Here is a 72,089-nt window from a genome sequence, read left to right as displayed (position 1 = left end):
GCCACACGACCATTAGCAGTTCGCGTCATACAACATTGACACCCCACGAGTCATCAGTTACCATCTCTGTAGCGTTCTGGGCATTTTGTTGGTTTAATAACCTGCAATGCCAGAAAGGGGGAAACCATCACTGATTCGCTGTGTTGAACTCAGACAAGATACTTAGGCTTTTGCTTCCGTTTCTCAACCACAAAAAGGACAAAATTCCATTTTTGCTCGGGGAAAGGCTCTCATGGGTTACACCTTTGTTGCCAGGTCTCTTTGGGTTTCTGGGGGAGAGCTGACTGAGCTATGACAGGAGTGGCGCATTTCTGGGCACGCCCCAGACCAGATATTAAGCATTTAAGCAGCTTCACTGTAGATTTTCAGTATTTACTTTTTTTTCTGCCTCTGCCTAAGAATCACTGACGTTTTCTGAACTTAACTATCTGTAACTTGAAGGTTCCCTTCAGTGGCATCACGTTCTGAAGCTGGCAGTGCATCTCTAAAGCAATTATGAGCACAGCTATTAAAAGTTCCGTTAATGATACACAATGTTAAAAGTGTTGTCTTCGCTCCTCCGACCTGTTCGAACCAATTGTGTGTTTCTTCTTAGTAAACACAGTCAATGCCAAACCCCAACTAGCAACAGAGAAAGCACAAATCTGGCAGAAAGGACCAAGATGCGGGTAGCCACACCTTCAGAAGGAAACACAAAGGTTAAAGAAGAATCCCACATTTACATCGGTTACCAGGATCCCAGTCACTCCTTTAGTTCACTAATTCTTAAAATCATTACCTGCTTTGATTTCAAAATCCAAAGTCAGCCTGAGGCGTAGATACGATCGTGTCTTATTTACAGCAACTATTTTTCCTTATTGCACTAGAAGTCACGATTGTCGCACAAACGCCTCCCGCCCGGACTTTTAGCACAGTCCCCCTTCCCGCTCATTTTGGTTTCTGAAGCGACAAGCTCAGGGAGAGCCACGGAGCCCCCGGCCAGGCCAACGAGAAACAGTGGACTGCACCTGTGCTGCTTAAGGCTACCTACGTACTCCTAGGCATAGATACGTACATACGTACTGGCAGGGTGCTGCATTCGGTTCTCTTTCGTAAGTACTAAACAGTAACCTGGCACTTTTCTGAATGACTTGACAGTTCAAAACGGATGTTATTTCTCTCTGTTCCTTTCTGTGAGTTTCTATAACATCGGCTCTGTCAGTGGAACTCTTGCTAGAGAAAGAGGAGTAAAAAAAAAAGTAAGCTCGCTCAGTCTGACGCCCACAGCAAATTTTTTCAGGCCAGCCACGGTGTTCTGTGAGGTTTCCATTACCTGAGGATCGAACGAGAATGAAAGGCGATCAAAAACTGATCTTGCGGTGCCGTAAAGTCTTAATTTGTTCCATCGCCCCATTCTCATGAAACTTGCCAACACTACAGTTTTCTGTCATTGTGAACTTGACACAATTTAACCCGAAATCCTGGCGCTCTCCCTCTAACCACTTTGCCATGCTGCATTCTCCAGGGCTAACGGCACGTTTCTGAAATCCAAACCCACCGTTCCTTGTCCGTATCCCAGGTGTCAGTGCAAGCCGGCAAACACACACATCTCATCCCTCCTTGGAGCAAAGAGACATCAGGGAAGGAATGAAATGTCCCCAAGTCAGTGTTTCCCAGGATAACGTCGGGGAAGCATAATACCCTGAATACCTTAATTGCTCTGATCTAAGGCCGAAGTCAAATCGTACCTCCAGACTTTAGACAGGGATAATCCTTTGCTGTAGATTGTTCTCCTCACTCAAATTCTCACTAATAGTGGACGGGGTACTTACAGTATTGCCACGGACATTCTTTTTGTCTACAAAACCTCACAATCTTCCAGCAAATCTTAGGTGAAAGAAAGAGGTGCACAATTAAGCATGCTCAAAGGTCCTTTTAGGGACAAAGGTTAATTTTGAATCTGCAGGCGAGGTATGCTTCGACTTTGCTATTTTCAGAGGAGCAAAGGAAAAAAAGAACTTCCGACCAGCAAACCAGCAAGCCACTTATTTTCAAGCTTGCCTCTTCCTGTGAAAGCCGCGCTTGTACTTTAGGGAAGGCAGAGCTTACGGCTCCCAGGGAAAAGAACATCCAGAGCTTTTTCAAATGGAATGAACGTTAACAATTACGGTCCAGACAGTTTCTAGTTGTCAGTCAATTCCAGTTGCACTCACCCATGGAGTCCTCGGAGCCTCCGTACCAGGTGGTTCTGTTCGAATTTCAAATTTTAACCCTGTATCTTGAATGCATGTCGCCACCCAACTACTCCTTCCGATGTGGGACTCTGTAACAAGGTGTCTTAAAGCCTAAACCGCATCAGAATCTTCCAGTGTTGTTCTTGTGCGCTTAAATCCACGAGTCAGACAGAGTAAGTTCAGGTTTTGTGAACGTTTCTGAAGTGTTGCAATCAACATACACAAGATTCTCAAATATTTAAGGTGAACTGTGCAGGTCCCTCCTGTGCCAGGCAGTGCCAGTAGCCACTGGCCCAACACACTGAGGCAGGTCGTCCCTTCCTGCCCCTTCCTTGCCAGGGCCACGGTGTCGCCAAGCAGCTACTGGCCACTGAGTCCGCAGGGAAATGGAGCGGATCCCGCTCTTTGAAAAGATTGGTTTCCCACCACTGGGAACAGAAATGACCTTCAAAACATCCAAGAGATACCAGGGGAGTCCCCGTCTGGAGAACCTCTTTGGGGAAATAGACACCTGTTGAGCTCGATCATGTCATACAGCAAAACCCCCTTGCTCCAGAGCGCAGGTTTTATAAAGGAAAAAGAAAATTTGAGGGAGCAGAACGCTGCGACTGGAGGACAATCCCTGTCAGGAGCTCGTATTACTCCAGCACAGTAAGACCGGGCTCTACAACAAAATGATGTCTCTGTCCTTTCTAAGCATTTACTATCTCAGACTGAAAATGTAGATTGTGTCTTCGAAGCAGCCGTTACAACGTGAACAAAAAACCCCACAAATATAAACTTGACTGTATTAAAACCAACCTGCTGCCATGAAAACTTTAGGTGTTGCCAATACTGACCATGACAAATACCCTACAGCCAAACCGACACTTCTGGCTACACGAATATCGCTCCTCTTACACTACAACTCTCGCATCTATCAGTTTAATGTTCTCATTTTAAAAAAAGAACAAGTCCACTGTCTCAGGAGGCTTTGAAAGCTCTACGCTGCCGACAATTTGACCTTAACCTCGCTGTTACTGGGGGAGCTGCGTTCACAAACTCATAGAAGTGCGCTCAAAAACCAAACCGTCAGGCCTTCAACAATAAGTATGTCCTTGAGCAATCAGCCTGTGGAGAAAGAAGGGAATGCAGCTGGAGAGGAACAGTTACAGCTTTTAGTGCGTACATGGTCAAAAAATAAACGTGGCTGTTCCCACTGGCTGTTATAAGTAGCATTTAGTCATTTATCCCCTTGGGTGGTCGTCACAGGCCTGTCTGTAAGACGCCGGGCAAGTTCAGTGTCCTGCAAAGAGAGCTGTGGGCATTCTGAAATGCGTAAATGGGAAAAAGAAAGAGACAGACCTGCTTCTGCTGATGTCAGGTCTTGACCGTCTATCAGTATTTGGCATTGCTGCAGACAAGCGCAAGCCCCGGACGAGAGCGCGGCGCGGTGGGACTCCTCTCCTCGCCTGTTGCTTCTGCGACCAGCAACCGGCAGGAGTCTGCTTCAACCCAAACTCCTGCAGAACTGAGGCGTCTCCTGCCGTATCCAGAAAGGAAATAACAGAGAAGGCAGTTGCGCCACTTAACCTCTTTCGGTTTGGTGTGGTTGTGAAAAAAAAACTAGTAGTGAAACTCTGGTTAGTGCGTTTTCGTGAACAGTAAGGAAACCACAACGCTGCATCCAGCCCTGCGAGTGAGCGAGCTCGGGGGAGACGCGGATGGAAGGGTTGGGAGCCAGTGCCCAAACCCTGTAGGTGCTCGGGCGAGACTGACACATGCCTGGACCTCCTCACCACCACCCTCGCCCCACAAAAGACGGGCCGCTGGATGTTCTTCTCCCCCCTTCCCACCGCAGAAGAGGTAGGCACCTCGAGCCGTCGGGGCTCTTTTACCGATCCCAGAATACAGCGTAACAAACCACTGCGAGCGCCTATTAGAAAGGTCTCATTCATCTACACGCACGCACGCCCCCGTGCAAACAAATAAAATGGGAGGGGGTCCGGGGGGAGAAATGGATGGATAGTCAAAGCTTTCCTTCGTTGTCATTGATTATTCCCCCCCTCCCAAATAGGTTTAGGTGAGTTTTCAACTAAAATCGGTTGAGAAAAGCTGTCCTGTCTTCTCCCCTCCCAAAGGCAGGGCCAGCCACATCTGCAACACTCCTGACGGAGCCGAATCACTTCAGCTCCTCCAGGCATCCGTCAAGGTCACTCCCAAGGGGCCGTTCATTAACACCTTCCTGACAAATGCAGCACTTCCTTGCGTGGAGAAAGTCTTAGGAGAATATTTTGCTTTTTTAACAAGCGGTTTAGCAGGCAGTCCTGGGGAAGGCAAACTGCTAGCCAAGGAGGAAGGTTGGGGGGGGGCGGAATGTAAACCTGCCCCCTGGCTCAGAGGATGGGCCAGTTAATCCAGTAACTGGTTGCCAGCGGCAACGGTCATGAAAGAGCATCAGAAACAGCACAAGTACAGAGCTCCCTGCTACCTCCATAAAAAGCAGCTGGGAACAGCGTGAACGAGAAGCTCTATCTGGTTTAAAACCTACCAGCCGGCCTGTCTGCGTGAACTTGTCTTTCTATGTTACGAGTGTTGTTTATAGTCACGGTCTCCGTAGCCCCATGTAACAGCAAGTTCCGTAATTTAATCGTGTCGTGTGTATTTTTTTTCCCCCTCCTTCCCTTTTGTTTCTAAACTTAACTACCTGGCAAGGTGCTGGGGGCGCCCCCCACCCCGGCAGTAAATGACGACTCGTCCTCTCCTGGTCATTTCGCAGTTGGCAGTCTTCTCTCATCCCTCCTCCCCGCCAGTCATTTTTCTTCTCAGCAGCTGTCCCTACGCCCTTTCAGTCTCTAAGCAGCAGATACAGCTTATAGGCCACGATAACATCAGGGCTCGACCTGCACGTGGACTGAAGCGAACCGTGACAAGTTATCTCCTGTGGAAATGCAGCGTTACCTTGAACCACGCGTGCCGGGAGGGCTCCGCAAGAGAAGAGCCTAGTAAGATAGATCAGGCAGACGGAGACTCCAAATAAATACAGACGAAGATCCCTCAGCCTCGAGTGAAGGTGACACAGCGGGTTCTGAGCTGAGGCAAAACATTATGTAAACAGGTTAAATAATCAAGCCGTCATTTTGACTGTTTTTCATTTCCTCTAGCCAGAGGATGGCTTTGATGGACGTCAGTATCTTTCAGCTCACTGTAAATGGCATTACGAGGTGGCTGTTATATTATATCCTTAAGGTTAACAGATGTTTTGTACCCAGCTGGGAGAACCACTGCACATGCTCTTCACGAAGCAGCAAGTTAGATTACCTGAAGACAACAGGATCCATCAAATGTTTACAAATCTTAACGTAGAGCAGGAGGAAAGGAGGGGGCGGGGAGGAGGGAACCAAAAACCCAGCCCGATTCTTCTCTTCAACAAGTCACGTCAACGACGTCTGTAGCACTGCTAAGGAAAATTTTGGCTGTGTCTAGTAAGGAACGACCTGAGAGAGGCCGTTCCAAGTAAAGCCCGCAATCTGGGTCTGCACGCAATGCGAACGCGGCTACTGAGGTGGTGATTACAATAAAAGCGTAAGTTGTAATTAAACGCTGGCTTACTGAGTTTATTTCTTAGCAGCAGTGGACGGCAACACCGTCAAATCAGTTCCACTTCTAAGCTGCCGTTGTTGAAACACACTAAAAATTATTGCTTTTTTTTTTTTTTTTAAGTATTCGTATTCACTTTGTGGTGCCAGTATAGTCAGGATTTATGAACTCATAATTTCCTCCATCCATCTTTGTCATCAGAGGACTGGTTTTTTTTCAAAGTAAATATAAAATGTCAGAAGGGCGAGCACAGATAAAATGGTAAAACATAGTTAATGGAGCTCTCCAGGCATCCACAGGGTAACTTCACTGATTTAATATTTCCCCCCACAAAGACAAAGCAGTCAGCGTGACAGAACATAAGCTGGGACGAACAGTTGGCAGATAATAAGACTTCCAATGACATTTTTGCTAGATTTCAGAGACGCTGTTGTGCCTTTTAGGCCTCATTATATGCAGCCTGTATCTTGTTATTACCGAAGGCGGCTTTGAGAACAGGAAGGGTAAGAGGAAAGCACATTTATACCAAGGTGTGTGGAAATACTCACCTCCACAGGCTGGCTTTCTTTTCTTCCTTACCGTCGTGACACGCTTCATAGATGCTTGTAAATGAATGACCGAGACGTGGACCTCTTGTCCCACAACACTGCTACCTATTTAAAATTAAGGCTAGAAGTAGCCAAAAAGTTAGAGCTATTAGAGTATTCTGTGGGTGAAATTCCATTAGCACATGCTGTAGATCCAAGAGGGTTTAGGAGCCCGTTCCCCAGAGATATCAATAGAAAATAAATGCTAAATACTATTTTTGTGGACCTGGGCTGAAACTTTTGCATACCCAGAATACCGCAGCATTTAAGCCCTCGAATCTAGAACATCTGCTATGAAACTGCAGAAAAACCTGAGCATCTTTATTTTACTGTTCCTTCTGGCAGGAGACAGATGCTTTTCCTCTGGGCGTCAAAAGCTCTCCAGCAGTTACGCTGGGGCATGGATCAGCAGCTCTGCGCTTGCCGATTAGCAGCTAGATCTGACAGAAAGGAGCCAGCCGCATGAATCCTCAGACTAACGGAACCTGTAAGAAAAAAACGGCCAAAGTTTTCTTGTGGCAGCAGACTGGATTAGTCCCGTGTCTTACAGCACCCTTCCTCTTTCCTGCTCGGAGAATCTTCTTCGCGTTGTACAATTGTCACCTCCGTGACCACAGCTGCTTGAAATGTAAAAAATAAAATAAAAAAAAAAATAAATTCCAACCCTCATCTTCCCGCTGATTTCCACTCCCCAAGAGCAATGAGTTTTTCCTGCTAATTATACGGTAACTTTCTAAAATCTCGGATCCTCCATGGCCTTTCGGTTCCTCTGCACAGCGCAGGGCAGTTACGCTGGTGCCTGCAAGGTATGAAAGAATGTCACGGGCCGACTCCAACACGGTAGAGAATCCAGGGGCTGGAAGTTAGAAACCTCTGTACAGAAAACAATACCGCACAGAAAAAAAAAAAAAAAAAATCTGTTCCGCTAAACTCCCAAGTTTTAAATGCGTTAAGTTTGACAAAAATTTATTTTCTAACTTCTTGCAACTGCGACCCGGGAGGAATAGCGGACGTTGTGGATGTTCAGGCTGTAGAAGGTAAACGTTCGATGTTAAGATGTCATGTACATAATCCCAGCTTCTACTCCTAATAAAGTATATAGTTTATTATTCCCCACACAACAGCGCGCTCTCATTGTACACTGAAAACAGGATTATATTTGAGGAGTCTGAAAATATAACAACAAAAAATATTGAATTGCCTGACCTACGCTGTAGAGGTTGAGGAAACCAGAGAAAGCAATCTGAAAAAAAAAAAAAGTACGAAAAAAACCAAAACCAAAACCAAAAAACCAAAACCCAAACAAACATTAAGCGAGTGATTTGCGAGCGAATGAAATCATTTTGAGCGCCGCCATCGTCTGCGCGAGATTCCTTGGAACAACAGCACCATCCACTGCCCGCATGATGAACGGCCCAGGCACCCCCTGGAGAAAAGCGGCCTCCTGTCCCATATGGGGAATGGGAATTGAACTCCCCCCAGCAGAGGAGCTTCTGCTTTCCCTCCAGGCACTAAAAGGCGAGAAACAAGCCTTTCCAATCGGCTCCTTTTGCCGATTCTTGCAGGAAATATTTCTTGAAGACACGACAAGGGAAAAACCTTTTTATGGTTTATGAGGTAAGCGCGCTGCCGGACTGGGGAGGGGGGGAGACTCTTGCTGGCCAGACTGGGAGGAGGCACTGGGTGCCCTCCCTTAGGCGCCAGGCATGGCTGTGAGGGGGAGACCCAGGAGCACCGACACCCCCCCCTCCACGCCGAAGATGCGAGCGTCGCAGTCATTAATGCTGGGGATTCAACTTGGGCCTCACGGCACATTCCAGCCGTTGCGTTCACGGAAAATAATTAGTGAATTGAAAAAAAAAAAACGCGCAGAGAGAACAAGTCTGTGCCCTCAGACGTGTCCCTGAATGCGGGATGCTCACCCAGCCCTCTCCAGCAGGCACCAGCTGGGTCCTCACCATCTCCCAAAGCCCTGCTCACACTGGCTACTACTCACTGGTTGCGACTGGAAGGCTCACAGCACCCCTCGCGACGAGACACCTAGCCCAGAGACCCCTCCACAAGGGGACAACATTTCCGTTGATGCTTTGCTGAACAGGGACAAAAGTAACCATACGGTTAAAAGCTTTACCGAGTCAAAGAGGTGCAAGCCCTTCATTAACAAGTCAGAAATGCAAGTCGGCAGCAATGAACTACAGATACTTGACACCTAAGTTACCTCCAAAGTGCTTTTTACTCACATTCCACGTACCTATTCCAGGCTCTGGGTTCTTTTCGACGACAAGATCATTTGTGACACGCTGTTTTTGAATTTTTTACTTTTTTTTTTTTTTTTTTTTTCCATTTAAAACTTGCGAGATGCAGAAAGGATTCATTTCAGGGGAGAAAGTTCCTATTTCTGATGAAAGCAACCCGGAGCAGCTGCGTGTTTTGCCCCAGCCACCTCACCTCTCCCTGAATGCCAAATGGAGGAAGAGAAGAGCCCGCCCGCTCCACCTGTCCTTTTTTAACACGAGGGGTAATTCATTTCTTTAAAGAACAGACAAATGTATAGCTCCGGTCAGAGCGACGAAATGAGAAAAAAAAGAAATGAACCGAGCTCTGAAAAGGGTCCCATTTCCGAGGCACTTCGTTATACTTCTGACAAGACAAAACCCATCCTCTAAGTCAGCATCTCTATTAAGAGCTTCAGCAGAGAAACCGGCCTCTGAATGAGGTAAGGACTGATCTAATCTCATTTCTCCATAATTCAGTCACTCTCCAACAAGCTTGAAATGAAAAACGCAGTGAAACGGCTTGCATCCCGTCCCTGGTCCAGCAGCCCCACCTCTCCCCAGCCCCTTCCCTCTTCGGGAGGGGGAGAGGGGGAGAAAACATCGGCTTTTGACTGCTACCGAGTTGTGTTTCTAAAAGGTGCCAAAAATAGCTATTCAGAACGCAAAAGCTATCATCCGCGCTCTTCAGCGTAATGACTCACCCACCAATACACTGGACACTGATCTGTGACTTGTAAATGCTTGGCTCGCTAAATCAAAAAGGAGAAAAAAAACCCCAGTTATTATTCCTTAGGCTCGTCACGCATGGTATTGCCTTATTCAGAAATTACTGCTTTCAAGACAGATTTGAGTAAATAAATGCCCAGAGCAATTCCAGCTGTCAGAGTTGACATGGGATAAAGTAACAATATGAACAGCACCGCACTGGGTGATGCAGCGATACGCGTCCACAAAATCCCATTTAATTCTTAAAATTAACTCTACGCTTCAGCACAAGTCTTTTTTTTTTTTTTTTCTGTTTTAGATTTAAAGGCCTCAACCAGGATATTTTCTCTAAATGGCCGAATGATCTCACAAGAAAAGACGGAGCTCGGTTTTGTTTAACAAGCATTTATCGTGAATCCAAATAAAATTGGGTTTTTATATGCATCAACAACAACAAAAAAATCGAGGAAAAATGAATCAAGTAAATAAGCTACTAAATTCCACTTTCTTTCGTTGAATACACTGTACGTAACAGTGTGATGAAAAGAAAAATAGATAAGGAGTATCATCTTTCTAGTAGTAAAATAGTATCTCCTAAAACACTTTTCTGTGGGGGAGAGAGAGAAACAGGAGGGTGAGGAGGGTCTTCAGGTGAAACCAACAATATTTGATTTCTTGACGTTTGCTTTAAAATAGATTCTCCATAGGTACGAGGCTCGATTCTACTGCTCGTGTTACGATTTGCTCTTGACGGGACTTACCCACACTTCAGAACCGTGTCAGAAATTAACACTAATTTTCGTAAATCAAAATCAGAAGGCGGAGAGAAGAAAAACAAGACACGCCAATGATTAACTATTGCCACAAAGAAAGTAATTAATTCATAGGCAGCTGTCGTTTTAAATTTACCTTCGCATTGCTCTGAACTGGAGATTCCATATTTTGTATTCCTGAAGGGACGTTACATCCCAAGTACTGGAAATATTACAAATCAATGAACTACTTTCCATTTTAACCAGGCTTCTTAGAGAAAGCACAGGTTGTCAGAACTCGTTTTCTCTGTTTAATTACTTCAAAAGGGAATGTCAAACGCTTCTGCACCCTTTGCATCTTAAAACTATCTGTAGATGACTGATACTGTAACGACCCCTAGCACAACGCCTGTGCAGAGTTGCTATTTATAAATTCTGACAGCAATTTAGATCGTTCAATTCAAGCCATAAGTATCAGGTTTGAACAATGGTCAACCTTTGCTGGAATAGCTCCATGTGCGACCCCACCATCACAGATTCTTCTGCCTTCGGTGAAGGAAACACGAGAGGAGCCGCCTTTACACAGCACGCGCCGAAGGATGCATTTCCAGTGCCAACAGAAAACACGCAACACAACCTATGAAAGGACGAGGTCACAAATCAGGAAGATCAGACGCTATTTTCCTAAGAATTCTAAAGGAACTGAAAAAGGCTGAAAAATTAAACATCGTGTCTGATCTCCGGAGCAGTTAGAAAGCAGAAAATGGGGCAACTTTGCAAAGATCGTAGAGGGATCTACTGGGCTGAAGCAACAGAGCGGTCTGAAAAAAAGGATTAAAAAACCCCCCCGTACTAATGAATAGCAGGAGCGAGGATGATAAATGTGATACGTCGCAGAAGAGCCAGCACAGCTTCGGGTGGTGGGGGGGGAAGAAAGTCAGTAAGCAATCAAGGAAGAGAACTAGCTCTAGGTAGGTCTGATCCCACGCAGCCGTTTTCACAGCTCACAAAAAAAAAAAAACAAAAAAAAACACCCAAAAAACTTTCTGTTGTCACAAGATTTCTAGGCAGTGGTGATGGTAAGCTCGTAGCGCGTGCAGCTGGCCACGTTATTCGCGGGCGGCGGACTGCAAATTAGCACTCCTTGCTACGGCGTTTTTGTAAAGACTCGACAAAAAGCGAAAACTTGACAAACGCTTAATATTAATCCCAGAAAAGAAAAGAAAACAAAATCCGAATGCATAATATAGGGTTTGTTTTGTTGTTTGTTGGGTTTTTTTTCTGCCAAACACCTAAAGATCAAAATAAAAATACTACTGCTTGAATTTATGTTATTTATTTATGTTACCTTTATGCCATATTATTTGGAAAACATTTGATCATGTTCCAAAACACTTACTGTATTGCTCTTGACAAGCTGGGAAACACAATATAGACAGACAAGGTTCGTAACTGGCACAGTAACAAACCACAGTAACAGCTTAGTTATATCTAGCCTGACTGTGTTTAAGTCTTTATGCATAAAGTCTCAAATATATTTTACGTATGTTTTGTTTAAGTGGCTTCTCGACATCTGGCTTCCGCCCCGGTCTCCCTCACAGCTGAGCAAAAGTGGAAGAGGGAACGCTACGGCTAAGGCACAGTCAGGAGATTCACGCAATGGGATTTCCAGCACCACCTTTGACTTCGCATTCAACCTAAATTTCTTAATTTGGGCCTGTCCCTCCAGAAAGCCATTTGAAGGAATCCCTTTGTTAATACTGTGAGGCTCTTGTGAGGTGCAGTTTGTGACAGCAGACACCAAACCAGAGCAACCCAGCTTCAGTCCCATCTCCCCTTCCACAAAATTCCTTCTCCTCCTGCACGTCTTCCTAGCCCTTCCCTCCACCAGCAGCAGCCCTCACCGGCCGCCTCCGTGAGTCAACTGGGGGCATCAGGCTGTAGCTGGTTGGATTCTGCCAGGTCACGGCCCTGGGTCAGGTCACCAAAAGGGTCAGAAGAGCTTCAGTGCCAGCACGCAGGAGAGATGGGAACGCATAGCCTGAAGAAAAGGGCAGGGCAGGATTACGGCAGCACCATTTACATGAGTCTAAACTATGGTGGAGATGCAAACCACCCCCACAGCCATCCACACACCCAGCAATAACACGGAGAATTCCATAAACTGCCCGGGAAGAGCACAGGAAAGCATTTAACTGTCTCATTTCAAAATAAATCAGTTGCGCTGGTTTTAAGTCTGTAAGTCCTAAATTTGGACAAAAATAAACAGGGAAGAGAAAGACAGTGCAAGTGCACGAGCAGGAAAGAGTGAGCACACGTGTGCGGAAGAACGGAAAACAAAGAAGGTTTTAGAGTGGATTAGGCTTTAGTTAACGTATTTACTTACCAAAAGAGCTTTCATATATTACATTGGAAACCAAGTACTTCTTAGCAAGAGATCACGACAGTAATAATTCAGAATTACAATATAAAAAAAAAAATTGAAACTTTACATTTATTCAATATGAAAGTTTTAAAGCTCTTAATAATCTGTGAAGAATCAATTTCAACAGGACTATTAAAACGTGCAGTTTCTACAGCGGATGTATGCGACTAACCGATAAGCTACGTTTAGAACCATAGCGTTTAGACCTTATAATGCGTGAAGCAGAAGTCTCTTTATTCTCCTTCACACACGTCAATTTAATTCTCAGCGCCAGTCACAAATGATGAACTAAAGCAGTGAATTTAAGGCAGCCCATTTAACAGACTGGTGCTTTCCTCGCACTGTGCTTTGCTCCCTGCTAACCTGATGAGAGAGCGGTGCTGCAACCATCCTCTTCTCACCCCAAATCCCCGAAGCACGGATCACTGTCTTCCCATCTCTGCTTCGCCTGCTTCCATCCCAGCAGTCTTCCATTGGTCCTACAAGTGCAGCATTATCTGCTCCACTTCGGCACCGCGCAAACAGCTCTCCTTCCTTCCCCCAGCTTTAGAGGGGAAGAAAAAGACAAAGCGGCACAAAATGAGAACGCGATGCCCAGCGAGCACCAGTAGTTTGGTATTCCAGCTATACTAAACACCAGCATCACCACCACAGCACCCAGATACTAACTAGACATCGGATTTACAGCTACAAAACATCATATATACTCAGAAGTCTGCGTAACAGTAGGAAAAAATATACCAACACTTCGAAGCAGGGGAATTGAAAGAAAGGGAAAATAGATCTTTGCCCGTTAAAAACCACATATGACTGTGCTGAGAGGGGAAAAAAATTTATTGGTCCTTTAGATTTCCAATGATTGCTTGTATTACGCTCAGCAAATCCATTCAAATATTACATACAGAGGATATCTTTTCTTTGTTTGCAATGTTAGAGCTAGCTTAACATTCAGTGGAAATGTAAGGAATAAAAGCAAAAATTAAAAAAAAAATCCTCAAATTATTAGTGCAATACATGATTATTTTTTCCTATTTCAGCAAAACACTTGCAAAGAACCGGGTTCTGGGCTCAGCACGCATCTTCCATGAAGACGACTCTTGCATACTCACAGAAGGCACTTGAAATTCCTGGAAGTTGGGATGTCAGGAAGAGGGGGGACCAGCTATCGCTTGGATAACAATATGCTCGTTTTTAATAAGTGCTCTACTAGTATAAATTCAAACAGCCACAAAGCATTGAGATACAAAAACTTAGCTAGACGTGCTAACTACAGGGCTGCCAAGCTGGAGTACAACAGATCCTTTGTGTCACTGTCACCATTACTCGTCATCTCCGCCACAGAGGAGCAGGAGTGCTTTCCTGTAGTCCCCAGATGTATCTTTCTGTTGATACAACAGACCAGTCACATGAGTCACAACCGCAGAAATGTGAAGAAAAGCAGCAGCCAAGGAGGACTCCCAACAGATTATACATTTGTCCCACCCACAGGAAAGCCACTTGGATGACTCTCCGCTCAGGAACGCCGCCAGGAAATTCTGTGTCTCTTTATGTTAGAGCTCTACTTACACAGACAAGACTTTCAGAAACGCAAAAAGCTTCCAGAAGCTGTACTAGAACTGAGCTAACCCACTGCATGCTAGAATGCGTTCGTCTGCAAGCGAGAAAGCCCAAAGAAAGGAGAAGCCCAAAGCAGCGCCAAAAGCAATGCCCTTTAGATGTGCCAAGTGCACCTGGTATCACTTAGAAAGGCCCCAGCCCGGCTCCCCGTAATTAACGGGAAGCTCTGCTACTAATTCCGCAGGACAGCAGGATGGGCCCGACTGACAGTGTCAAAAGCAACCCCGCCCAGCCTAATTGAGACAGCCTAATGTTAGAACCGATAACAGAAAATCATAAAAAGCAGCATCGAAATATTCAAAATAAAACAAAATACCCCCCCCCCCCAAAAAAAATTCCTAGGGGGGAAAAAAAAAAAGAAAAAGATTTTGGCTTCAACTCTGCAGCCGACAGCTGGCTCCGGATTTCTTGCTGGCTCTTTCCCTTCCTGTTCCTTCCCATCCACTCAAAGGAGGCTATGATTCAGACCGATTCCACAGTGAAATTCTTTCCCCTTTGCAATGGCGCAAAAGGTTCCACACCACAATCCAAGATTTAAACTTCGACCTCGTGGTAACCGGGACTCCCAACCCCGGTATTATTTCTCTAGAGCCAGCACCCTCTCTGAGGCACTGAAAATTAGAAGGAACCCAGACAAGAAAAAGGAAATGAAGCAGTAGCTAAAAATGGTGTATGAGTAATTGTTGTTTCAGAAAACCGCATCTGCTTCCCTGGTGAACACTGGGAAGAAACCTTTAGCTTTTCGTAGGAAGCGTCTCCCCCCCACTTAAACGGCTTCACAAAACTGCAGCCCAACCACCGCTGCTCCGAGACCTCGCTGGGTTGTCCAGCTCTACTCCCATCCGCCCCCCTTCCATGAAAAGAAACGGTGGAAACAATGACATCTCGGTCACCCCTCTTTTCCCTGACAGCAGAACAGCAACGTTACCTGAATCATTTGATGCAATGATTTTGCAAAATTCTTTCTCAATTCTTTTCTAATATCCAACAGATCGATTTCGCTTCTTGAAACCATGACTCTGATCAAGGTATCATCATCAGTGCCAGCCCCCTAAAGAGAAAAGTGTAAATAATATTAAAATATAAGTTTTTCCTCTACAGATGCTGTAGCAAAATAACGAATACAAACAACCGGAGCGCAACATGAAAGTGGGAAGTGCAACAAGCGGTGTCTCAAAACACCCCCAAAGAGACAACATTTGGGACATTGTCACGAGATGTTCACACTGCAACGCGGAGAACAGAGGGCTGATCACACAAGGCGCTCTAATCCCTGGATTTCTACGAAGGGCCATACGGTCAGACCTCTTATTTCATGTTTCATCTCACAGGTTTCAACCGTGAACGCCGATATAAATTTTAAATAACCCAGTTCCAGGACTACACAGTAGTATATCTGATCGCCGTGATCAGAATCCCACGCAAATCACCTTTTCAATGTCGTCTGAGACTGCGGAATTGCAGTCGGTTCTGGAACTGGGCACGTAAATCCTAACGATGACTAACACAAAGCACATAACGTCGTACAGCCAAGACACAGGCAGAGCAACTCCTCCCACGGATCATCCCGCTGTTTATTACGAAGGCCAACTTCATAAAGCTTTTCCAGCCACGGAAACACGCTCCCGCTCTTTTTATTCATCTTTATTGCTTTAAACATTTGAAGTTCCTCTGCCGGCAGGCTGTGCCAGACTGACGTCCCGACCCCCCTCCTGCACAGACAAGTCAGACTCCACAAGCTGAAGCAATACAAATTTCACGTGCCGACCTGCTGATGCACCTCGAGGAAGGACTTGGCAGAGCCCCCCAACCATCATCTTCAGCCTAACGGCCAGGGTCACTCAATCCTTCCACTGGGTGTAACGTTCTTGGATTACATCTAAAAACGCCCTAAAGCTACTCAAAAGTTATGCCATGAGTCCGGTGCTTTCTGGGTAGGATCTGACAGTAAAATCTGGTAACATGGTAGAACATGGTAGAACTTTGTCACGCCAAACTGATTAATTGGGAGTACAAACTCGCTGCCAAAGTAATAAATTATCACCTTTCTTATCTGAAGTGCCTAATGATTTTTATTTGTATTCAACTGATGGCGGATGTCACCAGCAGACATTAATCAGGCCCCTCGTAATAGAAACGTAAAAGATTCCAAAACCTATAGGAAACGCGTTTCTACTGCATTCTTTAAAAAAACCAAACAGATAAATAAGAAAAAAGTAATCCTCCTCATACAGCTCTCAGCATACTTATATAAAATTTTGTATTTTCCACCCGAACCTGATTTTACGGTGATGTTTATATAAACTGTAAAGCAGCTTTTAAGAATTAAGCTATCATTTCATCTCTTTTCGCTAATTCTCACGCTGACGCCTCATCAACACACGGATCCGGTGACAAACATACCTCGGTGCTTTTCAGCAAGGGGGAGGGAGGAATTCTTCAGGGAAGCTGATAACTTGCCTGAAACCCATAGGCTACCTACCTTGGTTTTAATTAATATTAGCCACTGTGAGTTAAAAATACAGTTTTCCCTGCTTATCACCTCCCATCCAAGAGAAGGCGAAGCCAACGCATCCACAGCTGTGTCGCTGATGGGATTCCCCTGCAGAGCCTTTCGTAGCTGTTCAAGCCTCTTTCCTTTTGCCCCGACGAGTTCCTTTTCCTTCTCAAAACCGGATGGATAATCGTCACGCTGTGTTTCAAAGCTAACTACACCTTCAGTCTGTAAATACTCACCTCCAAACCAAAGAGCACTAAATCTGCACCAATCTACAGTTTAGGTTTCAGTCATCTTTACTTCCTCAATATATCCACCACCTAATGACGCTGTAGTCTTTATTTAGCTGAAGGGGCCCAGTGGATCTAGCCAGACATTTTTCAATATGACAACACCAAGTCCAAAACCAGCTGATAAAACTGATGCTTCCTGTAAAGGATTTAGGGTCTGAAAAACTTACAATGAACTCGAAGTAAAGCTTATGAATCCTCTCCCAGATCTGCATTCCCCAAACCTTTGCAGATGCTTAGTGATACAGCATCCTGTTGGCATTTACAGCGAAAGAAGAAATGACGAACAAACGGAAGGAAGAGAAGTGTAGCTGGGGGAAGACGGGAAGTGACGTCTGGAAAACACACACATACCTTCATGGAATAATACAGAGTCTCGGCAAAATACGCAGGCACGCTTCGGATGCATTTCACTGAAAAAAGGCACAGGATTAAGTTACTGATAGTTATTCAATACAGGACAATCTTTCACTGTCAAGGCAAGGTGTGTGTTACTAGCTCATTCTCTCCAGCATGGACAACTAAGTACGCAGCTGCCAGCTAGTCTGTTCCTCGGCTACACCACCGCTTTGGGTTCCAGGAGTTAGAATGCACCGTCTATTTCTAATAGAAAAGAGACTTTGCTAATCAAATTCTACTCCCGGTTACAAATCTGCTATGTCATTGTCCTAGGTGAGATGCTGGGAATACAAACGAAGGCAGAATTTTGTCTCACCTTCTACTCACTACACGACCGAACACAGTGTAGTTCACTACCATGCTCTGCCCCGCTTCCCCCCAGCCCCCCATCTATTAAAGGAAGAATAAAGGCCTATTCTCTAAATACCAAAAATAGATCCCAGCTGATTAACTGTACAAAGGAATCATGTTTTCATGCCACTTCCCATAACAACTGCCATTTAAGGAGGCCTGAGAAGAAACGAAGACAGCCAGTTCCAGATGTATTAAGACTTAATTACCAACTGCCAAAAGCAGCTTCTCCAAATCACCAGAGGTTTCACGGTCAATGGTCTCTTCAATTTGAAAGCCAGAAATAGTCATGTATTTGTCAAACACTGCAAAACAGAAAGTGTGCTCGGTCAGGTATCTAGCCAGAATTTCTCCCAGCATCCTCCTCAGTACAGGTTAATGCCATCTGCATCTCATTATCTCCACGTGCTATCGTCCGCTCATTCTTTCTTCTGTCCTGTTTTAAATACCTCTTTCCTACCAGATTGCTACTATACAACACGTTCCTGTACCTGGGGAGGAAGAATCTCCTGCGCCAGCAAACGCTAGGGGTCAACCAGCTGGAAAGCAGCTTTGCAGAAAAGGAGCTGGGGGTCCCGGCGGACACCAAGTTGAACATGAGGCAGCAATATGCCCTTCTAGGAAAGGCGGCAAATGGTATATCCTGGGCTGCATTGGGAGGAATGTTGCCAGCAGGTGGAGGAGGTGATCCTTTCCCATCTGCTCAGCGCTGGTGAGGCCACACCTGGAACGTGAGGTCCAGTTCTGGGCTCCCCAATACGAAAAAGTTATGGAGCAACTGAAGCGAGACTAGTGAAGGGCCACTGAGATCATCAAAAGACTGGCGCATCTCTCCTATGAGGAAAGGCTGGGAGAGCTGGGACCGTTCAGCCTGGAGAAGAAAAAGCTTAAGGGGGAATTTCATCAACGTGTACAAGTATGTGAAGGGAGGGTGTGAAGAAGACGGACCCAGGCTCTTTTCAGTGGTGCCCAGTGCCAGGACAAGAGGCAATGGGCACAGGAGGTTCTGTCTGAACATCAGGAAACCCTTTTTTCCTGTGCGTTTGTACTGGCACAGGTTGCCCCAGGAGGTTGTGGAGTCCTTGGAGATGTGCAAAAGTCATCTTGGACATGGTCTAGGTAGACCTGCTCAAGCAGGGTTAGACAAGATGACCTCCAGAGGTCCCTTCCAATCTCAAGCATTCTGTGATTCTGTGAATGCACCCAGTGAAAGGGTGCAGGGAGAAGAGGGAAAGGGAAAAAAAGAGAAGCGTTAGCAAATTATAAGCATTTTTCCCAGGGTGCAGCCACCATTTAGCCTGAATCTAAGATCTTGCCTACACGGGGCTACTGCATCAAATTAACTTCACACAAACAAACTGGCCTATTGCAGTCTGTTCAAGTCTGTGCTCATGAATATCCGTAAGACCCGAGTTTTCTACGAAATCTTACGTTTCTATCATGCTAAGTAAATGTTGGGTGCATCAAAGCAAACTTTAGGATTACTTTAATGCAAATAATGGTAAAAAAGCTAAACAGTAAAAACGCAAATCAAATTACTTTTGAAAATCCAAATGAATCCAAAGATTCAAAAACGAAACCAAAAAGATTGGAGAATCAAAGCAAAACTTACTGATTGCTATTTCAAACGTCCTAACCAGCTTAGTAAAACAGACTCATGAATGGGTAAGGAGCAGGGAAAAAAAAATCATTGTCTCTCTATTAACAGCTAATAAAGTATGAACCTATAAAAGGGTTGATCTTTTCAGGGCTGGATCTCCATCAGATTTTTATGACTCATAACAGACACTCAGCATTGCTTCTACTGCCACGACCTCTTTCAAAAGGGGAAAAAAAAAAAAAAAATAAACAAGCACCCAGAAAGAAACACCCCATCTGTCCCTCAGATCTACTGCACCACTCCTTCAAGCGGAAAATTACCACGGCTAGGGGAAAACTGAATTACAGGAAACAAAATTAAATATATTAAGCAGAGGAAAGAGGTGATTAAAGATTTCTGGGCTTGACAAATGTGGTACTAGAAACGACTTTTCTACCATCTCTACCACCAGCTGACTAACACTGAGACTTCAGGCAGAGGTTTTCAAGCATACATGAACCATACCACCTACCCCTTCTCAAATGGGAAACGCTTCGGGTTCCCAGGATGGTGATGAACTTTTCTTCATCTGTTCCCCATTTCAGCTCCCCAGCTCTAAACAAAACCTGTTGCAAATTCAAGAGATCAAAACAACAGCATTTGTTACGTGTCCACACACCCTGTCGAAAAGGTCCATTTGTCTCACTCTAAGGAGCATTAAACTTACTAACAAGCTATAGCTGGAGGGAAAAAAATGAAATTAAATTGCCAAGTACTGAACTGACTTTAGAAAGAAATAAATGATAAATTCTGAAATCAACTGTGAAAGCACTCGCATGAGTAATACTGCTTAAGGCCCTAAAATTGACTGTGCATATAGGCCCTTTCATAAGCCTGAAGTTTTCTGAAACTGTGATAATACAGGAGATAAAATCCATTTCAAAGACTGCTTTTTTTTTTTCCCCCCCTTTTTCAAATCAGACTAGCAAAACTTTATGACATGATGACTCATATCAAGGGGATAACCATGCTAACTTGGTCCAGGAGGAACTTTTCCAAAAAGGAGGGAAAGATGGATGTAGAAGCTCTCAGAAACAGTATCCGCAGGCTGCTAGAGATTTTAATCATTTAATCGTTTTAGCACATTCACTGCTCTTCGGGCAAGGCTTTCTTCCATACAGACAATCACTGGGCCATTAGCAGCATTCAGGGAAGAATAAGCAACAGGAGGGGGAAAACGAGAAAGAAAAAAAAAATAATCAGAAAATGACATTAGCTCTTTTTCCTGACACTCAGAAGCTTTTTTTCCAAATTGTGCGCTAAGCATCACGTAAGGAGAAAGGTTTGTACATATTGTAGTATATAGTATTCTTTCTCCCTCCTCAGTGAGCAGAGGACAGGCAAACAGGTTACCGCCTATATCCAAGCAATCAAGTATTTCTTAGAAAAATCCCCGCAACCAAATCTGCGGCACAGCAACGCTGTTGACCGTCTGTCTGTACACATTGGCCACCTGGCTGTCCGCACTGTAAAACCTGAACTGGCATGTTATGGATCTTCCTAGCTGTGTTTGTACCAGAATCCTATTGAAAGCATAGTTGTGACTGCTGCATGCTCTTCGTAATATTAAATAATTCAGACTACAAAAGGCGGGAGGGGGGTTTTAAAAATAAAAAAGCTATTAAGGCACTGCAAGGATATTTAGTTCAAATAATGCATGCTAAGCTCTTCAAATGAATACCAGCACTCTCCATCCAGTAGCAAACGGGAAGTCTCAGCACAGCATTTAGAAACACCAGGAACGCCTTTCTTTAGAGATACTCGAAGTTGTGAATGGCATTTTACATGAGCTCTACGTTCTTGCCTGCCCTGCCGCTGTGCAATCCCCAAAATGTACGTCAATTGCATTGACTTTTAAAAAGTGATACTCGCAAAAATCTCTTCCAAAAAGTTAAACTTTCTCCTTCAGGCATCAGAAAAGTCTTGCAAGTTCCCTTCGTATTTGTGCTGTCTCGTAGTATGAATGCCCATTCCCCAACTGCTTTGAACCAATGTTTAGTAATCTTAGACCCCAACAAGCCTAAAAATCACCACTGAGCAAAAAGCTTGCCCTCTCCTGTATAAAATCCTTCCCAGAATAACATATTAATCAAGAGAAACATTGGGAAGCCAAAAACAGTCTTACTTTTGCACAGTCATGTACCTCAATTCTGACCATCTGTAGCTGGCAATAATAATTAGAAAACTCTCTGAATCTCTTCCAGGGAGCGGAATGTAAAGATATCGATAAAGAGAAATGTGACAGAACGCTTCTCTGTTTGGGTCCCAGCTCAAGCCAAACATACGTAACAAACCACAGAGACCATTTAGAAAATCAGGACCTTTTCAGCATTTAGGTATGACGCCTCCTAAATATAGATGCTCATTTAAACTCAATTAAAGAGGCCAAAAAGGAATCTATCTACCCACCAAAGCCTGTGGTTCATGGGTATCCTCAATTACGTAAGCCCAGCTAAAGGCAAGACGGACACAATTTCATGAAACAGTCTAGTTCATGATTCAAGTATTGATCTCACTAATTTTCAAGCTCCAATTTCCACAGGATTAATTTTAATAGCAGAAGAACAAATGCTTTCTGAATTTACATAACAAAGGATTGGCCTGTGCCAGTAAAATACATTTTGCCAGTCTGTCTCTCCATCTTGCCCTGCTATCAGGAGAGCCTTTTATTGATCTGGCATTCTGCTTTTCCTCCTTGTCACCTTGAACAATCTGTTATTTTCTTTCATCTCAACTGACAATTTACGAGAGGAAGAGGTCTAGCCCAGAGTTACCTGAAATAACCGAGAAGAAACATGCATTAAATGTGTTCTGTAATCAAATCGCTGAAATATTGATGACCATCACCACAACAAAGCCAACAGCACCCAGCAAGAGACTGCATCAAGGATACCAATTAACTGCTGGTACTCCTGCTTCTAGAGCACAGGTTTAGTGATCAGTGACAACACCGTGGACAATACTCGCAAAGGGCAAATACGTGAACTCCTAGAAACCCTTTAGAGGCAATTCTTGGACTGCCATCTGGTTACAGTAAAGCAGAATATTCGGTACATTTCCTCCTTTTAGTATTTCACCCTCTGTGGGGGCATCCCTCATCGAATAGCTTTAACGTTTCACTGTATCATGTATATGACACATGATGTGTAAGAGGAGAGAAGTTCAAGTCAGGTATTAAGGAATGAACTGTTCACATGTGTCAGTTTTCCAGCAGCGCGTCTCTTGGCATCACAAAGCTTCAGCAGTCATAACTCTCCCTTCCAGCGATCTAATCATTGTTCCGTTCAGGCACCTCATTGAGTAATAAACAAACAAGACACGCTTAACACTGAAACGTGAAAGTGTCAAAAATCTCGATCTCAGTGTTTCAAGTTTTGACACTTCTTTCATCCAGAATGTATAAAAGCACATAAAATGTATTAAGAAACACACACAGAGCACCATAACAATTTCTCTCTCACATTTGTATTCCAGCTGTATATTGCAAGATAACTTGTAGAAATGTCCCAAACCCCAAGTCATTCACCCACCTGAGCATCCTGCTCAACAAGAGCGTCATCAACTCTGCCATCAGGATCTCTATTCGCCTAGAGAGAATTTTTAAAAGTTGTTAAACTGGAGAATCAAAAGTTGAATCAAAAAACAATTTATCTGTTATATCAAGCCCGTAGGAGGTACCGTGAGAAGTCAACCCCTAATGCATCTTCTCCCAATTCCCCTTGTTTTTCCCTTTTGCTTGCGTCTATCTTTATGGAATAAATGTTCTCTTCTCCTCTTGCCTTCAAAACTGCATGTAGCAGGCATTCTGCTACACCCACAAGCACCACAGAAGTTTTTCAATTCATTGATGTGGAAATGACCCATAACAGAGCTCAAGACTGACCCTGCAAGTCAGGGGAAGTGATTCAGGTTCGGAACCAAACCTGCCTATCACCAGGTCTATCTAAAACCCCAGCTTAGCAGAAGACGACAAGGGTACATCGTACAGGAAAACGGAAGTGAAAATCGTACACAAAGAGATACTGACCTGCAGCAGGACCACTAGCATCCGCTGAAAGTAGCCTGATGTTTCTCCTGTGATCTTATCCTCCAAGTTGGCCTCGTACTCTGCAAAAGACCAATACCCATTCACCAACTTACAAAGTTCTTCACGATTTCGAGGAGAAAGCAAGGAAAAGCAAAAAGTTAATCTGACTCGCTGCTTGTAGAATCATTTAATCAGGAACAGCTTTAACAACTAGGACAGATTCTGCTGTCACTTATAACCTAGCATTATTGTGAAAGATGTGAAAAGACAGCGTCTCGCGCATCGTACCAATACTCAAAATATTTTGAAATACAAGGTGACACGCACAGATCCAGCTCTTTACAGAAATGAAGAGCATACAGGTTTGGAGTTACTCTAAAATATCACAGTCTCACAACTGAACAACAACTGTGAGCCCAGAAAATTCTAGTACTAATAAATTTTGCCCTTGGAGACTCTAAGTTTTGCCTCAAACTTTACTAAGACATGAGAAGTTCTTGTGTGGCAGGAATCCGCATAGAGGTAAAAGAAATGTTGAACTAAATGCTGCCTTAAAAAAAACCAAACAATCCCACAATCACAGGGTAAAAGCTCCTGCGAACAACCAAAAAGCTGCACCTGCTTTAGTGCGAATGCATTTGAACAGAACAGTGAGCAAAAAGCAAAAAATCACTTCTGTTTTTTTCTGTGATACCAGTTTTCTAGTTTCCAATTACTAAAAAGCCTCTCTCAGTCAAAGCGATTAAAATAATGGGAAATGCATTTGAATGAATTCTAACTATAAAGCACAAACCACCATGACCTGCAGTCATAGCCCCAAAATAAAAACTATTTTAATTTACAGCCCAAACTCTAGTTTCCTTCAGTGTGAATTTTTGCAACGTAACAGAATGAAATCCACTTATCAGACACATCCATCGGTTCACAGATAGACCTTATTTGAAAGATGAGCTAAAACCATATTTAGAGAACTGAACGCAGACCCCCTAGGATTTTATTTTATGCAGAACTTTACCTTGCAGATAAACCTGTTTAATATTCTGTATTTCCTCGGGTGTTCTGGAAGCAAGAATTTCAGTCAACACTTTCTCATTGGTTCCTGCTCCCTGCAGGGGTGCAAGCAGAAGTCAGTTGATGGAGTAACAAAAGGAAAACAGAAATGCCCTTTGACAATCAAAAGCAAGCATCAGCTTACACACTTGGATCAAATTAAAAAAAAAAAAAAAAGAAGTAATAATTTCTTCTTTCTCGTACATTGTGGGGGTTTTGGAAAGATTTTTTTCCAGTTCTGGCTTGATGGTTTTCAAAACCAACCCAACGCTTAATAAAGGCTGACTTCTGCGGGATTCAGATGAGCCCTTCCACATTCAAGCACATCCAGATATGCCTCCGTTCTCCACTAGTACAGTCAACGACATCGAGGTAAGTGAATGAACGTCGTAACGGTTTTCATCTTAGCTCTAGTTCACATACCGCCTTTCATAAACTAGTACACAGATAAACATAGAGCCACACCGCAATGATCTTTACCCTTCTATGAATGCGCGATGTTAAACCCACCCTCTCTTCCACTGCAAACGCACACATTTTACAACAGAACTGCTAACCCAGATAGTTTAAGCTGCTGCCCTCTAATTACAGCCGGCACAACAGGCACTCTCCACTTTTACAAGGATAAAATTTTGAGAAGTCAAGCCAATACCTTGTCTCCACAAGTCTGACTCTACTTCGCCTGTAAGAATAAGCCATTGCTCTTTATGCTTCCAAAGGAGTCCTTTCACAAAAGCAACGCCGAAATACAATACTCTGTACTTTTTGCTTTGGCGTGTTATTTACAGCCTTTCCTGTATGGAAAACCTGTATACTAACTGCATACAAAGATACCCAAAATACAAATCTGCCAGGTTACAGGCAATCCTTTTCAAAATACAGATTGTTTCGTGAACATGCCTACCCATCAAGTGCAGCAGGCACAGTTTTATTCGTTCTAATTTAAGTAGCAGCAGTGAAAACTGATAGGACAATCCGCAGCGCAGACTTAACGCTCTTAGCGGAGTTATCTTGCACTGAAGTCTCTGCTATCACATCTTCTTTGCTGTTGTTACGCACCTTAGTTGAACCGCAGCTAGTATCAACACCTTTTCCTGGGCAGAAACATTCGCTGAAATCCTCTGATATTATGTTTAATATCATTTTTTGTAAGTGACAAGAACAAAACCGCTCTTGTTTCACTACCTCTATTTTCCCTCTTACACCCATCTGTTCTGTCATTTCCCTGTCGGTCTTTGACTCCTAAATCAACAAGAGCAGCTTGGGAACGCATTTTTTCCCTTTTAGTCAACAAGGCCTTTATCAGTTTCTTTGTCAGGTGCCGTCTCCCCTTCCCCCACTGCATATAAAGACATTACAGAAAATTTCCAGGATTAAAGTTTCTGTTGTCTGAGATACTATTTGCTGGGTCGTGGGTTCATGAACACTAGTTTGCACGGTTGACTAAAGCCTACATATTAACTAGTCATCGAGGATCTTGGGAGTTTATGTGTAAGTGTCACCCAACCAAGCACTATGTGACACTGGACAAGTTCAGTGTCCTCTACCTTAATCGACAGGTTCTGTGAGTAACCCAGGGACATCTGGTTCCTGGATTTCCACAGACTGATAATATCAGACGAGTGTGACAGAGGGGAAAAAAAATAAATAAGATCACACGGAAGAAAACATACTAAAACACCTACACATACAGATTGTAAATTGTTTAAATGCATTCAGCTGAAGAGAAATGTTGGAAAGGTTGCACCGATGGGGCTGGAAACTCTTCCCACTCTACTACTGGAGGCAGCTTTTAGAACACATTCAATAATATAGATAATACCCGCCCGTAATTTTGGGGGACACCAGTTTACACAAGTACACCGGGCCATCAATTTTGGAGTTGCACTGTAATCCATCAGGGGCAAAACACTCTCCAGTTTAAATAACACTCAAGAAGAGATATACAAATAGCATCCCACTTTAATGAAATGCCTTGAACTAACTAGTAGCCTATGCATACAGCCGTATAGCTGTAAAACCTAGGCTGCTCACAGCAGAAAAATCTAGTGTCCGCTGGACTTCGGCACCGTACTTTAGCAGCAAAAAGAATTTAAAACCAACCTGCACATCTACTCATATTTAAAGCAGAAGCAACAAGTCTTGTGCCACATAGATTTTAATCTGCATCTGCAGTGACGCCGTTCTCTTAAGACGACATGGTTTCTCATGAAAATAATTCCACGTAAAACATTCTAAAGACTACAATTCTAAACTATTTCTAAGGAGTTATCAGGATGAATAAGAAACCAGGCAAAACCATGGCATTAGGAATAGTAGCAGGTGTTAGCATAACATTCCTAAGAGAGGGGGACAAAAAAAAAAAAAAAAAAAGGAAAAAAGACTTCTATTAGTGTTCTCTTTACCACGCAAAAGTTCATTCCTAAAAACCAAATAAAAGAGCAGCAAACATTTCATACAATGTATTAATTGCTTTCCCACACTCCTCTTACCTTGATGGCATGCTTCAGTGCATGGGCATCAAAAATATAAGTTGGTCGCATCAAAGACACCATCAACGTTTCAAATTTGCCGGTAAGTTCTGATTTCAGGTCATCCACAAGATCCTAATGCAGAACAAAGAGTGCTGTAATGAACGAGGACCAACCGTTTTAGACGGCTGCATGTGTGTCTGCAAGCTAGAACACCCTGGAGACACCTCAAAAAGCCTAAAGGACAGGGCTCCTTTTATTTTAATTGGTACCTGAACTGAAACAAACGTAACCAAATAAGGCAGGAGGATACAAGGGCATTTGGAAAACCGGAAACATATTGTGATTATTTCTTTTTCCAATATAGAAATTCTTTAAACGCTAGTTGTTTGCTGCACTTGCTCTTTGAAACATAAGTTACCCAAGCCAGAATACTAAAGGATCCAGAAATGCTGGGAGAAAAAAAACAAGCTGTCTTCACTTTAAACTCACTTAACGGCTTTATCTGCCACTGTATTTGGTTTTGTTCTCTCCTCTGGTATTAGGCTGCTTTATTTCTGACACATTTTCTACCTCTGGAAAATTCTTTTTCCTGCTTTTACACCTTACATTCCAGACCTCGTGACATAATATTTGACAACTCCTTCTGTACCAGGAATGAGAGGCATACTAACAGGAAACTACAGGAGCTTTTACACAAAACACATCTAAGACACATTGGACCAAAATACAGAAAAAAGTAACTAACTTCTCTGTGCTAACCTAAAAGGAATATTCTAACCCAGCCAGCAATGAAGGATACAGCAGGGTGGGGGAGAGGGGGACTTGGATGCAAAACCAGATCTTCTTTGAAGGAACCATTTACAGGGAGCATGATGAATGTGCCTCACTGTTTTAAGTGGTCATCATAGGCCACATTCCGCTAATTTCTAGAGGTATTTTTCTTCTCACCCTGCCAAATAAGGTTTTAAAGGCAGATGCAATTTCTTGACGCTGGGCATTGTTTCTGCCGGTAAGGATCTTCAGAACAGTTTCTTCATCAGTCCCTGAAGTTAGAAAGAACAGAGAGTTACAAACACACTCTAAAAAACAAACAGCAGTGGCACAAACTCAAAAGGCAATGAAAGATTATTTGAAAAGAACAGTCTACTGACAAACAGCAGACGCATTTAAATAACAAATGTCACTCTAGCCCAAGCTGAGCTGCCAGGTTTGGCGTTCTGCTGTTGCAAAAATATGACTGGAGGACCCACGTGGTGTTTGTTCTCCATCAGTGCTCTGTTCCAGACACTGCTCGGAGAACCCCAGGCATCAGCTAGAACACTCAGCCACAGTCTGTATTCTACATAGGTGCCTTGCCTTCCGGCTCATCACCAAGGGATTTACTTTAGAATATACAATCTGCCAACCCCCAGCAAAACTCACTCTGGTAACCCCGAACACCCCAGAGTACAGAAACACAGAGCTATTATCCACCTTATATACGGTAGTTTGCAAGATAGCCCTCAGAGCACAGCGTCTCAACTAGCCTTCCTGAATTTGCCAACAGGCTGAGGTGTATCATGTTTCCCTTCTTCCCTTCCTTCTGCTTTCTCCCACGGGCAGCTTCAAAGAAAGCAGCAAATTAGGATTTGTTCCCACAGGGAAATCTGGGGGCAGAAAGCTACAATGTGAGTTTACAGACCACTTGGTTAGTCTACATTCATGCTGTGTGCTTGTATTCTTTGTTCACGGTAACTTTAACGCGCTTACGCACTTCCAGACTGAGGGGGCCGTCGCGCGTTTTCCAAGCACCGAGCTTCTACCACACTGACATAACTCTCCACGGTTGTCGCTTGTAAATCCACCGTCTACCTTACTGTGCGGTAAAACCCTATGCGCAGAGAAGCCTGTGGAGTATCAATTTTTAACGGGGAATGTGCAAACCACCTTCTTTTTTCCCTTACGCTAACCCAAAAATAAACATCCTTGAGCAGCACAGTCAAAACCAGGACACGCCCAGGCTCCTGCAGTCCTGGGGCTGTCATTCCATGGCGTGTAGACGCATGCCCTACCCTTATCTGCTAATACAAAAGAATGAGTTCAGCAAGGATATTTTCAAAGGAGAGAGAGCCCTTTCCTTTTTGTAAAATAAATTATTCTTACCCAGTCCCTTCATGGCTTTACGAAGAGCTTCTGCATCAGCTCTGGCATCGAAAGGAGAGAAGGCTGTCACGGTGCCTCTCGTGTACTAGACGGGGTGGGGGGGGGGAGGAAAGGGAAAAATCCATGAAATAGAAGATAGCATCTTTCAGTTCTCCATACATGAGCTCAGACTGAATTTGAATCCACAATCCGAAAGATTATAGCATTTTTCTTGCAATTGTCTGACTAAACTGCAGCCTGTGGGCATTTAAACACAGCTCTAACTCAAAAGGTACTACCATGGCTTTACTCAGCAGTACACCATCTAAGTTCAGGTATATTTACATAATGGTAGTTGGCAGGATTGGTATTGACAACACCGGAGCCCGAATGCAGGAAAATGACTACGAAATTATCAATTTGTTAAAGCAATTTGGGAAATTACTTGCACAAATCACGTATGCTAGAAAGACTGCACAGAGATCCAAGACACATTTGGAAATAAGCAATTTCTCTCCTCAAGAAAAACCTACTGGAGCTCTCAACCAGTATCACTGGTTTTATCACGGATTTTTTTCCCCATCGCATTGCAGACGAGGCCTCCTGAACTCTGCAATGACTTTCAATGTTTCATCATGTTTCTTTTGGCATATGCAACTTTTCCCTCAAGTGATTCAGCTACATTTCTCTTAGTAGTTTACAGCTAAAAAGAAATGACAGTTCAGACATAAGGGTAAAAGATCAGCCCATCCAAACACAAAAATAATTCCGCTAGGTTTCCATGGAACATGGCTCTTCAGGGACTTTCTCTCGGGGTCAAACACAAAGGGATATTCATCACCCTTACAGAAAAATCTTGCCTTTGTTTAACATGACAGTTCAAGAACCTACATATGTACAGAAGAGTAGTTCATTTATAAACTATAAGAGTCGAGCGATGGCCAAAAGGGGAAACAGCTGGGTTTGGGGAATAGGAAGGTTTTTCTAACAGCGAAATTTCTCGTAAGCATCGTTGCATAAAAGTAGTAATCACTACTGGCAGGGCATTTTTCCACTCTCAAGAAAAGAGGATGAAAGGAAGCGCCAAGACACCTGCTGAGACTGGCACCAGATCGTTTCACGGGCAGCACAGCCATCTGGCCTCTGCGACACAGCCTTTCCCTCAAGTTAGCAATTTCAGCCACACAGGGCTTTGGTTTCAAGTCAATGTGCTCATCCAAGCCAGGTCAGCCAGAAGAGCACAGAGAGAAAAGAGCAGGCGAGCGTTAAACAGAAACTGCCCCGAAACACTGCTGCCTCTCAGGCCGCCTGCGCTTTTACTGCCACCCCCCTGCTGCTCACTGTGGGAGCAGTAATGACTTCGGTTTACCTCTGCCGTATTTCGGCAAATCAGAACACAAAGTCTCACGGCGTTTAGTAGCAACAACAAACTTCTTTCTGGTAGATGCTTTCCAATATCCGGCATACTTCAGGGGCACGACAAATTCCCCTGGAGCATTCAGCTTTTCCAATCACAAGCAAGTTTTTCGGCAGTAGTTCAAATTTAGGCACAGCAATACGTACGTACTGTCATTTTCCTAGCTAATTCCGAAGCTGAATTAGGAATTCAGCTGTGACTGAACTTCATAAATCAAATTTAATTTGGTAAAACAGATGAAGGCTGAAAAGCCTTTGTTTTCCTCCTCCTCCCTTATTACCCTGCCAGCCAGCATGGGGTTATTTAAAATTGTACTTTCCTGCAAATATCATCTTAACATAACTAATGTTATTGAACTACCACAATTCTCCTTTTGGACACGACTAACCGTCTAACAGGTCTCAGAGGAAACAGTTATTGATCTTAAAGTTTTCCTTTGCTTATCTTGTTATAAGCAAGCGGAATTCTCCTTCACAATTCCTAAGTCTTGTGACGAGGGCCCAACATTCCTCTGGGGCCGTTTTAGACAACATACGTGTGAACACTAAGTGCTAGGTTAAATCTATCTCTGCATCATCCTTCTCATTTTTATTAACTAAGAAGAATCCTTCCATAACTCTTTTTTCCAAAGCACAGCACGGAAAGCCTCAGCATACGCTAAGCTCGATGAACAGTTCCTGAAATCCTTCTGGTGCAGCTGTAGTCCCAAAGAGCTTTCTTGGTGTCTGGGCACCATTTGCATTCCAGACATTCCCTTCTGACGCACAGCGTTTACTGGATTTTGGCTACCTACCTGCCACAATCGCCCTCGATCAGCACTTGAGCTGCAGCTAGCTTGTAAACCAGAAATATCGCTGCAGCTCCGCCATCCAGCGTAACAAAAACGCACGTCACCTGGGTACCACGAAGACAGCAGCTATAATAGCAGAATCTCCAGCTACATCTACTGCCCTTGACTATACGCTGGTCCCAACGGAGCACAACCACAGCAGGGGCTGTTAGTGTAAGACAAGCTCGGATACAGCTTTGTGGGCCCGAGTCCAACCTACAGTCTAACTGTTCTAAACCACCATCGCCGCCTGAACCACTGAAGTCGACTTTCAGTCACGGAGAATGTGAAATAGGAGCTATTCTAACAAAGTAATAGACTCGTAGGAAAGAGTTTCTGACAGAAGCCAGACGCTCACTTATCAGACAACTCAACTACAGTTTCAACGTTAAGTAGAGTTTAAACTTTACTGAAACAAACCGGTTCTCGCGGATCTTGCAGGTCACAGCATCACAACCGCTATGCCATCCTGACCTAATACGAAAAATGGTGAACTGAAAGACAACTATTGAACTTTTATTTACAAACTTCATGACTTCTTACAGAGGTAGATAAATTCTTACTTTTAGTACTTCTAAGAGCGTTCCTGGCCATTTATGTAAACAGATACGAAATAACGTTACAAGCTCACGGGTCCTTTATATTTTGGTTCCTAAGTTTCCCACTCAGTAGAACCTAAAGCACACCAATGGAAATGAGAAAACAGCAATATCCCACACTGGCCAGTAAAACACAAAGAGAAACACAACACGCAAGACCTTAACAGAAAGAATATCACTAGATTATAACACTCAAAACCTACCCACGTTCTTTTCTTTCTACATTCCCAATATGCCGACTGTTGTTAAGCAATCATGTGTCGCGCAAGTGCAATTTGTGATTCTATACTAAACAGCAGCTTCCATTCCAGACATCTACCAATGAGACCAACAAAACCCCTAGTTACACAAAGTTAGCATGAAGAGGAAAGGCAGAGTAAAAAAAAAAAAAAAAAAAAAGGGGGAAAAAAAAAAAAAGAGACACTTCAAAGCAAGAGATGATCTTGCTTTAGAACTTATGCCCCTCCAAATGAGGAAATTCACGTTCTTGGATATTTTTGTTTATCCTGCTCTAGCAAAAAGTTTGCAGAAGGAGAAGATACAATCTTATCAGGGGAGATGTTTCTAACCAGCACCTCAGAGCTACATTAGCTTCTCTCAAGAGACAACTTTGGCTTCACAATTTGATGTCACGTGGCCACATAGCCTGGCAACCGCATTATCCGTAAGCTCAACAATAGCCACTTGACAAGGTTCCTTTTAACTTCTCCCACCAAGCACACAAAAAAATCTCCACCCACAAGATCCCATGTTTAGCCACCGTTAAACACAAAGCATTTGTTTTCAGCAAACAAAAGACCATACTTGAACTGACTCAGACTTCTTCCCCGCTACCCTTCCTCTGTGCCCACTCACAGCAAGCTCTTACCCACCAGATTTCCCATCGATGAAAAGCTACCCCCTTTCACAACGCTGCTCTGCAGCAACAAAAGTAGGGTCTCATCAATCTGCCACTGGAAAAACCCGGTGTCTAGTGCAGAAAAGGTGGTATGTGATTTTTTTTTTTTGAAAGCAGCCATCTGTTTACAAGACGGCCCAGGAAAACTGTGGAGTGGTAAGAAGGGAAACGGAGAATGTTTTCCAGCACACAGGTTGACAAACAGAGAAGGTATGCTATTTTCAGAAGACAGAAGAGAGCCTAGAAGGTCACGTGCTAGCCTAAATGAAAGACTGCCTCAAGATTTCTTACGCAAAAATAGGCATCTTGCAGATAAAGCACAACACAGTGTTCACCAGTAAATCAAAAGCCTTTACAGCCATTGAAGACCACACAGATCCCAGTTCAAATTGTGCTTTGAAACAAACATCTCGTTTCTTGAAACGCCTTGAAATGTATAATTACGTCACAGCATCCTTACCAAAATTTCAAGGTCAGTAGGATGTAAATTACATTGTGGGTGGGTGAACGTACACACAGAGCTGATGCAACTGCACAGCTATAAAGACCCCTCTACAAAACACCTCTCTAAGTTTAGTAATGCTTCAGGTTGTACACTTACATGGAAGGAGCAAACTCTGGTCAGCAGACTATATTCACATTGCCCCACTAAATTTAAACTCCTGACAAAAACCGGAATTACCCAACAACTGTGTTGAACTCTGAGTCAGTGCACCATGGCGATACCAAAGATAGGGAGGAGAGAAAGAAAAAAAAAAAAAGGAAAGAGAGGGGGTGGCAGAGAAAGAGAAGAGAAGAGCAAGCAATAGGAACGTAGGAATCAACGCAGGGACCTTTGCAAAAACACTGTCCTCCCAAGTAACCTCAACAAAGTCAAAGAGCTGCTTAGGACCTGATTCTGAAAAAGTTTGTACTCTGACATGTGAGCCACCGTCCTCTGAAGTGCTACCGGAGTTGGTGATACTATTGCTGTGCTCCAAAGTCACACGTGCACGCTGGCAGAACAGGAACTCCAGATACAGCGCACAGCAGCCGCACCTTCACCAGCAGCAAGCAATCCTTCCCTGGCAGCGTGCAAATGGATACACGAAATGCTCCCGACTTCACATTCTGGGAATAATTTGGGACTAGCAGACCAAAACAGTCCAGCCTGCAGCACGCAAGCAGAAAGTTGTTGCTTTCTTTACAGATTTCTGAATTAGCAAACGCGGGGTAGCATTTCCCAGGCAGCTAGTTCATGAAGCAGGGACAGATCGTACCTTGTGCATCCATTAAAGACTACTACACATACAGACGTGTGAGAAAAGGCAGCTTGTTAGGACAGCGGCGTTGCTCCAAAGAAAGCAGATAAACACAGGCATGGAGAGACCAGTCTGCAGAGCGTATTACGGCATGCTGTAGTTTTCCCCATGAAATGAATGAACCTTTTTGTCCTGGACGTGGAACACACAAAATCTCTCAGGTCTTTGGAAAAAAAAAATTAAAAAAAATTAAAAAAAAAATCTTCCCATGACTGAGCAAATACTTCAGTGACCAAGACTCCAAAGATAACTTACCTTCTTCAAAGGATTTATTCTTCAGTGATGTACCCGGACTAAATTGGACTTCAGTGCACTGTGCTGTGCAGCCTTTTTGAACTCTAAACCTTTAGTTGTGTGTATAAATAAGTACTGTCAATTGACGCTTGACATTTCACAACTGATAGGCATCTTCATTTCTTACCCTTACCTCGTGGCGCAACAAAACTTAGAACAGCCACCTGCCATCAGGAGCAGAGCTTACTCTTCAACTTGTTTTTTATGATTATAAACTGAATTACAGGCTACCAAGCTTTAACACTCCCAGTCTTTCACTGCTGCATAATCACACAAAGACTACCACTGAACTGGAAGGCAGCCCTCTGAACACGTAAACCAGAGGACAAGGCCTACCAAGTACAAGATCTCATTGTTCCAATGTCTTCAACCTGCCACCATTCACCACAGTGAGTAACCCTGCCCCAAGCGTCACCTCAGGCTGTACAAAATTCTACTACATGAAGCCAAGAGTAACCGGTTTGCGCTAGTGAAGAACGAAATACTCCTTTTACAAAGATTAAGGATTAAAGTTTGTATCTCTGTGGCATAGACAAGAGAATGGCAAATTTCCATGCTTTTACTAAAAAAGAAGTTAGCCTCAAGCCTATGAGCCATGCTACAGGTACCATAATAAAAGGCTGTCCAAGCAAATATGTCTGGTCAGATGCCCTGTGCTAGCATAGTCCCTGTATTAAGATGCATCCTACAAACCAGGATTGATGTTTAAAGAAAGAAAAATCCCCTCTTTGTCCCTCAAAAAAAACCCCAACAAACCCAGAACTTCAAGGATTTAGTGGAATGCTAGTATACATTTTTTTTTTTTTTTAAAGTGAAGAATCCTTTCTTTCTTTTAAAACTGAGACAAGAGTAAATATTCACAGGAGTGTTAAAACACCACTAACCATTCTACTCATCAAGTTAAAATAATGAAACTACTAATACATTACCGTGCAATTACCCTGACCTTTGTGAAGACACTCGTACAACTTGATGGCTTTCACTTCCTACAGCATGCCAAACCCGTAACTATGCCATTAAACCCTTATTTTACTTTCTAGAGCGTATGCGTTTCACACCACTATAAAAACAAACCTGGGAACCCGCCCCATTTTCCCGGGCTCAAACGTAACGGCAGCAACACAAGGGCTGCAAAGGACCAAAAAAAAATAATAAATAATACCAAAGTACTGTGCGATAGCTGCAAGATGTTCAGAAAAATTAAGTTGGAAACGGGAAAGCTGGGGACAGGAGTACCAAGGCCGAGACTCCACAGGGCACAGACACGGCGCTATTTTTTTTTTTTTTCCTTCCTCCTCCAGTGGAAGTAGCCTCCACCCAGGCATAATATAAACACACGGTACCGAAAACTTGGCCAAATTAGTGGAAACTGGCGGGGGAAAGAAAAAAAAAAAGTTGTGCCTGACGCGGGCCTCACATGATCAGCTGCTTTCCCTGTCCCCCTCCCCTCCGCGTCTCCCCAGCCTCGGGGATGGATTGATTTAAGGCAGACGGAAAATAAATCGGTCAGGAGTAAAAGTAAGGCAACAGATAAGAGAAGGATGTCCCGGAACCGGCCGCGGCCGGGCAGGGGCGAGCCCGCCGAGGGGCCGCGGCAGCCTTCGGCCCGCCATCGGCGGCCGTTCGCCCCCCTCACCTTCGCCATCTCTCTGGGATCCGCCGCTCCGGGTTCGAGTCTGCAAAGAGAGATGCGACAGTCAGCGCCCGTCCCCTCCCGTCCGGCCACCGTCCCTCGCCTCCCTTCCCGGCTCCCCTCACCGCAAGCTGGTCCGCCGAGCCGCCGCCGCCCAGAGCCACCGAGAGCACTGAGTAAGGCAGGAGGGAGGGGGCCCCGCCGCCGCTTGCCTCAGCCGGGGGCCGGGCCAGGCCCCACCCCGGGCGGGCGGCCAGCCCGGGCCGCCTCCCCCGGGCCGCCTCGCCCGGGCCGCCTGCGGTGCCACCCCGCGGGGCCACGGGGCTCGGAAGAGCCTTGGCAGTAACCGGCCCGAGCTCCTCCTCGCTGGGCTTACTGGAGGGGTAGCCCTTTGCCTCAAGCCCCCTCCTCAAGAAATCAGTTTAAAAAGTCAGTTGCCGATAATCTGCAGAGGATCATGTCCCATTGCTAAAAGGCAAGGCTGTGCTGAATTTTAAAGCAGGCATTCACGGAATGGTTAGAGTTGGAAGGGACCTTAAAGACCATCTAGTTCCAACCCCCCTGCCCTGGGCAGGGACACCTCCCACCAGCCCAGGCTGCTCCAAGCCCTGTCCAACCTGGCCTTGAACCCCTCCAGGGATGGGGCAGCCACAGCTTCTCTGGGCAACCTGGGCCAGGGGCTGACCACCCTCACAGCAAAGAATTTCTTCCTGCTATCTAATCTAAATCTCCCCCTCTTTCAGTTTACAACCATTACCCCTCGTCCTATCGCTCCACTCCCTGATCAAGAGTCCCTCCCCAGCTCTCCTGTAGGCCCCCTTTAGGCACTGGAAGGCTGCTCTAAGGTCTCCCCGGAGCCTTGTCTTCTACAGGTCTGAGCAACCCCAACTCTCTCAGCCTGTCCTCACAGCAGAGGGGCTCCAGCCCTCTGAGCATCTTCATGGCCCTCCTCTGGGCTCACTCCAACAGGTCCATGTCCTCCTTATGCTGGGGGGCCCCCGAGCTGGACACAGCACTGCAGATGGGGTCTCACCAAAGCGGAGCAGAGGGGCAGAATCCCCTCCCTTGACCTGCTGACCACGTTTGTTTTGATGCAGCCCAGGATGTGGTTTGCCTTCTGGGCTGCGAGCGCACATTGCCGGCTCGTGTTGAGCTTCTCATCAACCAACACCCCCAAGTCCTTCTCCTTAGGGCTGCTCTCAATCCATTTTTCTAGCTGACCTAGGTTAGCTTCCAAGTAAGCTAGGTTCGCGACATAAGCATATGTTGGAACCGAAAGTCAGGGCTATAGTTCTGGACTATTGGTACAGTAAGCATTTTGGGTGATGATACTTTTTACTTCTCAACATCTTACAGCGGGGCCATTTCACGGACCCAGGTATAGAGAAGATACATCCAGTTTGGGAGAGCAATGAGGATGCAGTCTGCATGGCTATTCAGTGAACATTTTCATCTAGAGCTGGAGACTTGCTCCCTCACCCATACAAATGCAATCCAGATGTGCGCCAGATGAAAGAAGGAAAAGAGACTGCAACGCAAATGGAATTTAACGACTTTGCCAAAATAAGACGTGAACATACTCTTGCTACGTGAGCATTTTAACATGTAACGGTCACTTCTGTCTTAAAGTGAGTTGCATTTACCTCAGAAAACACCAACAGAAATGCAGATTATGATGTAAATTTAAATATTTTGTTCATCATTTCTTGTTGCCCCAGAAGTGCACATACAGTTCAGCAAAAACACGAGATCCACCCTGCTGGCTTCCTTTGCAGGACTGAGGATCAAATCATTTACTAAAATGGCCTGATTTACATATTAAAGTCTAATTTGGATCTAATCCATTGAAGCGGCATTCCACACATGCTCAAAGATGCATGAAGGGAATAGTGAGCTGCTCATAATACATGTGGAAATGCACATACGGATTAGATGTAGAATAATGATATTTAAGAAAACATTATGGATTATGAAATGTTTTTAAAAAAAATAGTGGTTGACATTCAAATGGGTTGCTTTAATTTAAGCACAAACTTGCTTGCACACACCCACCTCTTCCTGCAAAAGTAAGTCTTTTTCTCCTTACACGTTATATGCAGAGCAGATACAGGCTGTGCTGCGATCATGTATCAAGCTTTACTATCCAGACAGCGCACACACATACACACACAAAGAAATGCAGCGGGATCTAAATCTGCCCTCTTTAACGCACTCCAAAATTCTGTCCATCAGGTTGAGGCACATAAACATGGCAGTAACCACACACCGAGCGCCAAATAACACAGTTGTGAGCACAGCCAAATGGAATTCAAACCTCGTCGGTGACTCAGGAGTATGATAAGAAGAAGTTACTGGGTAACATGAAAATTTTAAAAAAGGCTCTATCAGTACCATGTGAAGAACTAATAAGGTGTCTAGAAACCAATAAAGCTGTCGCCCTCATCACTTTGAAATATGATAATAGAATCACTCTACTATAGCAAGTGGCATACACAAAGATTGGTACCTTACCTTTACTGATACAAATGTATCTATTAAACTTCACAAATAAAACAATCCCTTGAATAATTTGGAAAAAGGTGTGCGTTTGTCTAACAAATTATTTAGCAGTTAGCCATCTGCCCACCTGGAATGCAACCGCACTGCCTCAGTAAGACAGCAGTTGCCCCTTCCCTTTCCTCCCCTCCGCTGCAGCAAACCCCCCCCCCACCCCCGGGCTCCCGGGGCTGCAAGACGAGCTTTGCGTTCTCGGCTTCTCGTAATGGCAAGGATAGTTTAAACCAGGCAATGCGACACACAATTTCTGCTAGCTCAATGAAAACATTGCAAGTATGTCACGTGTATAATAGCACATTAGGAGGCGGGGGGGGGAAGATTGTTTCCTCCCCACCTCGTCTGCAACCTTCTGATTTGTGAGGATGGAGTTTTCTGGATTACAGGATTTTTGTTTCCTATGCCACTCCTATGCAACTCTCAAGTTTAAGGAAATTTTGACAGATGTCTTTAATTTCCATTTTTCTCTTGTTGGAGGTTGTGGATTTGGAATCAAATTAACGCATGCCTTTTGTTCCGCACTAAGTGTCTCTGCGTTCACTTTGCTTCTCATTTCTAGTGGAGGATGTCTACTTTCTTTCATTTCAAGGTATTGGAAATGGTTTCGCACTCTTCTGCCTTTGAGCAGCTTACACATGATAGCTTGTTATTCTAATCTCTGTACACAGTCTTACCCTCAGCCAAACATGAGGTAATGTTCAGTCAACCGAAGCTAACCTCTGGATTTCTAATCAGTGAAGGACAGGGAAAAGAATCTTGGATGTGAGAACACAAAATATTTTCCTGCTCTGGAGAGGGTCTGAAATATGTAGAATCATAGAATCGTTTACACTGGAAAAGACCTTTGAGGTCCTCGATTCCAGCTGTTCCTCTAACACTGCCAAGTTCATCACTAAACCATGTCCCTCAGCACCACATCTACCCATCTTTTGAATACCTCCAGGGATGGTGACTCAGCAATAAGGTCTCCCTTCAGACTCCTTTTCTCCAGGCTGAATACCTCCAGCTCCCTCAGCCGCTCCTCAGAGGACTTGTGCTCCAGACCCCTCACCAGCTCTGTTGCCCTTCTCTGGACACGTTCCAGCACCTCAGTGTCTTGTAGCGAGGGGCCCAAAACTGAACACAGCACTCGAGGTGGGGCCTCACCAGTGCCAAGTACAGCTGGACAATCACTTCCCTAGTCTTGCTGGCCACGCTATTCCTGATATAGGCCAGGATGCTGTTGGCCGCCTTGGCCACTTGGGCACACTGCTGGCTCATATTCAACCAGCTGTCAACCAACACCCCCAGGTCATTTTCCGTGAGGCAGCCCTCCGGCTTCTCTTCCCCAAGCCTGTAGCGCTGCATGGGGTTGTTGTGACCCAGGTGCAGGACCAGGCACTTGGCCTTGTTGAACCTCATACTGTTGGCCTCAGCCCATCGATCCAGCCTGTCCAGATCCCTCTGCAGAGCCTTCCTAGCACCAAGCAGATCAACACTCCCGCCCAACTTGGTGTTGTGTGCGAACTTACTGAGGGTTCACTTGATTCCCTTGTCCAGATCGTTGATAAAGATATTAAACAAGAAGAGGCCCCACTACTGAGCCCTGGGGAACACCACTCGTGACCAGCCGTCAGCTGGATTTAACTCCATTCACCACAACTCTGGTGATGACGAACCACAACAGTAGGAAAAGGTTAAACATCGGAGAAGAGAACGATCTTCTTGCCAACAGATGAAGTTAGGAGTAAAATCTCCTCTAGTCAGTCTAAAATGTTATCAATATTTGTTTAAGCAAGCAAATATTTGCATAACTTCATGGAGCAAGGAGGCCTGGGGGAGCAGGGTAAATGTTAGAGTAAAACCATGTGAAAGATTTGCCAGTCCATTTGGCAAGAGCAGATATTTGGGAAAAAAAAAAAAAAAATCTCCTGATCATCACAGAATTTCAGTCTTTGCATCGATTTGAATGCAAAGGAAGAGGCAGAAATAGCTATACCAGCAAATCCGCAATGAACCTGAAGATATGAGCATACAACCGGAGGAAATGCATATCGCACTGACTGCCTTCAGTGGAGACAATTTAAGTTGGGCTAAAACAGTTGCATATGGAGACTCACAAGCATCACATGTGGGACCTTCACGGTCACCATGGACAAGTATTTAACCTGACAGCAGCTCTAGTATTCAACAGTGTTCACCCACAAGCCACAAATAACCTTTCTAGATTTAGTATAATTCTTTTTTTTTTTTTTTTTCAAATGAAACCAAATTCTTACACAAGGAAAAAACTCCAAGCCCCTCCCTGCTCTTTGCATCTTCAAATATTAACAGAATCGTACCAGGATGTAAGTCTGCTTCTTCCCAGTGCTGCTGCCGGCACAGTGCGCTTCCAATCCTTCCTTAACACAGAGCTGCAAACACCTAGAACAATAAAAAGCAATAAAATATCACGAGAAACAAAGTGGCAGTGCCTTAATGATGCATTTAGCTCCGGCACGCATTCAGACTTTGCAACCAGACCCCTGTCGGTTTCCAATCCGCTTCAAGGCGCGCGACTTTTCCACAAAGAGTGAAATTCTGAGGTTGGTCTCAAAGTCGCACTTTCAAAAGCAAACCAAGTGCCCAAATATCACCTTGAGACCAAACATGCCTTGATTAAGCAACTAGGAAGCGTTCAGCAGCCAGAAAGCCAAAGTAACCTCAGAAGCACAAGTATCATTAGCAAACTTGCACTTCCTCAGGAGACAAAGATGAGATTGCATCCACTTGGGGATACACTCTGGGGTCAGTTTTTTGCTCTAGAGATACATGAGCTAGTGCTGTTGTGTCACAGCTTACCATTTCCCTGACTTAAGCTCTTGAAAAGGGATTTTAAAAGCTACACATTAATCCAAAACTGCATCACGACAAAAAAAAAAAGAGAAAATTAGATGATTAATATCCATCAGGGCTTGCTCGTTGTGTGTTTTTGTTCCTTCCGACCAGGTGAGGCCCTGGGAGACAAGTGGTCAGCCTGAAACCCCGCTTTATGGGACTTCACAGCGTCTTCCTGCAGAGGAAGCGACAGGAGAGAAGAGCGGAAGGTTATCATGGGGACCCACCTTCCTTTGTCAAACGCTTCTCTACTTTTGGGAGAACACAGTTTTTGTTGCCTCCCAAATAAGTGCTTCAAAAGCCACCTTTTGTTCTTCAAAGTTATTGCCCTGTATATTGTTTTCCTTTAAAAAAAAAAAAAAAATCCAGAACCTCAGTATAACTTGCACCTCTTGGCCTAGGTTCAAGAGCCTGTAGGCAGGATTGCAAATTACATAGGACAAAACTAGTATGCACATGCTACTCAAAGAAGCGTGGTCTCAATAAACCTTCTCACTTCTGTATGAAATTCGGATATGCAAGTAGGTCTAGGCATATTTATTTAAAATAAATAAGCAAGCAAATTTTTCGTGAGCACTGATCAAAGTATAAAGCCCCAAAATTGCCATCACGCCACGGTTACGCAACAGAGCCGTTACAACTGTAGAAGGGAGGCAAAGATTGCGTACAAGAATCATCAGATATGGGAAATAATTAATTTGGTACGGCGTTTCTAATAAGGGGGTGGAAAAATATTTTCAAAGTCTGGTTGTAGCACTAAAATGCATCTGCACATTTTTCCAGGAACAATGTAAAAGTCTTAGAGGATGAAAAGTTAGCACAAAAGCAGTTAATTTCAAAAGCATGCCCTCTTGCAGTTGCTGTCCAGGGGAGACTGCTAGATCACAGAAAGACCAATAACTTCAATTTTAAAAAAACCAAACAAGCAGAAAGATGGATGGTTCGCTGTATCAAGACAGTCTTCCAGTGGGTATCCTCATCTCCTGCCCCAAAGCACCATACATCATTTCACTACCAATAATATTCCTGAGCTATTACATGACACTGCGTAGCTACCTTTGTGGGCATCACCAAAGAGAAAAAAAGAGCAAGGCCCATATTAAAGGAAAGTTTGCTTCCTCCGTGTATCCAATGGTTGCTGAAAAGAGAAAGGTCCTTCGCTTTATCTAACAGAGTTGGAGTACAGTAATCACATTAGAGCCCTTTCCACATGATACAGAAAGGCCAAGGACAGTTAGTGTCCCAGTTAAAGTATTTTCCCTTAAAAAAAAAAAACCAACCCATTACAAAATATATTAAAAGCCTATTGAAGAAGCACTGAAGTGCAATAGGCTTACCAAGGGAGATTTTCAGGCTGGGGAAATTTCAGGGAGCAGGCAGTTTCCTTATGAAATTCTAATTGAAGACCAATCTTAAATGCTTTTCAACCCTTTCACGTCTCTTTGGAAGCGAAACAGTCAAAACTGCTCGATGAACCAGAATTCAGAAGCGAAGGCGAGGGAGGAAAAAAAGAAAAAAAAAAAAAAAAGAGCAATTTCAAGTTCATGCTTTGATTAATACTGACAGAGAAGAAATCAGTTCTGTTCCAGACCGGGTGCCAATGAATGGAAATGTCTCAGTGCCTCGTTTGCTGTCCTTGTGTAAGGCAGAGGGAAACGGTTCATCTGTTAGCAGAAACGAAGGGAGCTTTGTGCTGCACCTTGGGTGGAAGGTACAAGGCGGGCGCTAAGCAGTAACGCTATTAAAATAACAGAGAGGAGGGGAGGCTGCTACCGGTTTACAGGGAGGGTAAAAAGTTCAGGTTTTAATACCGACAAAAAGTTTATCAAATTCTTTCCATGCAGTATGCGCCAGCAGCAGGAGGCTGCTGAAGGATAGGCTAAGAGTACAAAGTAGAAGATGATTGTTTTGGTTTTTTTTTAAAAGCACTTTGAGACTTGCTTCGGAAACTAAAGATTGGCTTATATTCCAGCAAAGACAACTTCCTCTGAGTGATTCATTCCTTCTAATCCACAACTCATTACAGAACAATGCTCTGTCAGATTCTTGATTTCTCTTGGGGCACCAGCACAACGTGAAAAGGTTAATAGGAGCTAAGAGCATTCATACCAGTTGCAGCATCAGGCAGCTGAATTCATATTACTGGAAAAATATTTTCTTTTCTTGTAGTCAGAAGAGGTGCAGGTTTCTTTGAAATTGTCTTTAGAGGAAGACACATCACAAGGATGTCATCAATGCAATAACCTCAATTCAAGCAAAGCTAAATCACTTGAGCCAGATTCCAGTACTCAGCTCAGGCCCTGGGTGCTGATCTTGATTGCTAGGACTGGCATAATGTCACTGAACAAGTTTGGCCTTTGCATTTATTATTCCCAAATACTTCTAACTGAGGTCTTGTAACAAGACCTATTTCTCATCAAGGGGCCTACCATTAGCATCCCCACGAGAGTCTTGAGATACAGGAACACTATTTTCTTCATTTTCAAATGGAGAATAAAGGTAAGCTGAGGCTCAGTGGTTTCCCCAAGGTCGCAGCCGGTGACTGGTAACTGAAGCCAGGTTTCAAGTCACAAGCTACTGACTTTGCACGGCTCTGTTCTTTCTCTCTTTACTTTGCCGAAGGGCCTCAGTGTTACTGAAAACTACCTCCTTGGTTTACGTATCAACGGATGAAGAAGAAAAGGATCCATAAATTATTCTAAAGGTGCTGGGAGAAGAAGCGCCTGCCCACCTCTGCATCCTGCACGGTTGTTCTCACCTGAAACAGCACAAGCCTTGACACCCACAAGGAAGAGCCCACCAAATTTTTGTTTGATTATGAGGAAATATGTCTGGAGGCAAAACCGAACGAAGCCTACATTGACTTGTTTTTCTCTTCAGCCTTTCATTACGTTTCTAAAACACGTTGATCTCAATCTTCCAAGCCACTATTCATCAACACCCTGAATAACAGAGGCTTCAGTTGCAGACTGCACAGCCCACACCACCACCTAGATAACCCAGCAGTTTTATCAGGAAGCATTAGTGTCTTATAGAGCTTCAATAATTTGTCTGGAACTTACTTCCATTCCTTCTTTCCATTAACTTTTCATATATTCCCCTGACATTGGATGTTTAGTGGTCCTGTAAACACAAGAAACACGTTTAGCTCTTAGCTCAAGACCTCTAAAGTCCCTTTCCTGGTTTCTACGATACATTTTGACACCTGAACTAGGGCAAACCTACCTAAACTGCCAGCACGTAAGTCAAGTCTGTTTTAATTGCTCCTGAGAAATCATCGCCATTCCACGTCAGACCCAGGCACTCTAGATAAAAATGCTCCATTTCTTTACTTAATTTTGCAACTTTAAAAGACGAGCAAGTCACTCAAAGTTTTATCCACAGACAGAGCCATGCAAACGTAAGACTTTGTCTAGGACAAAATTCCATAAACCTTCTCTCGTGCACTCTCATACAAGGTTGAAAGGCCTGCCGCAGTCTAAAGCCCAACCCTCGCCTCAAGAAAAAATTAAAAGACACTTTTAAATAGCGTTTCTTAGCATTCTCCTGTTTCCATTTCGATCACTGCCAGGCACAGGGGGTTTTTTCCTCCATGGATTGCTGGCCCTACTGTTCAAAAATAGGACTAGGTTTTCAGTAGTGTGATATGCATTTCTTTTGTAACACCCTGGATCATATTGTCAATCCCTTTCTCTACAGCAACGAAAGCTGGGTATTTGGGGTTTTTTTGTTTGCTTTGCTTTAATGAAAGGTGAGGTTTCCAGGTGATAATGTGGTTCAAGGAATCCAAGTTTTAGCAAAGCGTGGCAGCAAATATAATGGACTTCCGACAAATTTGTATGTGTAGTCCACCTTGTCAGTATTTTAAATTTCTCACCCCCATCACGTTTTTAAGATCTGGCTGTATGACGCGGTATTTCTGTTCTTCCTAAACTAGCTGTTTGCCTGAAAATAAACTATTAGTTTGGGAGAAATGAGCGTGGTAAGAATGCTCTAAAGACGCTTGGTGCCTCTGCATCTCGGAGACTTTTGGTGGCGTTTTTGTTACCTTAATTTGCGTTTTCAAGCATAAAACAATTAATATAGCACATCAACAGCTTCCAGTAGCAGCAACCACAGGAGAGCTTTAGAGATTGGTTAGGGTCCAGGAACGAAGCAACAAATTACATGCTGATGCAAACTGCAGTGCTGTTTACTTAAAGGAGATTCCCTGCCCCAGGCAAGAACATATATATATAGAGCTATTATTCAGGTAAAGGATTCTTAAGGGCAAACCTGGTTTTCTTGATCATATTGACAGCTAATTTTTCCAGAGTAGAATGATGAATTGGAAGGCAGGGGCTGTGAGTCCTTTTCAAGATCCTCTATTAGGCTACAACGAAACCCCAAGTCTCTCTTCTCCAGGAGTGATACGGTTAAAAGTAATATTTATTCTTCATAACAGCGCCTTGGTGAAAAATCTCTACGCGAGAACTAGTAACAAGCACTAAATCCTAAACTACAGATTAGCGTTGTTTTTGTGGTGTGCGTGTAGCTGCTGCCACGTACCCCGATCCATTACCAGACCACAAACCAAACTGGTTTTTGGCATTCAGATACAACAGAACGAGCACATTTGCCAGGGGAACCACAGACTGCCTTATGTTAAATGCCATTCCCTGCCTCCTCCTTGTATATCTTGAGCTCTTCCTTTTGTTGCATCTCTTTCCGATCAGCGGCTTGAATGACTTCTTGTGGGTTGCCTGCAACACCGCTTACTTGCCCACGTCCCAGGTAATCGAAAGGCTACAAATAAAATGGCTATTTCATTTCAGGTCTGGAGGTCAATGCTTAAAAAAAAAAAGCAAACACCCAGATACATTCGTGGAGCAAAGAAGGAATGAGATGCCACGACGAAGCCAGCCAAATCACCTTCCCAGAGTGAGAAAAGAAAAATACCCAGACCTCGCTACGCCCTTGCATATTTGACTGCGCTTGTAGCAGCGGGTCAGTGAAACTGAGGTTAGAGAGCACTGAAGTTTTGACACGTAGCTTTTCTAAACATGGCAAAATGTTGCTCCTACATAACTGCGCACCTCCCAGCTCTGGACTGGCGAGACCAAGTAACAGAGCAGGAATTCCTGCCCTGATCCTTCCAACGCTCTTCAAATCCTTAGGCCTCGTGGTCCCACCGGCAGAGGCAGGATCAGCAGCAGGCAGCTGTGGGCTGTCGTGGGCCATTCATCTCTGTGCAATGGCACTCGGTACCATCCAAGCTACCAAACATGAGCAGATGCATTTTATTCTTTTAATACCTAACGGGTTTGCTTCCTGGTGTTAACGTTATTTGCTGAAGACAGCTGCAGGCATAAATTACCTTCTTTTTTTTTTTTTTTTTCCCCTGCAGCCAAAATAAATAAATATTTATGGCTAATCAGGACTTGCCTTTCTCTGTTGTTCACCTGGCTGAACTGCTGCAATAAGAGGCAACGCGGGGAGGTTGAGCCGAGCACAGTGAGCAGCCGTCCGGCCCGGAAACGGGTAGCAGCTGCTGTGCCTCTAACCGCGGGAGGAAACCAGTAAACACACAAGCTTCCTAGCAACACCAGCCTCCATCCGCACAGTCATTAAGGCCAAGCGACACCCCTCCTGCCCCACACCGCGGCTCCGTGGGTCAGAGCCACGGAGGCAACTTCGGCACTTGCTCCAAGGGGTCTTGGGACAAACTTCCACAGGCTTACGGCAGGAGGATAAACACTCCTCTTGGATCTAGATGCCAGAAACCCATATTGGTTGTGCCTGCCGGGTTTTGGAGCCCTAGCGTATATAATCTGCATGAAGGCGGCGGTGAACGTCACCATCTTAACATGCCCTGGTGGTATTTCACGGTATAATTCATCTACTGCTGCCCAGAGGCACAAACCTTCTGCTCAGACCTGCACACAGCCGGGACACACAGCACATTTCATGCGTACCTTTGCCTCAAAATTATTTCTAAATGGAAGGAACACACAAAAAAGTACTTTATGCCAAACACCTCCCCCTGTTAGTAGCTACAGAGCCAAGGGTTTGGGTTTTGCACAATGATTGTGTTGAGATGTGTAGGCCAGCATAGCAGCGCTGCTGTACAGCGATTCAAAACCAAGTTATCAGAAGTTACTCTGCTGAATACAGTGACAGAAGAAGGATGCATTCGTTTTGTCAGACCCACATTCCCAGTCTCAGCTGCCTTCGGAATTTTAGTTAGAACCACATTAAAGCACTCTTAGGGGCAAATTTTTCAAAAACAGCTACAGTAATAGCCCAAGGGGAAGCGAAAACATGAATAATGTAAACGCTGACTTGCTGAAATCCCTTCCCGTATTTCGAACACGAACACCAGTGATTTTGAAAGCGGCATAAACCTTATCGAAAACGGGACATCTAGTGGCACCACACGGGAATCACAGCACGGAGGAGAGACCACGACTCCTCGAACCCTCTTCTGTGAAGACTATGACAAAGTAGAGAAATAACAGTGACGGCACATAAGGATCCTCCAAAATCCTGGCACGTGACAACGTTTTATTCCAGGAGTTCATGCAACAATTTCCCTTTCTAAATAAATAAATAAATAAAACCCCAAAATACCACCAAGTGATCAGGCAGGTATTCCGCTTGATGGGTTTTTATTTTATCGCACACTTGCTCACTTTCCTTCCTTTTCTGCCCCCAAAACAGTCAAGAGGTTTACATGATGCCATCCTGCTGCATCAAAATTACGAATTCACGCTTCAAAATACCGCGGTTTTGCCCTTATTTGTAATAAGTTAAAGCAGAGTGCTCTGGCTTGGGGGAAAAAGAAAGGCTTTGTTTACCTACACTATCCCCTTCAAATCCTAGTATTTGATCCCAGAATACCTTTTGTTTATTCAGCATTCCCAGCAGCTATAAGCAGATCCCCTGCTAGCTCTGCTCTTTTCAGTATGAAACTGCGAGCAGGTTTCTATATGTAAAACGCTCCATACTGGTAGATAATCTCATGCCAAGAGTTTGTCTTAAACACAGGAAAGCTAATTCCCGAGCTGGAAACGGGCCCAACACAGATGCAGTAGGGTCAATGGAGAAAAAAATATAAAAAGTCCTGAGGTTTTCAATTCTTTTGTCATCAGTCCTTAATAAGACTTTGCATTTAAGTTCGGATCGTATCGTACGCATTGAGGAAATGGATTTCGTGCCCGAGAAACCGCGCACTAGCAAATCCCACAGTAGTGATAAACAAACAAGGCAAAAAACAGTAAAGCCTGTAGATCCGTCAGGTTACTTCAGTACAGACTGCAACCAAACCCATCACAATTCGTACGAGCATTTCATTTCTCCCTGTGTACTAGCACTGAGTGGAGTTTCAGCACTTTCTAGCATTCACATAACTTCCTTCCAAGGAAAGCTGAAGGGAGAAGGATTTTCCCAACAGTGAGCTGTCTGTACCGTCGAGTCAGATTTCAGTCAAGCAAAGCTTTTTTTTTGAATTTGATATTCGTAAAGGTCGTCAAGCAAAACAGCTTTCAAATGGCGAAGGAGAAAACTGGTCGTGCTTCGGCTGTGCTCAAAGGACCGGACTCACCTGGAGATACCAGATTAAAAAAAAAAAAAAAAAAGTAGTACAATTTTTAATTTAATTTCTCTTTAAAATAACATTGCACAGTTCCGGGGTGATGCATTTACTTTAAAAGTTGAAGTATTTCTCCAGAAGCTCCCAGGTAATATTTTGCTTCTCAGAGCTGCCGGCTGAGACAAGCAAACAGATCAGTTTGTTACACGCGTTCTCACATCAAACTGCTCTGCTCAGTCACAAGCATTTGTTGATGCTTGGGGTCTTTTACTTTCTAAAATGTTGTCACCTTCAGGTTTTCCACGGAGCTTGCCGTCGCTGAGGGTGCTGGCAGCAGAAAGCGAAGGTTGAAAAGGAAATTTGCTTGGGGTGTGGGGAGTTTTAGTGCTATCAGTATAAGCCACCAACTTGCTATCAAAGGGGGTGAACTTTTGCGGGTTCATTAAGCAAGTTTCCCCAACGCGGCTCCTAGTAACCAGCCACCCACGTGGCAAAACAAGCCCGCGTCACAGTGAACACTCCCCTCCCCCTAAAGTGGTTTCACCCGCCCTTCACACAGCAACAGCACAAGGGGAAAAAAAACGCTGCATTTTTTTTTTCCCTGAACCAAAGGCCAAATTGCAAGCTTTGTTCATCCGGCATTATGACACACTTTTTGGCAGTCTTTTGGGTTTCTGACCGGCGTTTAAGCAGCAGATAAAGGCGCATGCAGGCATAACTTGGAGCCCATTCAGGTTTGGATCCAGGGACCCAAAATTTTGGCTGTAGCCACCGAGGGGCTTGAGGCAGGGGGGTCACCTCATCATCCCACGCTCAGGTTTTGGGAGGCACACGAGCTCCCCACTGATGATCCCCACCAGAGGCTTGAGTTGTATCCCTGCTGTTCTGACTTTCTGCATGGTCAGAGGCAGTTTATACCTCAGTTTCCCCATACGAGGGATTAGGGTAGGAGGGAGCCAGGAGAGGATGAGCAGTGCACACACAAACTAGGTGCAGCACATTTCCCTCCCGGCTTTTTTAGTCCGGTACAAGGTGATGGAATTCAGCTGAGTTTAAACGAGTTATGTGAATACAGGGCTGGTGTATTAGCAGTGGTGAATTGTCTTTCCCTCCATGCTTATTCTTTGCACAATAATGTATTACAGACCGCTAACTCCTCTGCTAAACACCCGTAATCTTCTGACAGGTGAAGATCCTCCGGGAATTCCATATTTGAATCGGGGCAACAGGCACGAACAGCTCAGTTAAAGCAGACTTCAGTAAATCAGAGTTACAAAATATAGGGACTTCTATTTTAACCAAACGGTGCATTTTATCACAGAAGAGGTCTACATCACTTCAACCACTGGCAAATTGCCAGAAGTGGCTCTTAATGAGATCGTTTCATTCATTAGAGGCTTATGAAAAGACCATAAACTCTCTTTTCCCCAGTTTTAAAGTAAAAGAGGGCACCTCACCCTAAGGTCAGACGCACCTCTCTCCGGAAGGAGGGTGCTAAGCTGTGCTCACCGTCAGACAGAAGACCCTCTGTGCAGGCACCGAAAGCTCTAGAGCAGTGCTGGGGAGCGTGCTAACAGACACCTCCAGATCTCTTCATGTGCTGGGTTGGGGTCCCCCCGCCACCTACAAGGGTGTCAAGGGCCTCCCTTCCCATTCCTCCTCGTTTCCCTTTGAGTCTTCTGCACAGCCCCAGGGTCTGTCTCATGCATCTGACAAAGCATAAGAGGTCTCATTACCTAACGCTTTGTAAAATCTATCTTCCTGGAAATTAGTTGGCTGAAGAAGACAAAAAAAGACCCCCAAAAACCCACAAGCATGCTTCCCTTCCCTCCATAGAGGTACATCACTATACAGGGCCTCTGCTCCTTCCTACACATCAGAAACCAAATATAGCAAAATACGTGTATATGCCACCTGCTTTTTCTGGATCTCCTCTGCACGGAGCCCCTCCATCTCCCCCCATCCTTACCTACCAAAGCGCTGCAGAGGGCATCACTACTGCCCGGATCAGCAGGCAAGACCTGGGACACCCCTCCCCAGCCCTCACCTCTCACCAGGAAACCCACCCGGCTGCCTCTCCCACTCCTCTTGACCTCTGTTTCCACCTTCCCCTGCGAGTAAACAAGCCAGATCCCCTCTCTACTGGCAACATCTGTGTTTCATCCTGGTCCCCTCCACCTCCTGCCCACCCCTCGCTCTCCACGCAGCTCCCTCTGCCTGCAGGGCTCACAGAAGCAGCCCCGCGCTATCCCAAAGAGTCAGCAAGCCAGCAAAACTGTCATAACGTAAAGGCCTGAGCTGGGTTTTGGGAAGCTTTTATCAGTTTCGGCATGGGAACATCAAGTTTTCATCACACGTCTGATGTTACATGGCATTCATGTCATGTAGAAAGGACCAGTTTGAGTACATCAATCACCCCAAAGAAAGAGAAAACAAAAGAGGAAAAGTATATGCCAGCGGTCCTTTCTCGCCAAGCAGAATAGCTAAACTTGTCTTCAGCAATCAATCAAGGCTCCAGCGAAACCTGTTCCAAAGATAGACAGACAATCTTTTGTGAAAGAACCGACACCTCTGAAAACTTCATTACCATTCATTAAGACAAAGAGTTGCCTCTTGACAGTCTCCTTAACGCGGCATAAATTTTAATCAGGTGTGCACAAACGACCAGCTACGCGGTGCCGTGCAGCTCACAGACTCCGCTGAGCTTTAGGGAAACAATTCTCCATGGCTCCTTTTCACCTCCTGTGTCCTGATATTGCTGAAAAACTCTTCTGCTAATCACGCGAGGGGGAAACAGCGGGACGCGCGTGCAGGCTCCGGGTCTGGCTTTCAGTTTACATCCATCACACTCTTTCTAATAATCACTTGTCTCACATCGGCTGCTACAAAGTCGCTTAGACAATCCAAATTGCTTTTTCGAATCATTAACTGGGTACCCAAAACACTATTAAAAGGGGACAGTATTAAGGTCAGGAGCAATGGATATTTTTTTTTCTACAGGTACTTGGTAGGATAAGGAGATAAGGAAAAAAACTAAAAAACTCTAGGTCATTCTGTGCTTCTTAGGTCAACACATGGACATTGCAGTCAAGCAATGGAATTAATTTTTAGCATTATATTTCCTTTTTTTTTTTTTTTAATCTTGGTGCATTGTGTGTTATGGATCACTTCGTGCAAAAGTTTTGATATAGATGACACGCTTTTAAGCTTTCTGCAAACATCAGTACTATAGCAATTGTAAAATTAGGACTTGTACCATATTGTCAGGCACAGTGATTATTAAATTCTGGCATCTTGATAACACCGACAAAGCAGCAGCTCACAGAAACATTGGTCTGGAGCCACGCCTCGCCAGCACAGGAACACGGCAAGCTTGTGATCACCCCGTCGCAGCAGTCTGGAGGGAGAGGTCATGTTAGGAAGTATTCCACTAACTGCTCTAGAAAATATAAGCGCGAGGAAAATATTTATGGCGAGGAAAATATTTATGGCAAGGAAAGCAAGATTTAGCGTTCAGCAGGAGATGCATGCTAGCGCACGCCCGTTCCCCCCTGTTAAATAGGTGTGAGTACGCCTTGGTGATCACGGCAGACTTGCAGTTAATTCAGCGTTTAAAGATACTGAAAACATTATATTGAATCTTCTTGGAAGAGAAGAAGCGCCATTTACTAACACAGTGATTAAGTAAAGCCTTGTGTACAAAGACCGGAATGAAAAGTAAATTTGTTTTTCTCTATCTCCTGCTATCTTCAGCAAGCCGTGACTCGGTCTTTTAACTCGTTTTGCAGAATGCTGTTTCTGTCAAGGCAGGTTCGGTAAAAGAGTACAAAATTAATTTCTAAAAAACCCTCATAAATACATAAACAATAGACTAAACAGACTGAGGACATACATTTTATCCTCGATTATTAAAACAAAAAAATTATCCAGAAAAAATGGAATATAATTTTAAGACCATTACTATTGACATGCTCTGTTCTGAAGAAGTTTATTTTTCTGAAATCAGAAAGAAAGTACAGGTATTTTCGGAGGGAAGTCACCTGAAGCACGTGCTGCTGAATTGCACTAGAAGTCACCCTGAAAATAAATAAAATTTGGATTTGTGAGGCTTTCCTTAAACAAGTCCTCCAATTGTTCCTCCAACAACCTAGGTCTGTCATAGAACTGAATCGTACTTCAATTTTTGTAACTACCTCATGTAACATATTCCCCATTTTCTAAAACTTTCAGTCATTACCACGAGGGAAGCTAAAATATCAATCTAACAACAACAACAACAACAACGACGAAATTAAAATGCTTCCGTAAGCCCAAATCAGGCAGATCATCATATTCCTTATTGAAAGCTTTGTCCGTTCAGAGTCCTTTCCAGCTATCTGAAAAAAAGGATCCGGTCTTTTCTGCACAAGGGGTAAGATGCAACCACAAGACCGTGATTGACGACAACCTTCATCTCTTTCAAACTTCCTCCTTGCATCATGGGATCTCAAGAGCTTTCTGGAAAGGGAAACGGGTTTGTATCCGCCCACCTGAGTCCAGGAGCGAGCTGGGACTCTCCAACAGCACCGAGTCTTCTGAGCGTGACACAAGCCCTAGGAGTGGAGGGCTCAGCTCAGATGTGCCAGTACACCTGAATGGAAAACCTGTTTGGCTGACATCCCACTAAGGCACCTCAAAACAGGTCTTAAATGACTGTCAGAGTTTTGATGGCCCTCCACAGAGGTGGATTTTCAAAGCCAAATTTCACAGATGCAACAACGTTTGAAGGGAAGCAAAAGAATAAATAGTCTCTCTGCCCTGTCAAGAAATTAAAGCCACTCAGCGGGTCTTGCGGAGCTGTGGCTGCGAGTAGAGCTACGCTACGTGTCAATGTGAAAATACTCGTACCAGATTAACCACGAGAAAAAGAACTCGGTGGTTGTATTTGTTTTAAGGTATTTGCAAATGCCCAAAGTAGGACATTTCTGGCATAATTCTTCAGGTCTCATCGGAAACGACTGCGGTTCACCGAGCCTTTGTGTCTTTTAATCTCGAGATGTGAAAAGAGGTGATTACATAGGCAGCGCCCCTTCAGAAAAGCGCAGCTTTATCCCCTCTGTGCGCTGTCTAGCTTTTTTTTTACAAACATTGAGCTTTGTGTGTTTTCCTTGGGAGATTATTTCTTGACTTAACGCACCTTAGAGTCAAGTACTTACTCCCGCTATCAGTTTTACTGGTGTCTATCTGTATTCGGTGTCATTATGCCTATTCTCTGTCATTATGCCTGTGTCAATATGGATTATGCTAAATAAGTCATCTTTTTCCTCACTGTTTATATCTCTCTACTATTTGCGGATGGTGGCCTTCCCCTATAGCTGCCAGCGAACAAAAGCATACATATTTAACTACTTCATTCTTTCTTTCTCAATTCCCCAAAGGCTTTTCATTGTTGTTATCTGAATTCCCATCAACGATGGTCTAGTAATGAGGTGTCCTGACAGCACCCCGCACCTTAGGGCTGAACAGAAAGAAAGGAGACCTTCCCCCCTCCTAGGACAGGATACCTACACCTGTGCAGTTCAGCAACATGCAGGACACTTTTGTTGCTTTCCAAACTCAGGATTAATTTACTACTAACGACCACATCTGGTATTTCTCACACCGTGCAGTTTATTTGTTTACGTCTTCCCAAGATGATTCATCTGCCTAATCTTTTAGAGCCTTTGGCTTACTTCTGACTCTCCTCACTAATTAAACGAAACGATGCACGTCTTTCATTGTGAAGTTGGACGCTGGGAATTTAGAAACTTCCCAGAAGAGCTATGGACAGTGGGACAGGCACTCTTTGCAGCTGGGATGGCCCGTCCTCCTCTCTGACCGAAAGGACAAGGGGCTATCGGCAGCATCAGTCTTCATTTGGAAAAATAATCAGATACCACATCAACGCAGAAGAGCTTGCCCTCCATTCACCTTTCTGCCCTGTGATCACACCACCAGAGGGGAAGGTGTTGCCTCCACAGCTGTGCCCTAAAATCCATATCAACAACTGGAAATGCGTTTGAATGGTGCAGATGTTTGATGCCCCTTGTGTGTGTGACCTCAAACAACTCCTCTGGTTATCTTTTCAAATGACGCTGCAGGTGACAGCATTGAAGCATGGAGATTACTTCCAAGGAGCACTCATCTTACTTGCATTGGAAGTTTGGGGTATTTATTCCTACACTGCAGGTATTTGTGAAATTAGGACATTAGGGGTGCAGCACTAGTACCAAAACCAAGACAAAACAAAGAAATGATAATCCTCCAACTTCTAAGTGTTTAACTGAGTAACCTCCCCAAACTTTTCTGTTGCATTGCGTTGGTGTAAAATGCATCTATGTCAGAGGAAAGTCATCTGCTTGTTTTTCTGTTTTCCAAATAAAGGTAACAGCCTGCGCCCTGTCTTCACTCTTTGGGAAGAGTTATTACAAAAATCAGATCTTCTCTGTCTCATGCGATACAGTAAGTACGAAGTGCTTCTGCAAATCAAGTTATTAAAAGCGCCCCAACCATTTCCATTGTTTGAAATACTTCAGGGCTTCTTATCTGCAAAGTCAGCTGGGTATAAAGGTAATCTCTTTGTTCTCATGCAGAATACGCTTTACAGTTTTATGGCTACTTATATTAATTGAGCAAAACCATTAACCAGCCTTCTTTCTAATCACTGATGTGAGGCCAAAGTCACCCCCACCATTTTCACAGAGGAAGAATAAGAAAACCATATAGATTGACTGGTCACAAGCAGGAAAACCTACACAGTACTGTTTTCTCACCATTTCTCTGGACTTGGAAAAAGCCCACCCAGAAGTGCAGAAGGGCAGCTGGGCCACCAGGCACTACGAGGAGGCATGGCAGGACTAGAGAGAATCGAGGATCTGGCCCTCCCCCGTGAAGCCACTCTGCGGGAATTTGACAGATACAGTTTCCTTCAACCGAGCTGAATTTGTCCTTGTCACCCTGTGCGCAGAAATCCTCCTGGTACAGGAGCACACTGGACATGGGAGAGCGCTGCCATTCCTGCCTGCGTGGCCTGCTATGGCCCCAGGGTCCAAGAGCCACAGAAAGGCAACCATGGCCAGTGGAAGCCGCAGTCCTGACTTCACCAGCTCCTACCAGCTGGCTACAGACAGCAAATCCTCTTGGCCTGAAGGATATGAGGCAGAATGGCATCAGCTCCAAGCCTCTTGTACTAGTAGCCCAAATAAAATGTCCTATGACTTGCAAAGTCCCTGCCAAGCAGGACTGTTGGGGCAGTCCATAAAGGAGATGACGGGGTCCATAAAGATGCAAATGAGAGACTGACATAAAGCACAGAATGTGTGACAATTTCAAAGGCTTGCAATGAAAAGCCAGGGCCAGGCAGACATAAAAAGAGCCAGAGCAATGCCAACACCCTCCGGAGGAGGAGGGCCTCTCCCACGTGCTGTTAACTTTACCCCTGCACTCGCACCGGGGGTTCTTCCCCCCCATCCCAAGTTACTCAGCAGTGAACAGAAGGAAAACAGGGCTCAGATTCACTGCTGCAAAGAATACCGTATGGGCACTGCTGCCTCTAACAGTGGTCTCGTCCTTGCAGCATGCTGCCTTGCTACAGAGAAATGCACGGCAGGCGTGAATAAGGCAGACCGTATACCAAGAGGCAATTGTTTGAATGAGCAGCATTCTGCCCCGTAAAATACACCCCACGGCAATGCTGGAGACTCAGCTGCCTGCACTTCCACAGCCAGACTGCCCCCCACAGCTGCCATCTATAGCGACCTAAAAAAGAACCCCCAAATCCCACATATTTAAGCAAAACCACCATCTCTATAGTACTTGTAAAATATTTTCCTTTTGCCGAGCTTATTGCACAGCTGTTAGCATCTGTCCTTAACTTCTCCACTTGTCCCTCCTGTAAGGACAAATCTGCATCCGCCCTTTGCCATGGTACAGAAACTCACTGGAGAGCTTTACCTCCATCAAACATCATTCCCAAATCCTCCTCTCATGGACTTTTGTACTGATAAACGTGGGAATGGCAATTGGCTCTCATCAATAAATGACTGGATCAAAACTTGTGTCAAGGCGGAGGTCATACACAACCACAGAACTCACACTTGCTTGAGCTCTCATTTGAAAGCCACTACGAGAGCTATCAAAAATGAACCTGTGAGAGGACAACCAAAGGTCTGCCTCAAGCATGACTTTCCTGAAGGCCCAGCGGCCAAGTCGCTCCCTCTGTGACCCCCGATGCCCGGCACGGGGTGGGGGCAGCCGGCAGGAGGGTGCACCATGCCCCAGGGCTCCCCAACTGCACCCTGTGGACATCAGCCCCAGGCAGCACCTGGGGAACAGCAGCTGCTGTGCTGGGGCCAAAGCGATCCCTGGGGACACCAGGGATGGGAAGAGGTCAGCTGCGTGATGTTGCCTGGTCTGTCCCCACCTAGGGGGAGTGAAGCCTATTTAGCATTTTAAGCCACATGAGGGAATAACTCCTGTGGAATAAAAGGAGGAGAACTGGGTTAGATGTGGTTACAGTTCAAAAAAAGCCATGTAAAAAGGTAAGTGTCATCTCCTGTGTTGCAAAATGCTAAATTTAATAACGCTCAAATTGGGCCAAATCCAGATCTCTGTATGCCAACGTAAAGCCAACGTAATCTCTTCGGCAAAGAGGGGAGTTTTGTAATGCTTCGTTTGAGAGTTGAACCTGCGGGGCGAGCTCACCTTCAAATTTCCCCTGGATTTTGCGCTGCAAACGCAGCCGCCCTAGAGAGAGCCGGGGACCGGAGGACGGTCGCGGGGGCGGGGAGGGGGGGACGCGATGAACCGTCGCCGGCCCCTCCGGGGGGCGGCTCCCCCCCCACCCCCCCGTCTTTCCCAGCCTCCTGCCGCCGGGAGAAGCGGCGGACTCACCTGCGGGGCGACCCGAGGCGGCGGCGGCGACGGGCGACTCACGGCTCCCGGCAGGCAACCTGGGGCTGCCGCGGAGGCGGGCGGCGGCGCGGGGGGACGGCGGGAGCGCTGCCCGCCGAGCCCCGCAGCTGCCGGAGGAGCAGGCAGAGCAGCAGCAGCAACAGCAGCAGCAGCAGGAGGAAAAGCGCCAGGTAGAGGAGCAGGTTGAGCTCCCACTCCATGCCGCCCGCGGCGCGGCACGGCTGCCCGCGGACCGCCCGGTGCCGGTGCCGGTGCCGTTCCTCTCGCCGCCCGGAGCCTCCTCCCCTGCGGCAGGGCGACCGGCGGGCGGAGAGGGGCACCGGGCGGAGGGGAAAGGGCCGGGAGCCTGCCGCGCCAGTCCTGCCTTCAGCTCCCGCCTCTGCCGCACTTCGGGGCAGCACGGGGCAGCCGGAGGGCAGCGGGGCCAGGGGTGCGGAGCGCACCGTGGCAACCGCCTCGACTTTTGGGCCCGTGGTCCAAGCTGGGACACGTTGGCCGTGCTTCTTGGGCGCACGTCCCCTCTTACAGCAGGGATGCTCCAAGAGCAGCCGTCGCCACCAAGAGAAGATCGCTGGGGTGCTTTGCTTCGAAACTAAGCCTCCTATCCAAAGCGGAGGGCCCACACGGTGGTATCCACCAGCAGCATCCGTCCTCCCCACCTCCCCACCCCACATTTCACACACCTCCACCAGCACAGGCGAACCAGCTCAGAACTTCATCGGTATGAGAAAACATCCCTCTCCTTGAAGAGGTTTGAGAACCTTGGCCAGGAGTGAAAACACTTCTCAGATATTGCCATGGGAATAGAAAAGTTCATCGAAGTTTTGGCCACCTGACTCAGATTTTGGTGAGCGAAATAATTGTGGTGGACCCGCCATGATTTCTGCTTTGAAGGTGATGAAAAAAATCACACGTTAAAAATACCAGATGCCCTTTGTCATGCTGTATCGCTACCACCTGGCTGTCGCTCGGGTAACAGAGCCACTACGCTTAGAGCGGAGGGACACACCAGGGTTAGATCTGGCTCCCGCACTCACTTTCGGAAACGCTCTGCTCAGTGCAGACTCAACAGGTTACTGAGGAATGCAAAAAATCAGACGTATTTCACACTCTCAAACTATTGCACCTAATCTCCTTCTACTTCTCCCTGCTCCCCACAGACCCCTACTGCACCGAGGCTGCAGGAGAGCCAAGGAGGCGAAGGGGGTGGAGGGCTGTCAGCTTGCTGCTATCCTCACGGAAAAACCGTATGTGCGCTTTTTGGGTACCATCTGTCTGCTTGCCCACATGATTCATCTTGGCTCAAGTTATATCCCCAGCGCCTCTGTGGATTTATATGCATCAGAACTGAGATTTCACAGAGTGAACGTAAGCACTGCTGCATATATTGCAAATTTTGTCAGGGCCATAGAAAGAATGTTACTTCCTGAAGAAATACATCAAAAAAATAAATTCTACTTCATAAAGCCTCCCAAATTCTTAACGTAAGTATAGCGTCACCGCAAGTTTGAGCTAAGGAGACAACTACACACTGAGTTACCATTTTACACTGAATCTTCTACCCTTGTTGGACCTCTAGAATAATACTTCATAATAATGCTCAATAAACAATTTGAAATAATTTGGGACAATGGTCATTCATCTTTTCGCAAAACAGCAAAACTTCATTCTGACGTCTTCATCAAGTCTGTAGAAAACATTATCTGATGGAAGAAAGAAAGGCCAGCGTCCATCATTCTCCCGTGCTCACGCATCCCAGCTCCCTGTTCTCTCAGGCACAATAATTAGCACTTTCCCCATTTCACTTGTATTGTTAGCGAGGAATCGAACTGCTCAAAGCACAGTTTTCTTATCAGCATTTCTTTGCAAGGAATTAAGAACTAGGGTCTTTGGGAAATGTGGCAGGATTAACGCTTGCATTTGATATGGACAGAATATTGATCAAAGCTCCGTAAGAGACACAGTCTACTCTTGTGCAAGAGTCACCAGTGATACAGCGCCTTGTGAGTGGCTGTTGTACATGATAGCAGATACTTCCAAACCATGCTTTTAACCTTTAATGGTGACTGCGTTTTAAGATGCAGTTGTAAATACGAAATTCTATTTAAAATCAGCTGAATCAACAGATACGTCATAAAATCACAGAATGGTTCGGGTTGGAAGGGACCTTAAAGATCATCTGGTTGGAACCAACCCCCCCTGCATCATCTGGGGGGGGTTTATGAACAAAACAGAGTTCTGAAATTTCTTACAGCTGTACGGAAGAGAAATAGTTCACCTTCTTTTACTATTGAAATGTTTTATAATCCTATAACTAAATAATGAGGGATGCTTCTTATAGTCCAAGCAAGAAAGTATAACATGCAACCTAAATAAGCAGGAATGCTAGAATCCCTCCCCAGTCCTTACTCCTCATAGAAGGAGGCAGTAAGGCTCTACAGAGCAATGGCAAAAGAATTACTTAGAAGAGGCATATGCATTAATTTTCTAAAATTTATCTCCTGATTTGAAATTAACATTATTAGTCTCAAAAGAGGCCGCCCGTATAGAACAACAAAAAGAGTTCAAGTTTCAAGTAACCAGGAGGCCAAGATCAGTTTCTGGTTTGTAACAGACACTCGGAAGCTGAATAAGCAGAAGGAATAATTGAAAAGAGCCTTTCTGGTTTAATGGTTTAACTTGATCATTTATCGCTTATCCTGGGGCTGATACCATCTTTCCTGTAAATTGCATCGAGGCACGCAAAGATGCCTTAACCGTCTACCATGGTTACGGCTGGCGATGCAGCCAGATTTTCCTGTAACCAAACACCCATATTCATTCAGTTATAACTCTGAGTCACGACGGGACCTTGGAGAATCTGGGAATGGGGATGATTCTGGTTTTTTTAGAGCGGCAAAGCTGGACAGATTCAATTGATAGGCAGTGGAAATACAGACCATGTTATCCGAGTGCTCCACAGACACTTCTTCCACCAGTACACCAGCGGCAGCGTGGTCCAGCATTCAAGACTGATAGAACTGTGGACTCCGAGAAGGGTGGCAGAACACTGAACGGAATTATTCCAAATAACCCAGGTTTCAAAAGGGAAAATTACGCCCCAATTTTATTAAATGTGCTGTCATCTCTTACAGGTCAGATGGGACCCAAAAGCTTTTCAGTACTCTGGATTTCCCAAGCGTTGTAGGAGTATCGATATGCGGGATGAGATCACACATATGGGGTATCAGGAACATTTTCTGTCTTCTTCTCCAATAGAAAAACGTAAGTTTCCAAATGGATACTCACTTCATTTTCACACTCCTGAGTTCTTGTATTAAGCCAATATTTAACCTGTCTGCCTAGTAATATTTAGGACCAGGAGATATTAGAAAGTGCCTTCTTTTTTTTCCACAACAATTTAGATTTAGTTTTGCCTACTGTACAAGAAAGCAAACTATAGTTTCTACTTCAATATGAACATTTGTTACTTTTTAAGAGAATTTGAAGATGCTTCTAAAAGGTTTGAAAAATCTTAACCAACACTAAAATCTTAATCCAGACACCGGTTTTGTATGTTCAGAGCCTTCAACTCGAGCTGTAACAAACGTGACACTTAACTCAGCAACTGTTATTACTTGAATCAATAACAATCATGAATGCAGTTTATCTAGAGACAGAGAAATTGCAGGATGCGGAGACAGCAGACCTCTCGGTATTTAGCTATTGTGCTGAGACTCAAAGCTGCAGATTCATTAATTGCGCTCACCCGGTGGCAGGACAGCACTTTAGCCATTTCGGTAGCTCTTTGGAGGACTACAGAGTGAAACACGCACCAGCAGCAAAAAAGAAGGTGTGTAATTTCTTTCCCCCGACTTTGGTGCTTGTCTAGAATTCAGCCTTGCAAATAACCTCCCACTTTCCCGAAAGGATCGCTGAGAGCTGGGAAGTGCTGCCTGCAGCACTGTCTACAGGATCAGAACTTTGGGCAGGACTCTTGGGTGCAAGAAACTGCTTTTGCAAGAATAATAAAACCCAGGAGATTATGTGAAGGCTAAGCATGGGTGGAAACAGCAAGAACATTTTGGGGTTTGCTCAGAAATCTAGCATATGAAAAGTGATCAAACAAGCATCCAGCGAGTAGATGAAGAGAAGTTATTACCAACTTGCTTTAAGCTGGTGTTTGGATGATTTGCTAACTGTTCTGGGTCCCTTTTTTTGAATAAAATTACTTTAGCATATATATTAGGCAACTACTTTCCTCAATTTTAGCCGTGCAAGCCGTGACCACTTCCTTCGAATCAGGACAAACCTGCTTGTGGTTGTGCTTCAGATAAAGAACTTCTTTGAGTGCTTCTCTGGACCAGGGCCAGAACACCCTGCACCTCACTGCATGAAGCTGGTACACAAGCTGGACTCGTTACGCTTTATTTCTGCCGGCTGCATCGCTTGCAATGATTACTTATCCTCCCGCCCGCGTGCAACCGTATCGGTTTCAAAACCTTGGAGGCCCTCATCAAAACAAGTTAGAAATTCTATTATTACATCTCTGCAGAGCCTTTCTTCCCAAATAATCTTATAAGCTGAAATACTGCATGCATCCTGTTGTGCATACGTGAGTAAATGTGTATATGGGTGGCAGGGCTTGCAGCTAACCGGCAAAGGCACATTACAGTTAAAGCTACCATGAAAAGAGAAGATCAATTTTTTATTTATTTTTATTAGGCCATAAAACATGGTTGCTGGAAGCTTGCTGTCAAGAAGCTGAGATTCTGATGCAGTTTGTTTTTTTCTTCAGTGCCTAAATGTGATTTTCCCTCATGGCTCAGTTCGGTAAGATAATCCAATTCAAGTATTTCAGCCTGCAGAGCATTCATCTCAAACGGAGGAACACTTCTATGTGGGCACAGTAGATCATTAGGCTCTTCTTTCTGACAATTCCTGCTTTAGCCTAAGTGCCTGTGATTTATTCACTCATTTATTCACTCTGCAGTGTAAAACACTCATTCCTTTTCTTTCTGGTTTCGAACACCCAGAGCATTTCTACTACTTCATTGCAACTGTAACTCTGCCTTTCACTGTGAAGAAATGCAGTAATTGCTCAACTTCTATTTCATTAACCTATTATATCGACCTTATTTACCATGTAGCCTGCTTCTGATTTCCAGTGCTGTGATTTTATGCCTCCTTAATTGGTGTGTGAAATTCTTTACCCTTCCCAGCACATGTGCACCTAAAGTATCTGCAAAGCAGACTTTGTGCAAAAGTGGCAGGAATCAAAGGAAATAGCTGATTTCCAGCCCCTGCATGCGACTTGGTTCCCCTGCAATCGCATCCAGCTCCTCCTGAAGTTCACCGTCAACTCCTCTGTGTACTAATCTTAAACAGGACCACCATCAAAAGCAAAAATCCACTATACCTGCCTCCCCAGCAATAAAGGTATAATTAGCACTTCTGGAAATGTTTCTGACAGAACATGTGTCAGTGCAAGAAAACCTAACGCAAACGACTGACAACGCTGTTGAATGTTCTGGTTTAGTGTCAAAAATGTGACTCCTTTGGAAATACTATTTCATCAAAGCTGTTATAAAACTTCTTTCGCAAAAAAAAAAAAAAAGCAAGCTATCACTCTGATCTGCTAAGCAACAAGACTGCAAATCCTCACCAGCCCAAAAACTCCGTCGCTCACTTCTGTCAAGAGGAGGGATGCCAAAGAGCATGTTGCCACCAGCCTGACAGATTGAGGCGTGTGACAGTTCTCTGGGAGAGCCGGGACAGAAATTTTTCCCACTCTAGCCCCAAGCACAAATGTCAGCATACGCCCAAGTCGACATTTTTGTAATTGATGGAGAGTAACATAGTTTAGAAGGCGCTGACAAATGATACAAACCCTTCCAATGTTGTTGATGGTAACTGAAGAGTTTAATGAAAAATTGTTTCATTTTGAAATGAAAATGACTGCCATGTTTCACAAAACAAAAATGTTTTCACTTTGACTGCTCTAGTGAGCAACCATTTACAGTAAAAATCCCACTGTCTAAATAGCTTGCCAGATTAGTAAATTTTAACCTATGTGAATGATTTTGAGTAATATGTCTATTTCCAGATTTCAATTCTCTTTCTCAAGGGGCAGGTAATACAAACATTTTCTTGAAGAATACCAAAGGAAAAGGTGTAAATAAACAGTGAGGTAAGTTGGATTTAATATGGGTTACTGCAATGGAGGTGGAGACTATTCACTTAAAAGAAGTGCTTATATTGCTGTCCCTAGCATTGTAATCAAACAAGATACGACTTCTGAGAAAGACTTCCTTGACTGCAAATTTAGCCTTACTGTGCCTGTATGGTCTTTGTCTGCTATGCAATAAATATTTGGTTTTTCAGTGCAAAAAACTATGCTAACATTTTCAGCATGCATTATGTCTTACTGTAAGCTGCCTAACAGCATAGTAAGACACTACTAAGTCCCACAACCTTCCCTATGAAATGCTCCACAAAGACATTTTCTCCTGCTTGTAAGCTGCCAGCTTTTCAAACCGAACCAAGATTCTGCAATTAAAACGGGGTTCTCTCCATGCTGCATATCATCACCGTTAATGATCTGGCTGCCTGCCAGTCCAGGCATCTAGTGAAACCCAAGCAACCCCACTGATTTTGTGGTTTTATTGGATGGCCCTTTAAACCGAATTTACAAACAAACAAACAGCAGCAAGGGAATAAACATTTAGTTCATTTCTGTTCAGCAGCCACTTGAGCTGTGCCTGCCATATAAAATACTTAATACTGCTCCTACCACTAACATCAGTACCTATGAGCACACACAGGACTCAGATTCTGAGGAATGAGATACCTCATTTAAGTAAAGGACAAGAACTTTGCAGCATTGAACTAAAGATTAAGGTCCTCATGGGAGACTTTAACCATGCCAACATCTGCCAAAAAAGCAACATAGCAGGACTCTGTTACCAAGCAAATTCTGTTAACTGACATGTAAAAAGATTTCAAATCTCTCTTTCTATTATGGAATGACAGAAATATTTAGCCATCCTGCTTCTCACAGATACTATGACTTACAACACAGGTGAAAATGGGCTCCGAATAAGGATACGGACAAATACAAAATGACAGCACAAAAAAGACTTAAGGAAAACTATTCGAAGTGGTAATTTATTGCTTTAGCTTGGGTCTACTTTAATATGCAAACAATTGTAATCCTTCTCCAATACAACTGAAGTGTCTGAAATTTGTGGTGAGTTTCTGTGAAAACAATATAAGGACTTCACTACAACAAACGGAGAGCATCAGTGTGACAGGTAAGGATTTACAGCAACATATTTCAAAATGCAAAGCTTATGGTTACACCCCACTTCTTTCAGAAGCCTACCTTTTTTGTTATTCAACTTACATATTTGCCAAAATATTTCTGCAAGTGTTTCCCAAGCTTTATTTTACATATTATATGAACTTTTGATAGTAACAAATGAAACAACTCAAAATACACTTCTTTTGTCTGATTTAGAAACACTGTTTAACAATTTACCCAATTGCACATATCTCAGAAATTAGGTCTGAGATTAAAATTAGCACTCAGAAAATAATTTCCTTGTATCAAATCTTGATTGCAGGTCATTAGTAACTAACCTTTACTCTTAATGTAAAAAGCTCTACCAACAGGACCTAAGGCTAGTAAAAAGCTGCACAGCAGCCTCAAAAATTTCCATATATCTGGAGACTGGTCCCATGCCAAAAGAGCCAGGAGGGAAAACTGAGGCTTGCTCAAAAGCTCTCTCGGAACTGCTTGCGTAGCCCCACAGACCTTGGGGCTGCGGGCTTTCCTGGCACCTTCAGCCTCAAAACCACCCTTTCTCATTCACTGCAGGTGTGGAATAAATACTAAATTGGCTAAAAATACAAAAGTACAGCATTGTTCACACATTAAGGAAAAGTATAAAATCAAGAGGTTTCTGAGGTAGAAAACAGCCGCAGCTGAAAGTGCCTGCAGGCAACATTGGGGCTTCTTCTCAGTGTCTCTGACATAGGGTTTCACTGTGCCGGGAAAGTCTCTGCTAACACCCTGCAGAGCGCTGTGCCCAATATACAGAAACGTTTTGCGGTATCTCCTACAGGGAAAGTGCCAAGAGGGAATTGTCGAGCTTGGTCTCAGTGTCTCTGAGAATAGCTCTGATTCTCCATGTGACCTCTTTGCTAAGACACTCCAGAGAGCCGTCCTCAAAACCAACACACATCTTGACATATCTCCCACATTGATCGCAGTGTCTCCAGGAATGGCATTCAGTGAGCCAGGAACTTTTCTCCCTACACTGTCCATTGAGTTGTCCTCAAAACCAATATACATCGTGCTATATCTCCCACATGGAAAATGCCAGGAGGGAAAAGTGGGGATTAGCTTAGACTTTCTCGGAACTGCTTCAAATCAACTAGATATCTTTGTGCTGTAAATCTCCCAACAGCCAAACGCAAAAGCAGCAAACATCTCGCTGTATGTCCCACATCCAAACTGCCAAGAGAGTAATATAGAGCTTGCTCTCCCTGTCTTTGAGTACTGTTTTCACTGTCCCGGTTACCTCTTTGCTAACATTCTCTTCAGAGCTGCAGTGAAACCAGGAACCACGTGGAGAAGGCACCCACACTGAAAGTGCCTGGAGGGAACATTGGGGCTTCTTCTCAGTGTCTCTGATGTCGGGTTTCACTGTGCCGGGAAAGTCTCTGCTAACACCCTGCAGAGCGCTGTGCCCAATATACAGAAACGTCTTGCGGTATCTCCTACAAGGAAAGTGCCAGGAGGGACTTGTCGATCTTGTTCTCAGTGTCTCTGATAATTGCTCTGATTCTCCGTGTGACCTCTTTGCTAAGACTCTCCAGAGAGCCGTCCTCAAAACCAACACACATCTTGACATATCTCCCACATTGATCGCAGGGTCTCCAGGAACGGCATTCAGTGAGCCAGGACCTTTTCTCCCTACACTGTCCATTGAGTTGTCCTCAAAACCAATATACATCCTGCTATATCTCCCACATGGAAAGTGCCAGGAGGGAGAAGTGGGGATTATGTTTAGACTTTCTCGGAATTGCTTCAAATCAACTAGATATCTTTGTGCTGTAAATCTCCCAACAGCCAAACGCAAAAGCAGCAAACATCTCGCTGTATGTCCCACATCCAAAGTGCCAAGAGAGTAATATAGAGCTTGCTCTCCCTGTCTTTGAGTACTGTTTTCACTGTCCCGGTTACCTCTTTGCTAACATTCTCTTCAGAGCTGCAGTGAAACCAGGAACCGCGTGGAGAAGGCACCCACACTGAAAATGCCTGGAGGGAACATTGGGGCTTCTTCTCAGTCTCTCTGACATAGGGTTTCACTGTCCCGGGAAAGTCTCTGCTAACACCGTGCAGACCGCTGTGCCCAATATACAGAAACGTCTTGCAGTATCTCCTACAAGGAAAGTGCCAGGAGGGAATTGTCGATCTTGTTCTCAGTGTCTCTGAGAATTGCTCTGATTCTCCGTGTGACCTCTTTGCTAAGACTCTCCAGAGAGCCGTCCTCAAAACCAACACACATCTTGACATATCTCCCACATTGATCGCAGTGTCTCCAGAAACGGCATTCAAGGAGCCAGGAACTTTTCTCCCTACACTGTCCATTAGTTGTCCTCATAACCAATATACATCGTGCTATATCTCCGACATGGAAAATGCCAGGAGGGAAAAGTGGGGATTAGCTTAGACTTTCTCGGAACTGCTTCAAATCAACTAGATATCTTTGTGCTGTAAATCTCCCAACAGCCAAACGCAAAAGCAGCAAACATCTCGCTGTATGTCCCACATTGAAAATGCCAAGAGAGTAATATAGAGCTTGCTCTCCCTGTCTTTGAGTACTGTTTTCACTGTCCCGGTTACCTCTTTGCTAACATTCTCTTCAGAGCTGCAGTGAAACCAGGAACCATGTGGAGAAGGCACCCACACTGAAAGTGCCTGGAGGGAACATTGGGGCTTCTTCTCAGTGTCTCTGATGTCGGGTTTTACTGTCCCGGGAAAGTCTCTGCTAACACCGTGCAGAGCGCTGTGCCCAATATACAGAAACGTCTTGCGGTATCTCCTACAGGGAAAGTGCCAGGAGGGAATTGTCGATCTTGTTCTCAGTGTCTCTGAGAATTGCTCTGATTCTCCGTGTGACCTCTTTGCTAAGACTCTCCAGAGAGCCGTCCTCAAAACCAACACACATCTTGACATATCTCCCACATTGATCGCAGTGTCTCCAGAAACGGCATTCAGTGAGCCAGGACCTTTTCTCCCTACACTGTCCATTAGTTGTCCTCAAAACCAATATACATCGTGCTATATCTCCCACATGGAAAATGCCAGGAGGGAAAAGTGGGGATTAGCTTAGACTTTCTCGGAACTGCTTCAAATCACCTAGATATCTTTGTGCTGTAAATCTCCCAACAGCCAAACGCAAAAGCAGCAAACATCTCGCTGTATGTCCCACATTGAAAGTGCCAAGAGAGTAATATAGAGCTTGCTCTCCCTGTCTTTGAGTACTGTTTTCACTGTCCCGGTTACCTCTTTGCTAACATTCTCTTCAGAGCTGCAGTGAAACCAGGAACCATGTGGAGAAGGCACCCACACTGAAAGTGCCTGGAGGGAACATTGGGGCTTCTTCTCAGTGTCTCTGATGTCGGGTTTTACTGTCCCGGGAAAGTCTCTGCTAACACCGTGCAGAGCGCTGTGCCCAATATACAGAAACGTTTTGCGGTATCTCCTACAGGGAAAGTGCCAAGAGGGAATTGTCGAGCTTGTTCTCAGTGTCTCTGAGAATTGCTCTGATTATCCCTGTGACCTCTTTGCTAAGACTCTCCAGAGAGCCGTCCTCAAAACCAACACACGTCTTGACATATCTCCCACATTGATCGCAGTGTCTCCAGAAACGGCATTCAAGGAGCCAGGACCTTTTCTCCCTACACTGTCCATTGAGTTGTCCTCAAAACCAATATACATCCTGCTATATCTCCCACATGGAAAGTGCCAGGAGGGAGAAGTGGGGATTATGTTTAGACTTTCTCGGAACTGCTTCAAATCAACTAGATATCTTTGTGCTGTAAATCTCCCAACAGCCAAACGCAAAAGCAGCAAACATCTCGCTGTATGTCCCACATCCAAAGTGCCAAGAGAGAGCTTGCTCTCCCTGTCTTTGAGTACTGTTTTCACTGTCCCGGTTACCTCTTTGCTAACATTCTCTTCAGAGCTGCAGTGAAACCAGGAACCGCGTGGAGAAGGCACCCACACTGAAAGTGCCTGGAGGGAACATTGGGGCTTCTTCTCAGTGTCTCTGACATAGGGTTTCACTGTCCCGGGAAAGTCTCTGCTAACACCGTGCAGAGCGCTGTGCCCAATATACAGAAACGTCTTGCGGTATCTCCTACAGGGAAAGTGCCAGGAGGGAATTGTCGAGCTTGTTCTCAGTGTCTCTGAGAATTGCTCTGATTATCTGTGTGACCTCTTTGCTAAGACTCTCCAGAGAGCCGTCCTCAAAACCAACACACATCTTGACATATCTCCCACATTGATCGCAGTGTCTCCAGAAACGGCATTCAAGGAGCCAGGACCTTTTCTCCCTACACTGTCCATTGAGTTGTCCTCAAAACCAATATACATCCTGCTATATCTCCCACATGGAAAGTGCCAGGAGGGAGAAGTGGGGATTATGTTTAGACTTTCTCGGAACTGCTTCAAATCAACTAGATATCTTTGTGCTGTAAATCTCCCAACAGCCAAACGCAAAAGCAGCAAACATCTCGCTGTACGTCCCACATCCAAAGTGCCAAGAGAGAGCTTGCTCTCCCTGTCTTTGAGTACTGTTTTCACTGTCCCGGTTACCTCTTTGCTAACATTCTCTTCAGAGCTGCAGTGAAACCAGGAACCGCGTGGAGAAGGCACCCACACTGAAAGTGCCTGGAGGGAACATTGGGGCTTCTTCTCAGTGTCTCTGACATAGGGTTTCACTGTGCCGGGAAAGTCTCTGCTAACACCGTGCAGAGCGCTGTGCCCAATATACAGAAACGTCTTGCGGTATCTGCTACAGGGAAAGTGCCAGGAGGGAATTGTGGAGCTTGTTCTCAGTGTCTCTGAGAATTGCTCTGATTATCTGTGTGACCTCTTTGCTAAGACTCTCCAGAGAGCCGTCCTCAAAACCAACACACATCTTGACATATCTCCCACATTGATCGCAGTGTCTCCAGAAACGGCATTCAAGGAGCCAGGACCTTTTCTCCCTACACTGTCCATTGAGTTGTCCTCAAAACCAATATACATCCTGCTATATCTCCCACATGGAAAGTGCCAGGAGGGAGAAGTGGGGATTATGTTTAGACTTTCTCGGAACTGCTTCAAATCAACTAGATATCTTTGTGCTGTAAATCTCCCAACAGCCAAACGCAAAAGCAGCAAACATCTCGCTCTATGTCCCACATCCAAAGTGCCAAGAGAGAGCTTGCTCTCCCTGTCTTTGAGTACTGTTTTCACTGTCCCGGTTACCTCTTTGCTAACATTCTCTTCAGAGCTGCAGTGAAACCAGGAACCGCGTGGAGAAGGCACCCACACTGAAAGTGCCTGGAGGGAACATTGGGGCTTCTTCTCAGTGTCTCTGATGTCGGGTTTTACTGTCCCGGGAAAGTCTCTGCTAACACCGTGCAGAGCGCTGTGCCCAATATACAGAAACGTCTTGCGGTATCTCCTACAGGGAAAGTGCCAGGAGGGAATTGTGGAGCTTGTTCTCAGTGTCTCTGAGAATTGCTCTGATTATCTGTGTGACCTCTTTGCTAAGACTCTCCAGAGAGCCGTCCTCAAAACCAACACACATCTTGACATATCTCCCACATTGATCGCAGTGTCTCCAGAAACGGCATTCAAGGAGCCAGGACCTTTTCTCCCTACACTGTCCATTGAGTTGTCCTCAAAACCAATATACATCCTGCTATATCTCCCACATGGAAAGTGCCAGGAGGGAGAAGTGGGGATTATGTCTAGACTTTCTCGGAACTGCTTCAAATCAACTAGATATCTTTGTGCTGTAAATCTCCCAACAGCCAAACGCAAAAGCAGCAAACATCTCGCTGTATGTCCCACATCCAAAGTGCCAAGAGAGAGCTTGCTCTCCCTGTCTTTGAGTACTGTTTTCACTGTCCCGGTTACCTCTTGGCTAACATTCTCTTCAGAGCTGCAGTGAAACCAGGAACCACGTGGAGAAGGCACCCACACTGAAAGTGCCTGGAGGGAACATTGGGGCTTCTTCTCAGTGTCTCTGACATAGGGTTTCACTGTCCCGGGAAAGTCTCTGCTAACACCCTGCAGAGCGCTGTGCCCAATATACAGAAACGTCTTGCGGTATCTCCTACAGGGAAAGTGCCAGGAGGGAATTGTCGATCTTGTTCTCAGTGTCTCTGAGAATTGCTCTGATTATCTGTGTGACCTCTTTGCTAAGACTCTCCAGAGAGCCGTCCTCAAAACCAACACACATCTTGACATATCTCCCACATTGATCGCAGTGTCTCCAGAAACGGCATTCAAGGAGCCAGGACCTTTTCTCCCTACACTGTCCATTGAGTTGTCCTCAAAACCAATATACATCCTGCTATATCTCCCACATGGAAAGTGCCAGGAGGGAGAAGTGGGGATTATGTTTAGACTTTCTCGGAACTGCTTCAAATCAACTAGATATCTTTGTGCTGTAAATCTCCCAACAGCCAAACGCAAAAGCAGCAAACATCTCGCCGTATGTCCCACATCCAAAGTGCCAAGAGAGAGCTTGCTCTCCCTGTCTTTGAGTACTGTTTTCACTGTCCCGGTTACCTCTTTGCTAACATTCTCTTCAGAGCTGCAGTGAAACCAGGAACCGCGTGGAGAAGGCACCCACACTGAAAGTGCCTGGAGGGAACATTGGGGCTTCTTCTCAGTGTCTCTGACATAGGGTTTCACTGTCCCGGGAAAGTCTCTGCTAACACCGTGCAGAGCGCTGTGCCCAATATACAGAAACGTCTTGCGGTATCTCCTACAGGGAAAGTGCCAGGAGGGAATTGTGGAGCTTGTTCTCAGTGTCTCTGAGAATTGCTCTGATTATCTGTGTGACCTCTTTGCTAAGACTCTCCAGAGAGCCGTCCTCAAAACAAACACACATCCTGACATATCTCCCACATTGATCGCAGTGTCTCCAGAAAC

General features: G+C 44.8%; 1 protein-coding gene across 1 annotated transcript; it reads right to left on the bottom strand.

Moving 5' to 3' along the window:
• Positions 1-13,353: 13,353 nt before the first annotated feature.
• Positions 13,354-36,252, bottom strand: ANXA5 (annexin A5). The gene is made up of 13 exons (XM_063335949.1): positions 36,099-36,252; positions 35,977-36,016; positions 29,024-29,108; positions 27,830-27,924; positions 26,900-27,013; positions 24,373-24,463; positions 23,358-23,437; positions 22,861-22,917; positions 19,803-19,896; positions 17,901-17,996; positions 17,296-17,354; positions 15,083-15,205; positions 13,354-13,919 (listed from the first exon to the last, which is right to left on the bottom strand). Exons 2-13 carry the CDS (start codon positions 35,983-35,985, stop codon positions 13,857-13,859), a joined length of 966 nt encoding a protein of 321 aa, XP_063192019.1. The 5' UTR covers positions 35,986-36,016; positions 36,099-36,252; the 3' UTR covers positions 13,354-13,856.
• Positions 36,253-72,089: the final 35,837 nt, after the last annotated feature.

The sequence above is a fragment of the Chroicocephalus ridibundus genome, chromosome 5, assembly GCF_963924245.1.
Source record: "Chroicocephalus ridibundus chromosome 5, bChrRid1.1, whole genome shotgun sequence".
Lineage (NCBI taxonomy): Eukaryota > Metazoa > Chordata > Aves > Charadriiformes > Laridae > Chroicocephalus > Chroicocephalus ridibundus.
This window is presented reverse-complemented; position numbering and strand designations above follow the sequence as displayed.

What these genes read in the sequence shown, in the direction of transcription:
- ANXA5 (XM_063335949.1), bottom strand. An exon ending in TAAACAGGTTTATCTGCAAG is followed by an intron (nt 23,438 to 24,372) that starts GTAAAGTTCTGC and finishes GGTCTTTTGCAG; the next exon opens with AGTACGAGGCCAACTTGGAG. An exon ending in TTGTTGAGCAGGATGCTCAG is followed by an intron (nt 19,897 to 22,860) that starts GTGGGTGAATGA and finishes AATTTGCAACAG; the next exon opens with GTTTTGTTTAGAGCTGGGGA.